This window comes from Zalophus californianus, chromosome 2, assembly GCF_009762305.2.
Source record: "Zalophus californianus isolate mZalCal1 chromosome 2, mZalCal1.pri.v2, whole genome shotgun sequence".
NCBI classification, from domain to species: domain Eukaryota; kingdom Metazoa; phylum Chordata; class Mammalia; order Carnivora; family Otariidae; genus Zalophus; species Zalophus californianus.
Window position 1 is genome coordinate 43416211 of NC_045596.1, and position 72089 is coordinate 43488299.

The 72089-nt window shown below is 40.4% G+C and overlaps 1 protein-coding gene across 2 annotated transcripts; it reads right to left on the reverse strand.

Annotated features, from left to right (window-relative positions):
* Nucleotides 1-4753: 4753 nt before the first annotated feature.
* Nucleotides 4754-49051, reverse strand: KDR (kinase insert domain receptor). 2 transcript variants are annotated; one of them, XM_027598827.2, is made up of 30 exons: nucleotides 48700-49051; nucleotides 44455-44548; nucleotides 42276-42472; nucleotides 38605-38735; nucleotides 38208-38376; nucleotides 37483-37622; nucleotides 36634-36811; nucleotides 35104-35218; nucleotides 34851-35014; nucleotides 32850-33003; nucleotides 31809-31932; nucleotides 31176-31284; nucleotides 29992-30333; nucleotides 27722-27868; nucleotides 27249-27380; nucleotides 24842-24948; nucleotides 24274-24409; nucleotides 23799-23903; nucleotides 22346-22459; nucleotides 21681-21769; nucleotides 20955-21108; nucleotides 18586-18683; nucleotides 16295-16417; nucleotides 16032-16143; nucleotides 15603-15702; nucleotides 14884-14989; nucleotides 13692-13843; nucleotides 8816-8915; nucleotides 8216-8301; nucleotides 4754-6434 (listed from the first exon to the last, which is right to left on the reverse strand). In XM_027598827.2, the coding sequence occupies exons 1-30, from the start codon at nucleotides 48764-48766 to the stop codon at nucleotides 6212-6214; spliced, it is 4068 nt and encodes a 1355-aa protein (XP_027454628.1). In that variant the 5' UTR covers nucleotides 48767-49051; the 3' UTR covers nucleotides 4754-6211. The 2 variants fall into 2 exon arrangements, with proteins under 2 accessions (XP_027454628.1, XP_027454626.1); XM_027598825.2 differs by lacking the exon at nucleotides 44455-44548.
* Between the last annotated feature and the right edge of the window lie 23038 nt (nucleotides 49052-72089).

A 72089-nucleotide genomic window follows, 5' to 3' on the forward strand; every position in this document is an offset into this window, starting at 1 on the left:
GAGAGAGGGGGGGAAAGGCACAGCAACATACCATGATCTATTCACGATGATTGAATAAAAGAAAGTTCACTTCTATTGACTTCAAGCACAGGCTACTTAAAAGATTCTCAGGGTAATTTATACAGGAGTACACTTTGATCTGTGAAACAGATGTACTTATGAAATGTTGCATGGTACCTGATAATATTTTGAAATACCCAAGAAGTCATTATATAAAATAATCCCTACTGAAGAATTCCTAATAAAACTAATAACAATGATGGAATTTATTCTTTCTGTACTTTGGATTTTCATCCTCTGGAAAGGTTTAAAATGTAGAACAGTAGTATAAATGACAACACAATGTTACTTACAACAAAACCAAAGATTCCCTCTGTGTTGCCATACCATGCCTACCAACTTGGAATTCTGGAGCACTATCAGAATCTCATCTTGCTTTACGAGCCAAATGCAAATTTTGCAACATGAGGTGAACCAGACAAATATAAGCCTAATTTCTTCAACCCTCTGTGAGATGGCTTCTTACCTGGTTTTTCTAACGAGCATCCTGACTCTAAAGTCAGGTTAAGTCCCCCCATGGTGAAATCTATGGGTTTTTGAACTCAGATCTTTATTCAAGAATGACTGAACAAACAATGAGCCAATAATGGGAACTATGAATCAATTTAAGGTGAGATCATAAGGATATACAGAGAGTTCTGGAATAAGATTGGAGTTCCTCCTCTCTATGGTTCTGTTGATAACTCTTAACCCATGCAGCTAAGGGAGTAATTAGGACCACTGCCTGCTAAGCTGACCAGCACATCATAAATGCCTACCAAACATTCGTTGAAACCATCAGTGAGGATCTTTTTATGAATCCTAGTCTGGCTTGCCACCTGGTCTACCTTGTGATGCCTACATCTTTCTTCAAGGCCCTTATTCATTACATGAATTAATATTAATAAACTTTTAAAAAGAGTATATGGCACATTGTAAGTTTTTTGTAAGTACAGTCAAATATAAACAAGTAAATAAAATATTACTTGCTTTAAAAGTTTAGTAGTAAGGGCTGAACCTTGGTACCTAATTTCTATGGAAGGCCTTGCTTTCCTCCAACACGTGCTTCAGGATATTGTCTGCCAATTTTCTTGTCAATGAGAGGGATGAAGGTGAGATGTTGTTGCTCACCTTATATCTAGCCTGAATTCCCTACTTTGCATCCGGGTTTTCATTTCCATTCATGTTCTCTCTGTGGCAGTGAATGGAATGTTTTCTTTTTTTTTTTTAAAGATTTTATTTATTTATTCATGAGAGACAAGAGAGAGAGAGGCAGAGGGAGAAGCAGGCTCCCAAGGAGCAGGGAGCCCGATGTGGGACTCGATCCCACGACTCTGGGATCATGACCTGAGCCGAAGGCAGATGCTTAACCATCTGAGCCACCCAGGCGCCTGAATGGAATGTTTTCAATCCCCTTCGTCAGGATAAGGCATTTCAGCCTAAGAGATGCCCTGTGCATAGCGGCTGGTAACAGTAGCTCAGAGGGCTCTTGATGAGTCATTTCATGCCCCACATCCTGTGAGCTGCACGCGGGCTCAGTCAGGCAGTGAGAGTACCTTTAACACTGAAGAACCCAACCCACGTTCCTTAAGTTATTCTCCCTAAATGTCACTTCCTGAAGAAGGGAGAGGACAAACACAGCAAAGAATAGAAAATACTGGAGCAAAGTCCAGTTTTCTTCTTCCTTGCCCTTTTTCTACTGCAGTATATCCAAAAGTGGAGCTTCAAACAAGTAAGGTATGAGGGTACGCTGTCACTGCTATTCGTAAGTACGTTTGTTATTGGTAAGCACACTGATCATAGGTTTTAAGTCCTTAGAATAAACCAGTGAAGCTGAAATAAAAAATTAAACCACAGATTTTCATTCTTTTATTTCCAAACAAAAACACTGGAGTGAAACTACTGAATTTAATGTTGTTTTTACAGGTGTCAAGATGATACATATAGGTCGTACATAGTGTTGTAAAGAAAATAAAATCCAAGGTGTAATTTGATTCTTCTCACTAACATTTGCTTGATATCAATCACAGTTTACTATAATAGTTTCCTTACCCATAGTCTTCATTAGACTTTTTTTTCTTCCTCTCAGAGCCCTTATCTCTGAGCAGACCTCAGCTGGGGCTGGTATGTTCTACTATTTTAGCTCCAGAGCTTCAGGCCAACTTGACTGTTAAATTTCTCTCTGGGTTGCTCGTCCTAGATTCCTCACTTCTCTCCATTCTCATCAAAATCAGAGTAAATAACTTCATTTTACCTTTTTAATTTATCACCTAGGAGCATTCTGTAATTTATCTCCCCAAAAAATGGACTTTAAACTGCTTTCAGGGCACCGGAGTAGCTTAGTCTGTTAAGTGTCTGACCCTTGATCTCAGCTCAGGTCTTGATCTCAGGGTTGTGAGTTCGAGTCCCTCATTGGGATCCACACTGGGTATGGAGCCTGCTTTAAAAAATAAAAAAAACAACAAACTGCTTTCAAGAAAACTGCCCAGATTAGATTAGAACAGATTAGCACCCCCTTTGAGCTGTGCCCACTACATATCTGAGAAAGCATAGACATGGTATGCACTGCCCCCACAGGGAAAAAGAATACAAATGTGCAAAGGTGTATATGAAAAGCCAGTCTCTGAAAAGCTTTCGCCTCCTGAGTTTGCCTACCTTTTATCATCTTAGAGGTTAATATGTGAGTGAGAGGTAGAAAGAAAGACATGCTAGGGGGAAATAGGAAAATAGGGTTAACTACAAAGTTGTGGGTTTGAGATTTTTTACTTTTCTACTTTTCTTTCATTGAAGAGGACAAATGAATGTGTCTTGATAGGAAAACTTAGTGGAGTAATGAGCTCAAATCACCCACAGCTCTCTCTGTCCCGTGATGATGGAGGAGAAAGGCTGCAGTGGGTGGGGCCAGAGGGTGCAGGGCAGAGGAAGGTTAGTGGAAAGAGAAATGGGAGGTGAAGGGCCAGAGGAGTTTGAAAGGAGGCAGAAGAACAAAGCAAGTAAAGGGAGAGAATGAGGGAGGCCAGGAGCCAAGGGGAGGGGGTGGCCGCACCTAAAACACACCAAATGTCTCCAATTAAAGCTCTGAAAATAAGACCATGCAGGAAGCACTTTCAAAAGCCACAAAGTTCTCTTCAATTCAAGGGCAAATGAAGAGAGAAAAGGAGCTAAGAACAAGGAGCACGGAAGACAGAAGAGAGAGGAAGGAGAGAGCCAAACCTCACCTCCTAATCATTCTGCCTGAGGTGCTAAAAGCATTTCTTTATGAAGTGTGAAGTTTCAGCTGAATCCAAATTCCCAGCAGTGGAGACAGTGTCAGGGGCCGCTTATGAGAAACAAAATCTCTTTTTCCTAAACTGAAGAAAATCCTGTTTTTCTATGAGGGCGTCTCTACCTTGAACCACCTAGACTCTTCTTTCATTCATTTACTGGATGCCACCATCATGACAGGAAAAGACAAGGCCAGCCTGACAGAAAGTGTGACAACGTCTGTCAGAGACCCTAACCCACTAATCCTGGCCAAGAGCCCACATCTGTAAGCGCTGCCCCAGGACTCACACATGCCCATGGCTACCCTCTTTTCCATCATAAAATTGTACAGAATGTCTAAGATGATAGGGTTTGAAAATGGCACAATGCGTATTTCCCCAACCATGGAGGCAAAGAGGTATATTTCATCAAGAGTACTGCTATGATCGACAACTAGTTGAAGAAAACAAAGCCGGATTCCTGCCTCACTCCATATGCATTTAAGTGTAGTAGAAGAAGAACATTCAGAACTTATTTTAGAACTGAGAAGACCTTCTGCACTAAGATTTAAAAACCCAGAAGCCATCAAAAATGATAGGTACATTTGAGGGGTACTGGGGTGGCTTAGTTGGTTGAGTGTCCGACTCTTGATTTTGGCTCAGGTCATGATCTTGGGGTTGTGGGATCAAACCCCATTTCGGGCTCCACACTCAGCACAGAGATTCTCTCTCTCTCCCTCTCCTTTTGCCCCTCTCCCCCACTCAGGAGCTCTAAAAATAAATAAATAAATAAATAAAATCTTTAAAAAAAAAATGATAGGTATATTTGACTGTATAAATACTGCAACACTTGTATAAAAAAATACCACAAAGAGTAGGGCCACTCATGGGTGCCAGTGATTTTTAGTAATCACTGAATTCAGGTAAAAGTAATCACTCACAATGGCCGACATTGCAAGTATAGAGTCATCCCTGAGAACTGCAAGTACACTCCAGACTTCCCTGCAGTGCCTGGGTCTGGCCACCTGTCTGGGGATCTCTCACCCTCTGATTGTCATGGTTGGCAATGGTAACAGGCACAAATACTGTTAGAGTACTTCTATGTCTCAGTCCATGGTTTAAGAATCTTAAAAGTGCTCAGAATATAATGAGAGTTCACATGTGTATGAATTATTTGTGTAACAAAAAAAAAAAAAAAAAGGAAGGGGAGAAGCAACTACACCTCAAGCCAGAAGTACATTCCCTCAAAATAGTCGTGGTAATATTATACCGTTGTATTTTGTTTTTTTTACTAAGCATACGTGTACTGGTTTAAAAAGTATAAACTACTTTATGAAAATATCCTTTATAAGAAGAATGAGGAAACAATTAAAAATGAAAAACCACGTGGCAATTACGTCTAATTGCCCCTTCTCCACCTTAAGAGTGAGAGAAATGATAAGAACAGAAATGCAACCTTGCAAAGGGACTCGTTTAAGTTTTTCAATTTTTTTTTAATAAAATGGCGTCAATTGCTGAAAGCATTATGGCCTTTGTTATGCTACATAATACTGGTATAAAATGTGAATAGTACAAAGTTCATCACATATAATATAAGGTTTTAATATATTACATTTGTTTCTACATAAACAGACTATAAATATATGTGCCATAGCATGTTTTACAGTCATGGTTCCCAGCATCTCACACTATGGTACCAAACGAAAAATACATTTTCTTTTTTAAAAAGGAAAGAACAAGGGCAGAAACCAGTGGAAATAGCTTGATGTGTTAAAAGTCTAAATAATACAATAGATGTTGTTAAAACTTTGGCTATATAATTTTGAAATCTGGCTAATAGTCATTCAGAGAGTGAACAAACCAAATCAGCTCTTACTAGAGTGTAAAGGCCAAATTACTAAAATACTGTCTGATTGGGGTGAAAAGAGGGTGAAGGTTCACGGAGGGGAGAAGGAACAAAGGAGTCAAATCCTTCCTAAAGCTTTGACACCACAGCTTGATACGGAACCTACTGCATTCAGGCTCAGACATAGATCACATCAGGACAGATAAGGGGGTATTCATCCAGAAGAAACCAGAAGCTGGTTTATACAGTCAGAACTCTTCAACACAACAGGGAGCCTCCATCTGAGTGTCCTTTCTTTATGGGGTTCTGAATAAAGGATCGGCCTGGGAGACTAGGAGCCAGAGCTGCAGCATTTCCTTCCTGGGGCTTGGCCAGGAGACACGTAAGAGTCCGGAAGGAACTCTCATTAGGCGTCGGAAATAGCCCAAGGAGCTCTCATTTAGCCCAATTGGGAAGAGCACGCAACCTTCTAAAACCAGTAACCTCATCTGAAGCCTTTACATTTCCTAACAGACCCCATGCCCACCTCCACCAGAGCCAGCACAATGCATCTTCAGGCTCCGGTACGCTCTCAAAGCAAACCAATGTCTTCCTTTCTGTCAATCCAAACCCCACACGTAAGACTTGGCTCAGGACCCATATCCCAAACAAACTTCTTGGATGGACTCAGCCCTAAAGTTCTTTCCCATCTTCAACACCTAAAGCACTTGCATTGCCTGGTTTATCTTCTGGTTTTACAGAGAGCTGTCAACTCCCCAGATGCTGCCACTTCATGGAGGATGCAGCCATTTCTTGAATTTCTTTTGTCATAACCCATGGGGAGCCCCACAATAAAGGGCATCATACATGCTTTCTAAATGCATAAACAGAAGGTCAACACCGGGACAAAACACAAACACATTCTTGAGTCACAAACATCTTCTCAGGAAATGCCTACGGGACTGGCTCCCTGCAGTCTGAGGTCCTTTTTTTGAAATGAAAATCAAATGTGGCTACTTCCTAGTGATGGAAAGAACAACACTTGAAAATCTGAGCAGCACCTCTCATGTGATTTCCAGGAGTGGGGGAACGTGGGTGCCTCCTTTTAAACAGGAGGAGAGCTCAATGTGGGCCCAGAGTCAGGCTGGAGAATCTGGGCTGCACTGCCAACTTGCGGTCCAATCTCCACCAGCTTTAACAGTTCGGCCTCCTCGCTGGAATACACAGTGGTGTCCGTGTCATCGGAGTGATACCCAGACTGGTAGCCACTCGTTTGGTTAGAGCCTTCGGATGCCACAGACTCCTTGCTTTTGCTGGGCATCAGTCCGCTGTGGAAGAAATGGCAACCAAATGAGTTGATGGAGAGAAAGCAGTTCTTTCCCCTCTTACCCTAACCCTGTTCCCGACCCCGTGTGGGCTGTAATCTCCCCGGAGACACCAGCCCCTATCTCTCCCACTTGTTAATCAACGTATCAGGTTTACTCAGACAATGTCTATTTTCAGGTACTAGCATGAGCTAGTAGTTTCAGATAAGTCCTCTTATTCAGGTCCAAGTCTTTCAAGCCTGTGATGAGATGAAAGGCAGTTCTCCTGAGTTATGTAAAGGTTCCAACCAATGGAGCATTTTTATGGCGTTGAAGATTGACAGGTTTGTATACAATGATATGGGGCTCTGACGATGTGAAAGGAAATTGGGATGTTCTAAGGGTCCACTTCTGCTTTCCTCCCAGTGTTGATTAGGGATTACAAGGCATGTGTACAGTGTTAATAAAGTTCTTGAGCAACTTTAAACTTGAATAAGTTGAAGCATGTGTGTGCCATCAAGCCAGACTGTCAAAAACTGCTTTTTGCTCATCAAAACCACATTCTTTGGAAGGACTGAGGACCTGGATCACTCAGCAGCAACTAGAAAATGTTTTCAATGGCGTGGAACCATGACAGACCATAATCATGTCAAAGCCTAAAAGTGTAGGCTGTGTTGATCTAAAAACTTCAGGATTTACATTTTCTCAAGCCATTCTGAGGTGTGGGTTTTTCCCCCTTAATACGCGTTTTACCAAATTATTCGTGTTAAAAACTACAAAAAGGGTCTCATTAACTCTGTGTCCATACATGGTTTAAAAGTTATTTCAAATGACTAGAAGTGCAATTTTTCTTTCAATCCAACAAATGAGTTTAGTGTCTCAAACAATAGCATGGTACCTGGCTCATAGCCACCACTGAATAAACATATTTTAAATCAAAGAATGAAACATATAATTGACTCTAACAATTTCTCACCTTGGACCTAAAGCAAACAGTAAAATTGCACAATAGCTCGTTTTAATTTTCTTTTTCTTTACAGGAACTTCCCTTAATAACCCATGGGTGTTCCCATTTTATACAACGGTTAGGTTATAAGTACATCAAAGTCTTCTCAATTCTCACCTATCTCACTATTTTTATAGAGATTTTCATTTATATGTTAGGTTAAAAGCAGGTACATCTATTCAAAACAACTACAAATTCCTACAGAACCATATGGGGGAAATCATATTCAAAACCAAATCTAGTATTTTTTTCCACAATTAAGCCAATAATAATAATAAGCCAAATAATTCAGCCAATAATATTTAAGTATCTCAAACAAATAAATATTGGCTTATTTATGCATCGTACTTTTAAAAACAGATGTGCTCATTTGATGTACAGGTTTGAAAATTCTTCAGAGTCCACAAAGATTTTAATCATCTCAATTTCATCATTTGATGTACAGGTTTGAAAATTCTTCAGAGTCCACAAAGATTTTAATCATCTCAAGTTCATCCAATGAACTTTGTTATTTAGCCAGTACCATACAAACCACTGACCATATAAACACAAAAATTCCTGGGTATTCATAAATTCTCATAAAAACTGACTAAATTCCCTAATTAATTTCAGATTCTTTTTCAGATGTGCCATATAATTTATTTGTTTGATTAGTTTCAGTTCTTTATTAATTCAGTTGATGCGAATTTGCCTAGCCAACAAAGACACAAAAAGGGAAAACTGCATCTACATTGAAAGTCCTAAGTTCCTTCCAAAAATTCCTGTTGAGATTTGTCTTTTCTCTTTGGTTGAGCCTTACCTAAAAGATGGTGCTAATTTGGTTCTGTCTTCCAAGGTTTTCAGCTCTTCTGATGCAAGGACCATACCACTGTCCGTCTGGTTGTCCTTTTTAAGAAATAAGGAGATGGCACTGTTGATTGAGTGTGCACACTGACCAACTACTTAATTAAATCAATTTCTTAACCCATCTATCAGACAATATGCCCCAGTGTTCCACAGAGGGAGGTAAAGATGGCATAGCCAGAAATGCTGGTATACCAGCTACAAGAAGAAACAACTGCTCCCTAGTAGTAAACTCAGGCCTGGAAGAAAAGTATTTAGGCAGCAGCAGCTGAGGAGACCTGTTGCCATCCCTCTTTTCACAGTGATACTATTTACACTTGAGTGGAATTGGGCATGAAGCTAGACTATCTGGAACCTTGGACCAGGGGCTGTCTTTATGGAAAAACCAATGGTGGGGGGCAGGGGAAGGGACTGATCAGTTCCATCTCCATAATGACCCCATGACACATACCTTTATAATGAGGCTCCAAGACTCTAATGCTTAGGCTAATATTTATCTAGCTAATGTTTCATCCTTTGTGTTATTTTTAAGATTCTTCTTAAGAGATGTACTTACATCTGGGATTACTTTTACTTCTGGTTCTTCCAACGGGATATCTTCAAATGTTTTTACACTCACGGGCCGGCTCTTTCGCTTACTGTTCTGCAGATACTGGCTGCAAAAGAACCAATATTTATATTTGGGTGGTGGTATATTTGGCTGCAGAGACCACAAGTGATACCTAAGTTCATTATCTTTCAACCACAAGTTTAATAGCAACCTTCAAAACATCCTTTGGAAAAGGAAAAACAAAACAAAACAAAAATCTTTCTCTGCTAGCACACAGTGAAGGCTCCATTTCCTGTGAGGGCCTATTTAAAAGTATAATCTAAGTGAGGGGCCTCGATTAGCTCCTGTTCTTTTGAATCTTACTTCTGAGGGCCGGGGCTGGACTAAAGACAACAACAGCAAACTAAGTGATCAGCCGCCTTCTGCATGGTTTCCTGATTGCCTGAGATTCCTCCCCTGGGCTCTTGACATATTACAGAGCATTGAACATCTTTCTGGCCACCTCCAAAAAAAGTTTTTCTAGATAATGCCCTCAGAGCAACAATTCAGTGAAAGATGGGCAGAGGAAGCACCTGGGGATCTCACTGGATCTCGCCTGGGTTCTGTAAAAGACACTGAACTCAGCGGGATCTGGAGACAACCTCCTCCTTCTGCAGGTAATAGAGGCTAAGGGTGTGTGTTTTGGGGGGGTGGGTCTGAGTCTCACAATCCCCTATGTTCAGCCCACAGAATTGCTGGTCTTGGGAAACGGCAGTGGTTCAAGAGTCATGAGATGTTGCATCTATTTCAAAGTCTACCGCTGACTACACAAACTTGGGGAAGTCATGAATATTTCTATGCTTCTGTTATCCTGTCTTTAGAATGTGTTGGCAATAGCTTTCCTTCCCTCACTCACAGAGCTATCTGGAGGATGAATGAGGTGGGTGGCAAGTGTTCTTAGAAAGAATGATTCTCTCTCAGCCAAAGCTTGTTTTCCTCCTTTGAATTCCAAAGGGTACCATTTTCCTTCAGGAGTTCAAAGAATGGGACTTGTCAGAAAACACATCACCTGTTTCCTGGGGGTGATCCTTCACTGCCATGTGGCTTTGGGTGAGTCTGATTCTGTTAAAAGCACCAACAGATCAAGTGGAAAGAAGGGAAGTCCTTTTCACAGCAAGGGACAGCAAATTCACTCTCCACGCTTATCCCAGCATACTTCCCCCGATAAGCAGGCTTCTGGACATGTTACATATTCCTGTGTTTCCTATGACCAAGTGGAGTGAGGACACGCTTGAGCCAGAGGAGAAAGGGAATCGAGTCTCCTTCCCCTGGAACCAGGAGGCTGGGTCTTCCCCTTCCAGAGAGGAGAGAACAAGGTTCACCAGTGACATCCTCACTCTGGAAACTCCGCAAGAAAGAGGGCATGATATATAAGGAGACAGAGAAAAACCCACTTCTCCTGAGTCCAGTCCCTAATGGTACTACAGTTAATCATTCATTGATTCACTCACTCACTCAGGAATCCTTTACTGAGAGTCTACCACATGCCAAGCACTGTGCTAAATGTTCCTCAACTGCTGTCTCATAGCATCTTCATAAATGGTATCTGTTAGGGGGTGGGTACTATTATCCCAACTTCAGAAGAGAAAACCAAGGCATAGAAAGATTAAGGAACTTGTCCAAAATCACATAACTAGACTATTTGGGTTACGAGCAGCCACTGAAGGAGTTGAAGCATGAGATTGACAAAGTCAGATGAACCCTTTAGAAAGATGGCTCTGGTAGAGGAAGGTGAAAACAGGCAGTGAGACCAATTAGAGGGCTCTTTTCCATGTCTCTAGAAGAAAGAAGGGTAGACTGCCCAAGAGAGGTGAGGCCCACAGAGTTTGGAGAAGTAGATAGATTCCAGAGATATGCGGCATATAGAATCAAGAGGGGGTGAGCTTGGGCAATAAAACAGCTGCCTTAGGAAAAAACAGTTGAGGAAGCTAAGACTTAAGGAGGAAATGGCTAGGACTGTGATTCGAAATTGGCCTTCAGATTTAAAGCCCATTGTTTTTGCTTTGTTTTGCTACCCTACTCCACACTGACTCCCTTGGAAAAGTATCAGGAAGGAAAAGGTAGAAGAGAACAATGGATATGATAGTTCAAGTCTTTATGAAGGACCTACTATGTGCACAGCACTGCTCTCTCCCACGCAGGCACTGACCGTGTGGTGGGACCAGTGCGGGGGAGAAGACAGACAGAAGGTGGAGAAAGGACAGTTTCACTTCAAGCAGTCTGATATCACAGCCAAATTCAGGAACATCTAGCCAGGAGGCTGTCCCAACATCAATCCACAAGGAGCACTTAATCATCACCAGCAATTAACCAAAATGAAGAAAAATGGTATGTGCCAAAACCTTTCTCTGGGAGAGAAAAGAAATCTTTGATAAGCTGCTTGGAGTGGGAGGTGAAACTCCCCGGGGTGAAATGATGGAGCAACCACAGATGGTCCCCAAACTGCCCTCAAAGAAAGATGAGTCCAATTAATATGTGTTTTCTTGCAGAAAGCATGCAAACTTGGGGCCAGAGCTGATCCACAGGGGAAATTAGAGACAAAGCGAAGTCTAGACACCAGTGGTCCATCCTGTTCACTGTTCCCCCACACATCTCTCGGGCTCTTTGCTAAATAAATGTTGAAGAAATATTTTTCAATAATTTAAAGGGGCAACAAATCATGAGGTTGGTACCCCCAGTGACGTCTCTGTCCAGCTCTATTTATAATGCGATGAGACTGAAAACTATAAAGACGAAGCAAATGAGAAAGCCTCCTCAGCTTTTCCACCTGACTGGAAATGGGAAAAAGAATAGAACAAGTCTGCTGAAAAGTACCCCAGCCTCATCTCTGGTCTCCCTAGGGAAGCAGAACCAAAAGAGAGCCTCAAAACAAGGTGTGCCGTGTGCAGATGCCCCAACGCTGCGTTTCTTTTAACCCAGATGATTAAAATGTGACTGCGGAGTCTTGTTTTTATAAAAGGAAAAAGGGTGGCAGAGGTGAAGACGGGGGTGCAGACAAAAGATTCCGATTTCCATTTTATTTCTCAAATTATGGCTGGATAAAAGAGAAACTGGACTGGAAAGACCAATTCGAAAATCACAGACAGAAAATAGGAGCCAGGCCCATGTTCAGAATGTGGTGTCACATTTGTCCATGCTTCTGGGGATAAATGCTAGCAGCCCTGATTTAGATCCAGCATCGCATTTGGCACTTCCATTACACAAACATGACTTCATCGACTCTCAGCACCATATGCAAAGCGTCCAAGCAAGCCAAGAGGCTGCCGCTCGGGTCCTCACTCCACCTGGTCACGAAAAACCCAAGGAATAGAGTTCATGATCAAATGGCTTTCTGATAAAGAAGGCAGCGGTGTTGGAGGAATAATTACCACACCAGAAGGCCAGCTGAGCTTGAACTAGAGGTTTTTAAACCTGAGAGTGGCACTTTTGGCTTCCAGTTCATTCACCTTTCTCTTTGAGGTTCCCTCTTTGCTAGGGCAGAAAACAGGACATAGAGAGAGAGAGATTGGAGAAACTGGATTCATCCTAGGGATGTGATTTTTAAAGCAGCTTGCTTAATAGCTTTCACATATCGAGTGCTCTCTAAGTGCCCAGCACACAGAAATATGTTATACCACGCAATTCTCAAAAGAATCATTGTTGAACACCAGTGTCTTCACCTGGGTCAGGATGAAGATGTGCGCCAGGTCACTAAGAGGGAGACTTAGTGGCCCAGCCAGTTCTATCTGACTCTAAAATCTGGATCTTTAACCACAGTTGTTTATTTCCACCAGGTGACTGCTCTGAGCCTCATGTTCAACATCCCCATCAAGAAGGTTAATAGTTTCTCCCTTGCCTAACTCTGCGAGGTATCATGTAGGCAAAATCTGATAACAGGAGGAAAAGATCTTTGAAAAAAATGCTAGAAGTTCTTGACACAAATGTAACCGGCAGCTTACGTGTTGGCTTCTACCCACTCTGGCAGTGTTCCTGCCACCCCATGTGATTCCCCAGAACAAGCTGTCCAGGGGGCCTCCTTGCCCACGACCGGGCAGCCTGGCTAACCTAGAGCTCCATGCCCCTCCTGCAGTCACAGCACACTCACGAGTGCAGGTTGGACCCTGCAGTCGGGGGAGGCGGGGCAGTCACAGGAGAAAAACACCCCAAAGAGTAGGGGGGGAGGGGAACAAAAAAGTCCCAGGCTTAGTAAAAGGCAATTTTCATATCATATTGTAGACACTGTATCAACTCTTTCCTCAGGCACAGGTGCTGGGAGAGAGAAAAAAGAAAGCTGCCTTCAGAACCCCTTTACAAATCAGGAGAGGACAGCAGTGCATGTGTTTTAAATAAGTCCAGAAGTCCCATTATGCAAATAAAATGCTGAAAATCAGACTAGGGAGGGGCTTCTGAAGATGTGCTGTCCAGTCCAATTCAGGACACATCCCCACGGCACCCTGCATCCTGGCCAGGGAGACACGTGTGTTCTCATATACGCATAAAACCCTTCCTTCCTGAATCTTTCCTAAGCCATTTAATTCACATTAATAAAAGAGTACATGGGGATAATTTAAATACAGATGTCTATATAAAATTGGTCTCTTTTTCTGGAGATTAACAAGCTGTGGCATTCCAGCTATTTGCAGCTGCAGGGCTTAGAATTCTAAAGAAACAGCTATGGCAGCAATGTGGACCACAGATGGGAATCAACTCACCTACCCCAGCCCTACTTCAAGGAGCACTTCCCTTGACAGCAGTCTCAGGGCTAAGGTTAAATGTGGAAGCGAGATGCAGCCTTCCTTCCACCCCCTCCTCAAATGACCTTGAAGTGCCCCGTCCCCCTGGGGATGTTGACCATATACAGTACCTGATTCCTGCTGTGTTGTCATAATGGAATTTGGGGTCACACACTTCCTCTTCCTCCATACAGGAAACAGGTGAGGTAGGCAGGGAGAGTCCAGAATCCTCTTCCATGCTCAAAGTCTCTGATATCGGGAGAACAATGTAGTCTTTGCCATCCTGAAACAACAAACACGGAGTTCTATTGCTATGGCTCCGGCCCCTCACGAGCCTTTTCATGAGAAACAAAGGCCATGGGGTCTGTCGCTTTCATATCTGAGTGCAGAACTTAAAGACAACATTAAAAATGGTTTGTCGAAAACAAAAGGGCCCTTGAGAGGGATATGTATATATGAAAGTAAGTTAAAGGAGTTAATATAAAAACAAGAGGAGTAAGGGGACCACAGAGAACTGTGGTCACGAGGAAGACAAAGCAGGCTCTGGCCAGTGATGTGGCAACAGAACACGGAGGGCTGAAAGATCATTTCTTCACAAAGCCCTACCTACAAGAGCCAGGTCTTTCAAAGGGTATGTCACCCAGTGTTAGCCTCTACACGTCAAGGCAATGGAAAAGCTGATGACAGTCTAGAGAAGAGCAATAAATGTGCAGGAAAATGGGTCTTCTGAAAAAAGGTCGCACAATTTAACATTACTTCATCAAGAGAAAGAGAGAAAGGGCAATGTGATACCTTTAAATGTTTGAAAGGCTTACTGATAAAAACAGATTTGAACCATTGTTCCCCCCACCTGTTCCAAAGAAAAGCAGGAGGAAATTGGCTTCCATTCCTGGTATTAAGAGGCCCTTGACTGGAGATTAAATAACTTTCTAATGGTAAAGGTTACAATTCTAAAATCCTCCAGTGGAAGTTATGGGGGTCTGGGATTTTACTGAGGAAAAAGCCATCTATTTTGCAGGGTTCAGATATGGTTTTGCCTGTACAGTGTATTAAAAATTCCTTGAAATTCTGTTCATTGTTGATATTCTGTGGACCAACTAATTTTTTATTGATTAATTGATTGATTGTACTTCAGAAGAGTATCTGAAGACAAGAAAAAAATACATCAGGAAGAATGAGTGGTTAGGATCTCATCTGTCTAAATGGGGAGTTATAGCTTTTAAGAAAGCATTATTGTTCAGATCTGCAAGAATATGGTGGCTATGAGAAGGTCTAGGGAAGAGAGGAGGCCTTGGATATACTTTTTGGATGGAGGTCACAAACCTGCTGAGCATTAGCTTGTAACAGATTTCCCAAGTGTTCCACCAGCTCTGAAAACGTGGGTCTCTGATTGGGCTCCCCATGCCAGCAGTCAAGCATGGTCTGGTATCTAGAGAAGCAAAACACGAATGTCATTAACCGTCTCCTTCTTCCTCATCTGATGCTGAAAACAAGCACTTGAGTGAGTAAACATTTATGAAAAGTCCACCATGAACCCAGACACTAAATAGTAATACAACACCATATAAAACACATAGCCCGACACTTGGAGCATCAGGTATGTACAGGAAATGTTATAAATTGATATCAAATAAAAACTAACTCATGAGTATAGATAAAGTGCTGTTGTTTCCAGAAGAGATGACTCTCTGCCTGAGATTATCAAGGAAGACTTCAGGGAGAAGCAGGATACAGATGGGGCCATGAAAGAGGTCTGCATAGGGCGCCTGGGTGGCTCAGTTGGTTGGGCGACTGCCTTCGGCTCAGGTCATGATCCTGGAGTCCCGGGATCGAGTCCCGCATCGGGCTCCCTGCTCAGCAGGGAGTCTGCTTCTCCCTCGGCCCCTCCCCCCTCTCATGCTCTCTCTCTCTCATTCTCTCTCTCAAATAAATAAATAAAATCTTTTTAAAAAAAAGAAAGAGGTCTGTATCATGAAAAGTCTTCTGGGCAGGGGAGTTTTTGTGAGCAAAGGAAGGACAGAAAGGTGTTTTCAAAGCCTTACATTTCTGGTGTGGCATAATCAGGGGCTCTCATTCTAGTGCCTTCTTTTAATCGCCTACAAAATTCCTCATCGATCTTCACTCCAGGATATGGAGAAGCACCTAGAATAAAACAGGAATGGGACATCATTTGATTTGATTTTTTTCTTAGAGAAAACCCTGATTCTTGAACATCTTCCCAAATACAATACATTCATACATATATATGTATATTTATATATTTTTTGTATATTCGTATATGTATGTGTGTGTGTGTGTATATATATATATATATATATATATTTTTTTTTTTTTTTTAAACTAACCAAATCTTCCAAGTAACTTTCACCAGATCAAGGTGGAACATGGGAGAGGAAAAGGTGCACTGGGGCCACTGACTTCTATCATTCTCTTTGGACTATGGATGGAGGGACAAAAAACAAGTGACTTACCTAAGGAAAATATTTCCCAGAGCAAGACACCAAAAGACCACACATCACTCTGAATTGTGTACACTCTGTCAAAAATTGTTTCTGGGGCCATCCATTTCAAAGGGAGGCGAGCCTAAGAGGGTAGAAGACAAGGAATCAGAACCCAACTTAGCACATATCTGAAGAAAAAATTTCCTTTGTTCCCAAAGCGGGTCCTGAAGCTTGCAAAGAGGAATTTGGATCCTGCAACTTAACAGAGCACTGGGCTCATCGTTGAAACTTACATCTCCTTTTCTGACATAATCTGGGTCTTTATAAATATCCCGGGCCAAGCCAAAGTCACAGATTTTAACCACGTTCTTCTCCGACAAGAGGATGTTGCGTGCGGCCAGGTCCCTGTGGATACACTGCAAAAAGAACCGTGTGTGCGTTAGGTCGTGGCACAGTTGATGTCTTCTGCATCTGTTGTGACCTCATGCTTAAAAAAGTCCCACATCAGAAAACCAACTGACTAACAAGCATTGGGCTAATATCTTTCACCAACACTTCAAGAAAGAAGTCTGACTTTTGTTGAGACACACATCTGCTTATCCCATAAAGAGTCCCAGACTTTGGAGTTAAATAATTAAGTTATAGTATGATGATGGAATCATAAATAGACTTCTCTTGGACACAATTAAGAATGTGTTTCTGGTCACATCCACATATCCCTTTCGCCTGGCACCATATATGGTTAAAACCTGTTATTCTAAGGAGGCCCTAGAATGCCCTCTTACTCTGAATGAATGCTCGGAAATCAGGATCAAGGGGCTCTCCTTGGTTTGGTGCCTTTGGTTGGTTTCTCCGTTCCATATGGAACTGAAAATGACCGGCTCTGATAAACCATCCCCTGTGGGGCTCATCCTGTTTCAAAGTGTTGGATTTCATAAAGGTCTATGAAAGAGATTTCGGCTTCTCACGGGTCAAGTTGATTCTCTGGTGCCCTAAAAAAGGAAAACCTAATTCCCCCTGCTTTCTCTCCACTCTTTTCTGGTCTTCAGTTTCTCTCGTCTAGATATTCCCCATCCTCATTTAACTTCCTACTACTGAGCAGCTTTAGCTTCTCCTGGTAGATTTGTAAGGGAATAAGAGTCCGGGGAACATTTATAAATGAATGAAAGGCTCAGAGGAGAATTCTGAAGCCAGTGCGGGAGTGATCCCGGGAACCAGGCATGGCTCACCACCCCACACCCTTGCCTCTGTGTAGCACTTCCTTCTGAAAGAGGCATATTCAAAAGCATTCTGTCAAGCATGAATGAGCAAGACAGGAGATTCCAAAAACCAGATAGTCCTCTCTACTTTTCCCCCAGTCAAACAGCTTCCTTTTTTAGCCCAACGACTAGGGAGTCTTCGAAACACCAGCTGGTAGATGCAAGGGAACTTAACGGTCCCCACCCCATTCCCTTCCCAGTCGAAAGATACCCTGACTAAACAGCAGGCTCTGGCCTTTAAAAATAATAATAAAATATTATTCTCTCCTTGGGAGAAAGGAGACAAGAGCTCCCGGACAGAAACTTTCGAGATCCTGAGGCTCTGAAAGCTGTGACAAGCTTTAAGCTTCAGAAAAAGAAATGGGTGGGTTAGAGATTTCACTCTAATTTAGAAAAGCAAAAATGTTAAGTCTTTCTTCCCCGCCCCACCAGGAGGGTGCAACCAATGCATTCTGTCAACTGATCATTTTTCCTAAAACTTAATTGGAGTTTTCCTTGTTTAATATAAAACCATCCATTCTACCCTTTCCAGAGGGGTGACTGCAACCGACCCCGCTCCCGCCGTGGTGTTTACAGCCTCTGGAATATTTGTAACTTGTCACGTCCCCCCACCTCAGCCTTTGTTTGGCCTACTTTTCTAAATTTAGCTTTTATAATCGCTCTCATCTGAAGCCTGTCCTTCCTGCTTTCTAATTATACCACTAACAAATACTTTTTGATGGATGGTGATGAATGTAAAATAAATTAAAAATAGACTCTCACGCCAAGATATCAGCAAGGCTCAGTCCCTCACCCTTTCCAGCTCGCTGCTCAGATGTCACATTTTTATAAAGCCTTCCCTGTTCATTCTGTTTAAAATTGATGTACACAAACACACAGGCATATGCACACACAGACATAAGCACTCCTGTGTACTCTCTAACCCCTTCCTGCTTATTTTTCCCCATAGTGCTTATTTCCCTTCCAACCTACTATGTATTTGACCTCTTTATATTGTTCACCACCTGTTTGGCCCAATAGGATGTAAACTCCATGAAGGAGGAGAGTTTTGCCTGTTGGTTCACATAGTATCCTTAGTGCTTAGAAGACTGCCTGCACTTCATAGAGGGTCGATAAACATTTATCACGAGTTAATTAATTTCATGAAATCCTTACACCTCCTTAAATTAGCAGACACGGGGTCTCTCCAACAGAACTCTTTGAATAGTCCCAGCAGTAGAGAACAAATTACAGTCCCTAACAAACTCCAGTGGCTGGCACTGGAAATCTTGCTTCCAGATCTGTGATCTGAAGAGATACTTCAGGTCCCCCCTGAGCTGTCTCACCTTCCGTGATGCCAAAAACTCCATGCCCTTAGCCACTTGGAAGCTGTAACAGATGAGATGCTCTAAGGTCAGGAAGTTCTTGTACAGATCTTCAGAAACTGTCAGAAGATGTGGGAGGACAGAGATCAGTATTGCCACCAAAAACTATTTGTTCCTAAGTTTGTTAGAGTAATCTTCATTTTAACACTTGGGAGTTAAACTTCTGGAAATAGAAGCAGAGAGAAAAATGCCTGTATCTTCTGTAAATTTGCTGAATCCCGGTATTATTAGCTTTCATCATACCCCTTAGCAAAAAAAAAAAAAGGAAAGAAAAGAAAAGAAAATGTTGGTTTTTCCATCTCAGTCAGATTGAACCAGCAAATCCAGGAGGCCGAAGGGAGCTACACTTGGCAGAGATGGCAGGGAGCGAAAAAGGGCTTTTTTAAGTTTGCTGTTTTAAACTGTTGTTTTTTCGTTCATGTACCCAGAGGGATAAACAATAGTTTCATAGCAAGAACTCTAAAAATAAAACAACAATATTCAGGGTCATTCAATCTTTTCTCTCCCGGCTTTGTCCTGGGACAAAGGCCAAAGGTCAAATTATAATCTACAACAGATAACTAAAAATACCAGAAATATATTTACTTCTCTCACTTTCAAGCTGAGAAAGTGCTGTAAACACATTAAAACAGGCCTGCGAGGATGCTTTCTTCCCTTCAAGGATATGAATGAGAGGTGACAGGAACATTGAGAGAAAGATGGTTTTACGTAAATTGGTGGTATTTATTTCCGTGCAACTGGTACAAATAAACACTAAGACATTAATGGGTGTTTCAACATGATCTCTTAACTTTGGTCAGTTAAGATAAGACATGGCTTCTCTCCTAGAGACAAATACCAGAGTAAATGAAAACTCACTTGTAATAATAACCTTGTAAGTATTAAATAGACTGAGAACCTTTTTATCAATTATTTTTTTATGCTTAGGGCTAGAGGGCTCTCAGTTAACAATGAGTGAAAGACAAATTCCAGGCCAACACCCTTTCTACTCCAACTGAGCACCCCAATCCTTTGGGTTTCCAGTGCACTGGCCACCATTTTGTGAGAGAGAAGGATGGGACAGAGAGGGCCCCACTCAGTGTGGGCCCAGTTACGTGAGGTCTAGACGGCCTCTCCACACTCTTCGAGACCAAGTTCCAGCTTCGCATACCCTGCTCAGCTTCTAAGAGAAAGAAGCCAGATTTAAGTTCTATCTGTAGCCTTGTGTCTAGGGAAAGGGAAACAGGTTTCTTTCACTATTTCATGACTGGATTCTTCTTTTTTTTTTTTTAATTTTTTATTGTTATGTTAATCACCATACAGTACATCATTAGTTTTGGATGCAGTGTTCCACGATTCATTGTTTGTGCATAACACCCAGTGCTCCACGCAGAACGTGCCCTCTTTAATACCCATCACCAGGCTAACCCATCCCCCACCCCCTCCCCTCTAGAACCCTCAGTTTGTTTTTCAGGGTCCGTTGTCTCTCATGGTTCATCTCCCCCTCCGATTTACTCCCCTTCATTCTTCCCCTCCTGCTATCTTCTTTTTTTTTTTTCTTAACATATATTGCATTATTTGTTTCAGAGGTACAGATCTGTGATTCAACAGCATGACTGGATTCTTCTAAGCTCATGCCTCAAGAGGAGCCAGGTGTCAGGAAGCTCCATTTTTATATCCATGGAGCTGTCTCTGCTCCTTCTAAGGGAAGCAGCTAGACAAGTGTATCCTGGAGCTGGAAGAAATCCTGGAAGTTAGACTGCGAACACAGCTCTACTCAGAGAGAACACTAAAATATCACTGGAAGCATAACTGGATAAAGAAAAATATGCTTACCAAGACTCCTCTGAGGAAGTATGGTTGCAAGAAAGACTTGAGAAGCCACTTGGAATCAGGTAGAAACAGCAGGTGATCCCTACGCTGCCTTGGAGAGGTCCGGTGACTCAGGGAGTGTGGGGCTGAACTGCTTAGAGCAATGGGGAGGCTAATCAACCACCAGAGAGCCTCCTTTGTCCTCCGGGAATAAAGTGCTGAGTCTCTCCTGCTACTAAATGCTGAACCAATAGTCTCAAAGCATTGGTTTGGTTGTTACTGACTGCTTGGCCCTCCGGGGATAGTGAGATTTCTCAGGCTCGCCCCATGCTTTGCCTCACAACCTAGCCAGCTGCTTAGTTAGGGCTTCCACAAACTCTCTTTTGGGAAAACTGAATGGAGGAGTCTAGAAATTTAGATCTCTTCCAAATATGAGGGAGTATTGAACTTTTCCCATGACAAAATTCCTCGTAACACTCTATCACTTTCTCTTTCCTGCAAGAGCACGCATTAAGTGTGGAGAAAGCAATAGCCGGTACCTTCCTCTTCCTCCACGTCACTGAGAGATTTCTCCTCAACAAATCCAGAGCTGGCTGAGCTCTGACTACTGGTGATACTGTCCAAGCGGCGTTTCGGATCCATAGTGATTTCCCCAACGTATTCTTTCCCTTGGCGGAATCGCGCCCCTTTGGTCTATAAAGAAGCAAATGCACAAACTCCTTGAATACAAAAGAGATCTCTAGAAAACAATTATAGCTATTAAAAGCAGACAAGAAGGACATCAGTTTCAGGAATATGGACTCTCTAGGCTGGAATTTGGGGTAAGTGTTCTACATAATAGATTTTCTTCCATAAAGCCTAGTTAGTTTCTTCTTCAGCTTAAAGAGATAAACACATTGTTTCAAGTCTATTTCAGACACACTTCCAACATTAGGGTGCTCTTTACCGAGAGACTGACACTATATGGGGCCAAATACTGCTAGGAGAGAGAGAAAATAATCCAGAGACATCCTTCCTTTTCCTTAATCATGCCCACCTTCTCCCCTCCTCAGGCACACTTTAATGGGTTGGGTCAGTAGATGAGGGTCACAAAACAAAAACAAAAACCAACCATGAGAAGATATGTCCCCCAGCAGGTAAAAGAGGAAATTAAAACAACCAAATGAAGACTCCTCACAAGTTCTTCACCGCATTTTAACAGAGAAAGATTAACCTATATCTTCCTCCATTTTGCAATGTGGCCAGAGCTGAGTTAAATGACATACCTTGTAGGGGACAAATTCATTTCTCTTGTTCCTTAAGTAAGTTGACAGGTTTCCAAACTTACAAAACTCCACAATCACCATGAGTGGCCCTGCAAACAGCACACCATGTTAAGAAAGGAAAACGTCTCCATTCACGTATCTCATCAAGTGTTTAACACATGGATGAACCAGAAAACATCATCAGAGGACACTACAAACTTTCACTGGGCCAGGATCATCAAAATCAGCTGGTCACAATGCCCTTATTAATGTAGCTTTTCTTTTACCAACTGGCACTTCCACAGCAAGATGAACCAAATTTTTGGAAGAAAATCCACCCACTTGCTTTTCAACACAATCACCTAAGATGATTCCATTTTAGGGGGAACTACTCTTAAGGTCTTTGCTTTCAAGTTTTTTGAGAGGTTTACTTTTCTCATCTGAACCTCTTACACAAGCAGCAAACTGCAGTATAGTAAGATGGCATTTTCTAATTCACAGGAAGTTCTGGAATAATTTATAGTGTCCATTAAACCTCCGTGGAATATATTTATATCTAGGAATCTGGCAAAGTATCCTAAGTTAAGGAAATCAAGGCCATGTGAGCTGAGGGGTTTCCCTGAAATACCAGCAGAAAATTATATGCCAAAATCACCAGGCAACCAGAACCATCCACAGATACTCACCTCCTGGCTTGGTACAGGCGCCTAGAAGATTGACCACATTGAGATGGTGGCCAATATGAATGAGGATCTTGAGTTCAGACATGAGGGCTCGGTGTTCACTGTGTGTTGCTCCTTCTACAAATATATGGCAAAGAGGGAAATCATAAGTGTGGGCATTAGCTGAGGAGTCCCGGTGCCCCACCGCACTCATGTGTGCAACCAACCCTCTAGGGATAATACGACTGTAATCCAATTTACAGACTAGGTGCCTTGAAAGTCAAGTGTAAATTATATTTTCCAATTCTAAATCCAAATCTTACTTTAAGTGCACCCAGAATGTTTGATATTTAAAGGAATCCATTGTGAAGTCTTTTGCAAAGTGGAGAATACATCTGCAAATGGAATCATGCCCAGACTTTCTTCTCTTACAAAATTGGATTTTCGTGTATCAGGTTGACTATGCTTCTCAGGGCCTGATTATTTCAGTCCTTCCTTGTAAGGAAGCAACACCATGTATTAAATATCCTTATGTGTTAGGGGCTATGCTGAAGTTCCCGCCAATCAGTGCCAAGCAGGAAACTTAACAGGGGCCAGCTGGCAAGGCCAGTTGGCACAAGAGGCTGATGAGGCTAAAACTGCAAGTGTGATCCTGTACAGACCGGTACACTTCCCTCTCATTCATACACACGGTCTACACCTCAGACCCTGATGAGCCACCTCAAAACTGCACACACCCTTAGCCACAAGGGAGAAGAGGTGAAAGGAGAGAGATGGCTTTGAAATGCGTAGGACCTACTGGCCAAGGGTCCGGAGCCCTGCCTCCATCAATGGAAGCACATCACAACTGGAGCTAACAGCTATACATGCACCACCTCCCCAGATTAAAATAACAAGACCAGAATTCCATTACTACTAGGATTAACCATTTTTTATAAAGCTTTTAATTTTTAACATGTCACCTGTGGTCCTTTTTTCCCTAGTGCAACCATTATCTTTATAGGAGAAAATCTTTCACATATTCCAATTTTAGGAAACATGCTGTTTTTGCACTCTACCATTTTTACTGATTATATTAAACTTCTTTCCATGTCTCTACATAGTCTATAATTATCTCACTAATGCACCATAATATATTAAGAAACAATTTTTACATAACCAAGGTATTATTTTCCTATAGTCAGGCCACTAAGTACAGTTGTATAAGCTATGCCCTGCACAAGGGCTCTTAGGCAAAGTGGGGACGTGGGTGAAGTTGCAGCCCATCCTCAACTTTGCCTGCCAGGGCATGCACCCTGACATGAGGCTATAAAAGAGGAACTTTTTCCCAATTTGTACAAAGGTATCACCTAAGCCAGCCACAAGCTTGGCTAGTGGGCTCACCTAGCCACAGAGCTGCCGATACAAGTCTTTCATCATGTTTATAGACCGGATGAAACCGATAGAGAGATATATCACCATATAATTTTCCTTTTACCTTTTAACATTTTGACGGCCACCGTCCTGCAAGTTGCTGTTTTGTCAATTCCAAAGGCATCTGCTTCAATCACTTGGCCAAAGGCACCACGGCCAAGAGGCTTACCTACAGTCAACGATGACAGCAAACAAAACAGACTTAGACTCTGACAGCACCAAAGTGACATGCAGAGATTCCGACTAGATTGGGTCAACAAACACCCCAGTTTCACTCAGAGAATCCAGCTCAACTCCCTTATCTTGGCTTCATTATTTAATACCCCTCCCCCTTTGCTCTCCAAATGTCCTGCTTTGGATAATTGTACACGGACCCTAATTCTAGGTGACTAAAAGGATGATTACTCAAATTCAAGAGACAGAATGAATATTCTAAACCTGGATCCAACATGTGAATAAACTAGATTTGTCATCATCCTAAAGGAGGGAGAGATGTCCTGGTAAACCCAACATCAACTTAATACCACTTGAAAACACACCTAGTTTCAGCCGGTCTCTGGGGAACTCCCATTTGCTAGCATCATAAGGCAGGCGTTCACAGTGCTCATCCAAGGGGAGTTCATCTGGATCCATGACGATGGACAAGTAGCCTGTCTTCAGTTCCCCTCCATTGGCCTGGAAAGCATTATTCCTTCCAGTCACATACGCTCTGTTGTCTGGCTGTTGTTTTTTGTGTGCTTATTATTGTTGTTTATAGAAGCCCCATTCCTGATGTCTCATTTTCAAATAAAACTCATGAAGTTTGAGAGTAAGTCCTATTATAATCCTGCATCCAGTGTCCCCTCAGCCCCTAAATGAGCTCAGAATGAAGTACTTAAATCTTAATTACACTAGACAGTCCAAGCCCTTTTCTCCTCTAGTGGCTTCTATCAATTAAAGCCCAGTGGTCCAGCCAAAAGAAAGTGGGAAAGAATGTTATTGTATTGAAATAAAACTGTGCCCATTGAGCCAATAACAATGGGAAGAAACAACTCAAAGAGCCCCAGTCAGCTTTCATTAATCATGAAAACCAACGTACATGGGATGGAAGGGAAATGATTTTGTTACCCGCTTAACGGTCCGTAGAACGATGACAAGTAATAACCAGAAGAACATGGCAATCACTGCTGTGCCTACTAGAATAATGACTTCCAGGTTTGTCTTCTCCTGGGCACCTGGAAAGACAAAATTGAATGAGCATCGACAGTTGAAAACCCATAACATTTTATATAAGACGACAAAGTTCTACACTAAGGCAAGATCTCAAGTTTACCAACTTGGAAAAAGTCCTAGACAATAATAGTCACAAGCCTCTAAGTAGGAGGGAGTCTATAACATTCTTAATGGATAATTTAAAGTTTGCAAAACACTGCCCATGAAAACCTCCAATGATAAAATTCCAATTTCTGTCCAATTAAGGACAGAAATTAAGGCTATCAAGGATAGAAATGTTGATGTCTTACAAGAAAAACATATGAAGTGTTTGGAGGAAGAGCGGTCTTTGATGGAAAGAAAAGAGATCACATTCTACAGGGAAGAGAAGACGCATGTTTTAATTCACAGTGAGTTCTAGAATAATTTATAGTGGCCTCTTTCTAAGGAAAATAAATGTTTGGTTTTGCATGGATAGTCTGTTTTCATCTGTATAGAGTTTGACAAAGGATTATATAAGAAAACAAGTGGCTGAGTGATTGGTTACCATGCACCCCCTAGGTGCTCATTACTTTAAATACGTCATCCCACTTAATCTTCTCAACAACGCTCAGTTTTCAGATGGAGAAACAAGCTCAGAGAGGTTAAGTTCTTTCATAAAGGGCACACAGCAAGTTGGGGGAATGGTCAAGAGTTAAACAAAGTCTGTCCAACACCAGTTAGCCATCACACTACCTTGCCCTTGTGTGGCAGGAGCCTGAGTTAGGAAAAGAGAGAAAGCCAAGATGAGAGCATCCCGCGTGGCCTGGCGATAAAATGAGTTTAAATCATCCATGAAAGGTAAGGCAGAGGTCGGCAAGGAAAGCTGCAGATGCTCAGGGCTCCAGAGGACAGCTCTGATTGGGAGAAATCAAATGCCAGAGGAGGCTTTCAACTAGGAGTGATTAGCAAAGAGGTGATAAGGAAGCAATTATCACCTAGGGCCTCCCATTGAATGAGTGCAGTATGAATCAAATAAGCTGTCCAAGGGGCCCAAGGCAGCCTCAAAAAGGCACAAGAACAAGGAATTAACTAGTTAGGCAAGTAAGAGCTCACAGTGGAGAACCAAGTACCAAGTACGGCTTGGAAGTCAATTCTGTTTCCCTTCGTAGTCCTATTAAAATAAATTTCTTTTTATACACAGAGGTCTAAAAGTCCATTATACATAGTAAAAAGTTCAAAGATTCAATTGTCTATATAAGTTAGTGTGTTAATACTCCCATACTAAGATTTGGGAACCTAACAGAAGAATTAAATATCTACCTTTCTCCTTCTTAGTATTCCCTTTTGGGTACAAGTAAATACAAGCTCTGTGGGTAGCCCGCTGCAAACAGCCAACAGAGATGAGGCAGAGCATTGGAGAGAGCTGGAAGTCCCTGCTAAGATCTGCCCTCAACATGAAGCCCTTTGGAAGTGACAAAAGCACCATGTCACTTGAAATTTTTATTTATTTCACACACTTGAAATATTTTTTGCAAGTGCAGTTCATGAAATGGTAATAAGCCTACAGATTGGGAAACAAGTCAAGATGTAACCGATTTGACAGATGAAGGGACTCTAAAATCTAGACATTGAGAGACAAGTTAGGATGAGTTCATAAAAATTCATCAGTTATTCCTTCTGTCACCATCCTTCTTTCTTCCCCTTGTATACCATTCCTTCACCCACGTAATAGAGTTTCATTGCTCCCCTGATAGATTATTTTTTAAAATTGGAATACACTTCTGAAGAGAAAATATCCTGTCACAAATTACCTTTTCCATCTGGGAAAATGCCAGATTTCACCTCACTCTTCCATCCACATAGGAGTTTCCTTTAACATTTAGACACCTTAAAACTTCCACATCAGAGAAGCAAGGGTCTATTGTTCACAAATAAATTTTAATTGTCTGTAGTCCACTGAAAACTGTGAACCCTTGTGATTATCTGGATAGCATTGATTTTGGTGGTTGAACAGTAATTCTAATGTTTTTTCAAGTAAATATAGGGGTATTGCTTCCACAACAAGTTAACCGAGCCATTCAAATGAAGAAAAAAATAAGAGCAAGGAGGGTATTCCGCCTGTCTGGCTAAGAAATTTTCCAAAGTGAGAACTGCAAGGATAGGAAATGTGATGCAAGCAGAATTAAAATAACATTTTTTATGGTTTCTGGTTAAAATAATATATACTTAGAGTAGAACATATACAAAGTACAACGATTATCAAAAATCACCCAAAGTGTGTGAGTATATATACAAACTAAGTTTTTAAAACCACCTGATATGTCCATGCATCTCCACTGACCTTCTACTATGAAAAATGCCTCTACTTTTGCACAACCAAGGACACTGCATGCCTGGCAGGTATAGAGGCCTTCATCCTCCTTCCTCACCCTGCGGATGGTTAGGTTCCGGTTCCCATCTTTCAGTACAATACCTAAGAGAAAAGAAAAATGACTGTTTCTATTTGTGATGTGATCTGGTGGAGTTTTTCAGGAAAAAAATTCTAAAAATATAAATGGTGTCCTTTTCTTGGACTAGTATCTAATGCCAAAGAGTGGTACAGGATGCATTGCTGACTCATCACCCCTGGGCTTCCATGAGAATTCAACAAGGCTCTGAATACTTTAATTCTGAATCTAGGAAATGAGCCAGACCATGGACGCTAATATTGCTTTTTTTTTTCCTACCTAAAACAAATCAAGATGTAATGTGAGGTTTAGAGCACATCTCCAGGAGAATTCTGCAACCAATGAGAGATAGACATATTCTATTCACCTGAGTCTTCTACCAGTGTCTCATTGTCTTTAAACCAGGTAACTTGTGGAGCTGGATTCCCAGACGTGGTGCATGAAACTTCAATGGTTTCACCAATGCTTGTAGTCTGATTCTCCAGGTTTCCAGTGATCATGGGTGCCACGCGCTCTATGCACACACAAAAATCACACATTTAGTTATAACTTTTGAAATGGTTTTAACATCAGTAAACTAATAAATAGTTTAAACTTCACAAACAGTAAGCTGTTGATTTACTAAACTGCAAATAAATAGAAGTTGATGACAATACCGTTGGTCACTGAGTAAAGTTAAATAAAACAAGTCAGGATGGTTGAGATAGATCACTACACCTCTTTGAACATTCCTATTAGTGATTCTAGCTGGTTGTCACATCACAAAATAAAGGTTGTCACTTTTATGGGTTTTTCTTCTAATTAGACAGAGCTTCCTCAAGGAGAAACAGTCCCTCCCATGAAAGTTCTAGCCAGTGACACCCACGAATTCCACCATATTCCTTTTGAAAAGTGCGAAACTTCACTGTAATTTAACAAAGAATGCCTTATATTCATTTGACACTTTTTTCAAAACTCACTTATACTATTTCTGTTGCTCACTATCAATCCTAGGATGGACAAGAATATTAACCTTATTTCACAGATGAAAGAACTGCAGTTCAGAGGGGTAAACAACTTGTCCAAGTCCCTATAACTGAGTAAGGGTTTGAACTAATAATAGAATCTGGTGAACCTAAAGGACTATTCCAGTGCCATTTCCACTAAAACACAAATGAGCAAGACAACAATCCCTAAAGAAAGTCAAAAATTTCAAGAAAATTAAGCCCATAGGTATTTCTTTCAATGTATAGCAAAACTTCAGATTTGCCATACCATCAAAGGGTTATAGAAATATCCTTTCCAAAGCAATCAAAAGGAATCTTGCTGAAAGGATCCAGTTCAACATTTAACAAAATGAGATTACCTCAGTGGTGAACTACATTGGGGTTTAAACAAATGTCCTGGGCTCTAGTCTATTCTAAGAATAATTTTAGGAAAATAACTTAGGAGTCCTTAGAGAAGCAAACCAGCTCATTGTGAGCACAGATTTCCTGGGCATGGCCTCCTTCACACCTCTCTCTAAATTCTTCCATTAATTTGAAACCACACTGGTCACCAAGGTAAACAGAAAACACATGGTCATATATGTGATAGGATATGAAGGGCCCGGGGAATGACTTCACCCCAAAATACTCCTTCTTTTGACACCTAAGTCTTAACACCAGCAAACACTATCCTAGTGTCTGTCTGAAGATACCTCTTAAAATATGCCAAGACCTCTGAAGAAAATATTATTCCTCTAAAACTGTGGTATAGATTCATTCACCTGGGCAGTTTGTTTCCCTTCTTAAGAGTAAAGTCAGACAACACATGTCTCCCAGAAACTAGGAAGGGTCACTAAAGAGAGGAGAAAATGGAGAGAGTGGACACAAAGAGTACTTCCCAAATTTGTCTGATTTCCCTAGAGACAGATGCATGGCTGCATAGCTTTTGTGCAAGACACAGGTTAGAAGAGGTGTGGAGAGTGGCTCCCTGGGGAGTTTACAAAGCTACCTGCTCATTAAAATTATCATCCATCCCATTGATCTTTATGCTGGACTACATGGGATGACCCAGAGGTACCGGCAGTGAGTGTAGCAGCCCTCCCAGGGTTTCTCTCAGGTCCTAAACAACCCCATGATCACCCTCTTCATGCTGCAGACACCTTACTGAGCACTTAGTATGTGCCACTGTGTTCTATGATGCGAACTACAGCAAGGAGTAAGACAGAAAACAATTCCTGTCCTCATGGACATAGAGACCTCAATGGGCCATGACCACCCAGTGGTTGCCTGTGTTCTCATCTCGTCTACCTACTCACCACTGTGAACTTCTGAAACCTACTTGGCTCATAGTAGGCATTCCATGAATATGTGTCTACTAAAATATATGAATGTCAAGAATAAAGGAGGAATTTTCCCAGTTTGCGCTAATCCCTTGGAGGTACTAGTGAAATCCTATCATCAGAGCTGGAAAGAAACATGTTCTTTTCTCTTTTTAATGCATCATTTCATCACTATTCACCTCCTTCTGCCTCAAGAACGTTCAGTGAATAAGGTAAGCGTGCACCAGTCTACTTCATATGCTCCTATAGGACAATAATCTTTTTACAGTCCCTAAAAGCACTACACTAAAGGCATTCCAACTGTCTTTGATGACCCAGAATTGCCTCCCTACCTAAAACTGTGAGCTGTCTGACCACACAGTGTCTTTTCTTTGTCTTCCTGTCCTGAGCAAAGCACACATAGTCTCCTTGGTCCTGCAAGGATGCGTTCTGGAGCTCCATGATCAAAATGTCACTTGTGCCATTAGAGATCTTGGTGGAGTTCATTTTCCAAAGAGCATCCAAGTTCTTGCAAACAGGTGTGGGCAACTCTCCCGAACGGACTGGCAGAGCCTGTGGGCTAAACTTGTACCACGTGAGGTCCTCAAACATAGTTCTGTCTGCAGAGCACCACAAAGACACGCTCTCCTGTTCGGTGGGCTGGGTGTGAGGCTGCAAAGTGATTTTAGGGCCCCCTGAAATATAAAACCCAAGGTTAGAAAATGATGATTTAATTTGGGCAGCACACAATTCTCTTCTTGTCGCCTTCGGACTGCTATAAAGCACCAAGAAAACTGAAGCTCTAGCAATCCCAAACAATGTAATACAAGGAGACAACCAAACTAGACAGTTCGGGCCCCAAAATGTACTATTTTACCAAGATGCATTCCACAGATACATATCAAATCTCCACTTTGAGCTCTATCTAAACACAGTTTTTGAGATTAAAAAAATCCAAAACATATTCAAAGCAGATAATTATAACATGGAAATTTATAAATTAGTTCCTCATTGACACATCACACTCAATGACATTAAAGCTATATTTATGACAATTAGCCCGGACTGAACTCTTTCACCTAGTCCAGTCAGCTAAAGCTTATCCATAAAACTAAGATGAACAGGCAGAATCAGCAACATTGGGAGGAAACTGCCCCTATGTCATTACAATTCCCTCCAGAAAACTCAAGCTGTCAACTGTTCAGCAGCAAGCCCAACAATACTGAAGGAACCCCAAGAAGCCAAGCATTGTGTTACACTTGGATGGTGGAGACATAACTATGAGATAGGACTTGTGGCTAAAAACTATATGAAACCATTCTCTCCTCTGAGGGAATGGGAGAGTCAGTTGTACTGACTTCACATGAGCCTGAAGCTAGCTGAGGAGTCTTCATTTATGAATGAAAGCACCCAGATTCAGTCCAAGTCCTCTCCTGAAACACCATGCCACTCAGGAATGGCAAGGACCACAGAGTATCAGACAGCTTAGCACCCACCTGATGAGACACCCAACCCCCCCTTGCAGAGTGGTACTCACTGGTCACATGGAAGGAGATCACCCTCTCTCCTCTCCCAACTTTGTTGATGGCTTCACATTTGTACAAAGCTGACACATTTGCCGCTTGGATAACAAGGGTACTTACAGTCTATGAAAAACAAAACAAAACACAAATCCCAGGCCATAAACAATGGAGGCTGTGTTTATGCACATGCTTTCAGACTAAAATTCAACCTGTGAGACCTTCCTACTCCATTCATATTACTGCATTGACCTTCTCAAATCCACCCAATTATAATTATGCTGCTGTGGCTCATGCATTACATAAAACGGGCATTGGAAACCAAAAAGAAAATAAAGTGTTTTAACACTGTACACATTTTCTCATTTCTGTATTTGTAAAATCAGAATCACCTTACAAAAGATGTACAGATTTAACGGCATACTTGTTTTACCTTTCTCTGATAAGATATTAATAAGTCAATGGTGCTTCTAAAAGTCATTGGTGCTTTCAAACTAACTTAATATGTTAGTATTTTATTGTACAATTAATGTGACTATCAATCTCCAATATCCTTCACATATGATTGACGCCATGCTTCCACTCCATACTTCTATCCTTCCAGAAAAGAGAGAGAGACAGCTTTTCAAATTAAAGAACTTCAAACTCACTTTGTTTTTTCCTTCAATTATGGCAAATTGATTTTTGTTGACTTCAATCTTATTTCCCCCCTGGAAGTCATCCACATTTCTCCATTCTTTACAAGTATATGGGTTTGTCATGAAGACAGCTTGGCTATAAGGAAGAAAGAACAGCTCCTATTATGACTTAATTTTTCTTTAGTTCAAATCCATAGCAAGGAAAGGAGTCTGACTTTGGTGATTATGTTCTTGGAAATAACTTTCAACGCACACTACCTTATTACATGATTTGGCGCCAATTAAAAATAGGCCTCAGCAAAAAAGGAAGAGGTTCTAGGTAGATTCATTCAGGATACAGGAGGGAAACAGCTATTCTGGGAACAAACCTCCATTCATAAATTGAATCGACAAGACAATTCAAGCTAATTTAGTTCAAAGGAAGACAAGGAAACTAAGAAGTCATTGGGCTTCTTAAAGTAATCTCCCTGGGACTGTGGCCTTTGTGTAGGAAATGGTCAGCATCTGAGGAAGAAACTAGTAGTGGCCATCTCAAAAACAACAACAGGAAGTGAACTGCTTGGGGTGGTAGTGGGTGGCCTGTTGTTTTGTCTTCCTAAGGATGTCTGGACTTATGTGAGAACCTGATAAGCTGGACCTGAGAATCCAAAGGCTGCAGCCAGGCCTGTGGCTCCCTCATATCCATCAGCTCTTCCTCTGAGATGGACCTTCTTCCAGATAAGAAGGAGAGAGGGTGGCATTCACCACTTGATTGGTATAAGGAGAAACACCAAAGATTAGCAATTGGCAAAGTGATCGAAGAGCCTGCGTTTGGAGAGGTGTGCACACTAGGGCTAAGCTAGGAAGAGAGAGCTATCTAATCTCAAGGTGGGGCACCCCAAGGAAAGACTTGTCCTAAAACGTAAGACATGGAGAAAGATGGAAAGATAGCAAAAGGACCACTTGGGGCATAACTTTCTTAGGAATGGCCTTCTCGGGGTGGAATGGAGTCATACCACAGCGTACGGTAAGAAATGCACAGCAACAGGCAAAAAGAGGCCCCAGGCTACTCACGCGGGCTTGTAGGTGCACTCTTCCAGCTGCCAATACCAGCGAATGTGATGCGGCGGCGGGACGGAGTAGACCGTGCATGTCAGCATCTGTGTGGTGCCATACTGGTAAGAATCCACCAGAGAGATCAGGGACTTCTCACCAATCTGGGGTGGGACTGGAGATGGGAAAACCCACGTTTTAATCGTCAATCCGCTTTGAGGAACAGAAAGTGGAAGTTTTCATCAACTGAAGCCTATGCTTCTATAAGCATATGATTTTGCCCTCCTTTTGTTTTTCAAAGAACATCTAGACTTGGACACGGGAGATGTGACTTCTAGGGATAACCATCATCCCCATAAGTGGAGGACTGTGTGCAAGTCTGGCCACCCTCTGCCTCAGTTTTTCTTGGTCTACATGATAAGGATAACTCTCCCTGTGCTCCCAATCTCAAAAGACCAGAAAGAAAGAAAATCATTGTGACTAGCACAGCAAATACGTTCATGATGTGCAAGCCATTGTTCTAAGTGTTCTGCATAGATTAATTCACCTAATCACACATGAGAAAAATGAAACAGAAACATTAAATGACTTGCCCAAGGTAACCCACCTCTCTTCCTTCTCCCTCTACTTCCTCCGCTCCCTTCCTTCCTTCCTCCCTCCCGCTCTCCCTCCCTCCTTGCCATTTCTTCCTTCCCCCTCCCCCTCTTTCTCACCCTTTTATTCTCACTTTCCTTTTTTGGTTCCAAAGTCATTAATGCAAAACTATTCCCCCATCACTATCAACTTAAAGCTTCAAATTATACTCTCAAATTTTGACTTTTTCATGTTTATTTTATATAGCAGGGTAAATGTTAGGGTGAATCAAATGTGTAGTAGTAACTTCATGAATTCTTGAGATGGGGTTATTCACTGTCCGTTTTTACATCTTTATTTTGTGTTCATTTTCTTCTCCCTACCCTACTTATTAGCTTTCCAGCTTCTCGCCATTCCCCAAGGCCCTACTCCTGAGTGGCTTTTGAGTGACACTTTAAAATATTCCCTGAAGCTGATGTCCCAGAAAAGAAAGGAAGCAGAGCTCAGCAGACATACAGAGTGGTGGCAGGATATATGGGGAAACACCTTAATTTACAAAAGAAGATCCCAAAGTTTTCATATGCCATGCCGATAGGGAGAACAAAGAATTCCAACAGAAAAGCACTTCCCAAACTGTTTGGGACAAGAGATTAAATGGATTTCCAGGGTGGGAGGGGGATGCTCTGGTCAAATAACTTTGTCAAACCCTCCATACTCTATGTCTCTTCCCCTGGAGAATGGCAATATATATGAACACGTTAAATCAAGGTCCTGATAAGTCCTGCTATAAAGACACCTGTTGTACATCGGTTTTACATCTCCTTCACTTTCCATGATACCATTTTATTCCCCACCCAGAACACTTTCAGTTTGGAAAAACAACGTTCAAATCATCCTTAAATCATAAACTTAGTATCTTCTCTTCATAGCCTCAGAGTCAGATAGATCCTAGACTCCTGTTTTTTTTAAAAAAAAAAAAATGTTTTTTAAGTTCCAAGAAGCCAACAGTGTCAACCTGCAAAAGCCTTCTGAGTTGGAACCTGCCTGTGCATCAAACTAGCAGCTTCCCACAAAATGCAAAAAGACACTTGCACATTTGCATGCCAGGTGCGCAATTTCACGAGACAAGAGCAAAGGTGGTATGGCAACTGTCCCTGTAGGCATCCTTATTTCACAGCACATAGCCATCAAGTATATCATCTATGTCAATACTGCGTTTGACACCAAACAGTCCATTTACATGGCCCCTGAAGCAAACATGTCCAGAGCGCACCGCCCTGTACTTCATTTCAACTCCACTGATCTGGATCATTTTTATAAATAGAAGCCCATTCATGATGTGAGTGAAGCAAGAGGTGACAAAGGAATGGTGGCCTGGCTGTTTAAGAAGATTTAATCGTACTCTTTATAATCAGTTTGGGGCAGAGAAGGAAAACTGAATAAACTCACCATTCACAACCAGAGATACCACGTGGCTCTGTTTCTCCTTTGACATGGGATTGGTGAGGACAACAGTATAATTTCCTGTATCTTTTTCACTCACTTCCATAATAATCAGTTCCTTCTCCCCTTTTATTGTGTGATTGGACTCAATGGGTCTTCCATTTTTATACCTTGGGGGGGAAAAAATCCCAGGAATTAGTATAATTTAAGGGTTTTCTTTCAAGTGGAACAACACTTTGCATTTATTTGCAATACTTACCATTTTATTTCAGGGGTAGGGTAAGCAAGGTACTTCACGGGGACTTTAACACGGTCTCCCACTGTGGCTTCCACCGAAGATTCCATGCTACTATCAAAAGCAACAAAAGGTTTTTCTGGAAGAAAATAAAAATAATTATTCTCATAAATGTCAACTTATTATAAATGGTCATTTGGTTTAGTTTTTCATTTCAAGTGAAGTGTCAAAGATCTGGGGAGTCTGAGTTACCACAGTGCAGGGATTTCCCCACACTTCCTTTCCTTGTCCACAGTCCAGCTTCTCCCACACAACTGGCCTCTGCATTTGCTTTCCTCTCTCTCCAGGTGCACATTGCAAGCCTACTGACTGCTCAAGTCTCAATTCAAGCATTTGCTCCTCTGTGAAGCTTTCTCCAAGTCCTCCAGGGACCTTAGGGTGCTCCTTCTCTGCTCCTATGGCGCCCTATCCCTATCGACTATATGCCCCAGGACTCAGTCCTCAGACGACTTCTCCTTAGCTACACCTTCCTCCAGGCTCAGCCATAAAGTGCCACCCACATTCCTACTAAATTTGTATTTCCTCCCCTGACTTCTCTGGGTTCCAGGTTTATATATAAAATATCTCCACTTGGATGTTTAGTGGGCATGTCCAAATAAACAGACCCAACCCTGTTTCTCCAAGTCTTACTTCCCTGTCAGCCTTCCCTATCTAAGTAAATAAAACCACCATTCACTCACTTGCTCACACTAAAAATTCAAATCATCTTCCATTCTTTTTCTCTTACCCCCTACAGCCATTAAGTCAAAAGGCAGATCCTGCTGGCTCTATCTTCAAAAATGTATCCAGAACCAGATCATTTCTCCAAGCCACTCACCATCTCTCACCTGGATAACAGCAACAAGCCCCCCACTGGACTCCCTACTTCTGTCCTTACTTCCCGAAAGTATTTCTCAAAAAAATACATAGTAATCCTACAAAAACATAGACTGGAGCATGTCTCTCTCTGCTCAAACCCTTCTATGATTTCCCATATTATAAAATCCAAAATCATTACCAAGGCCTGTAAGTTGGGTGCCATATGAATTATCACCTAAACTGAGACATTTATGTGTTATTATGTGACATTAGTGGAAGAGAATAAATAAGAAATTAGGTTATTTGTTCAAAGCCCCACAGATAGTAATTAAATCCAGGCTTCTCCAATTACAAAGCCCATGCTTATTCACACAGACCTCTCGGCCTTGCAATAAAATGAAAATTTAAAAACTATCTTAGATAATAATACTTAGATAATATACTACTAATAATAGCATTAACAACAATCGCAACAAGTAAAATTTAGTGAGGGCTTACTGTATTAGCTCATCTCATTATTAAAGTTGGGATTTGAACCAAGTTGTGCTCTTGACATCTGGGTCATATGGCCTCCCTAGCAGGAGCTCAAAAATGTCTTCTGAATGAACAGAATAGGAATCACTAGCTGACTTAAACTTATTTAAATTATCTCACTTTTCAAGGCACAGCATAATTCCAAAGGAGATCTTAGCTTACCATGGACCCTGACTGATGTGTTGCTCTTCATGGTCATCATCCCACTGGAAGCCTCACAGATATACTGCCCTTGGTCACTCCGGGTTACACCATCTATAGTCAAGGTGCTCAAAAATTTCTTCATCTCACTCCCAGACTGGGTTTTTAGGTCCCGGATAACAAGTTTTTTATGTCGATGCTGAAAAAGAGTTCACTGAACTTTCAAAGTCCACCATAACATTACCTGGTAGCTTCTAGATACCCACAAGATCAAGTCTTGGCCCTTGGAGAACACTATTCATGCTAAAAATAAGGGACTTCAGAACATTTCATATCATCTAAGCAACCAATATATTTGGTTTCAGGAGAAATAAATGGAACCAACTGAATTAAGGTTTTTAAAGCCTCACATAGTGGGAATGAGATGCATATGTACTACAGAAACACAAGCAAATATGACCACTGCTTAAGGAGAAGTATGTTTTATGCCACCTCTTGAAGACAAATTCCCTTAAAGGGAAAATATAACAAAGACTTTGGAGCACAGAGAAATAATACAACCTGACAAGATGTAATCACCTAGAGAAAATTCATCTTCACAGCCTGAGAGTAGCAGAGTGGGACCGAGTTCTTGGCATTGCATCTGTTTTCCATGGATGCTATATGTTCTGCAGTTCTTTTAAACTGTGTGTGCATGTATGTGTGTGTGTGTGTGTGTGTGTGTGTGTGTGTGTGTGAAAGAGAGAGAGAGAGAGAGAGTTAAGGCCCCTACATTTTATCTGGCCAGAGAGTTCCCTATCTCTTAAGCCAATTCCATTGGGGCTTATTATCAAAGTATTGAGAGGTCTGGCTTTGAATTGCTAGTGTTACCTTCAAAGAAGGATATTCCCAGTTGAAGTCAATCCCCACATTTAGTTCAGTCCTTGCTGTACAATTTAAGACAAGCCTCTCTCCAACAGACAGCTCAACTTCGAGAGGGGGGCTGACAACCACATCATAAATCTTGTACCCTGGAGCAAGTAAATTGAAAATACAGAGAAAGAGAGAGAAAACAAATCTATAACTTTGCATGGATTTTTTCGAAAATGATGCAATTTCAAAATGTGCCACATCATTTTTCCCTGAGTGTCTCACCAATACTTGGTACCTTCCAGCAAAATGGCCTACAGAGACTTACAAAGTAAACCTGCAGGAATCTCAAAGATGTAGCCCAGTGGATAGAAAAGCAGTAAAATTTGAATAGTCAATAGCCAGCAAAGCCAGCCTTAGTAAATTACTGAACTTTCCATAAAATAGGTATAATTAAAAGAACTGATGCCAAGCAATGTTCTGAACATTGAATTTTCCATAAAATATGCTCCGATAATAACACTCTTTTCCGTCCTTGGTTTTGGCAAGAAAAGAGAAAAACTCAATTGCACACAGGTTTATTTGGTAGAGAAGAGCAGATGTAATGAATTGCCCCACACCAGATCTTGAATTAAGATATATTTCAATATCCTTTGTCCTTCCCCCAACACCTTAATCTCCAGGATCTTAATATAGGAAACCAATATTTAATGTCTGATTTAATGATACGTAAACTGTCCACTTACCTACAACCACAACTATGTACATAATAGACTGGTAACTTTCATCATTAATTTTTGCTTCACAGAAGACCATGCCAGCATAGCTGATCATGTAGCTGGGGATAGTAAAGCCTTTCTTACTGTCCCAGGAAATTCTGTTACCATCAGGAACAAACCTCTTTTCTGGGTACCTCTGGGTAGAAAAAGAAATATCAAATATTGAATAAAGTGCTATCCAAAAGTGAAAACCATGTAAAATGATCACTAAAGAATTTATCATTAAAGAATATAAATTGGTTTTATTTGTTGTCATTTTGACCCTTCCCTGAGGATCTTTAAAACACGTGGTTGATATTACATACAGGCTACCCATCTTAATATTATGAAAACATGAGAGATGATTGAAAAAGATGTAACTTACTGCACAAAGTGACACATTGAGGTTGGAAACGGACCCAAGACATGGAATCACCACAGTTTTGTTTTTCTTCTCAGTGATGTACACAACTTCATGTTGGTCACTAACAGAAGCAATAAATGGAGATCTGTAATCTAGAAGAAAAATTAATTCCCTTAGTTAATGGCATTTACTAGAAAAGTTGATCTTGTTTCCAGTTCATAAACTCTAACCAGAGAAGCAAATGATTGAGAATGACATTTCACACCAGGCAAAGGGATCCACAGGTTGGTCTGCTAGTAGATATCTGGCTCCAAAGATATGCTGCAGAAAGGGTGTGTTGTGTGTGTGTGTGTGTGTGTGTGTGTGTGTGAAAAAATCTGAAAGAAAATTCCTAGAATGAAATCGACTCCTTTCACTGGGATCATCAACAAGTAGAGTATATTTTATAGGTTCTGCATTTAAACAGATGGATCGTTATAATTTTTTTCAAAATGAAGGAGCATACTTAATTTTTCATATCATTTTCATATACACATATACATTCTTCATAGATACTAAATACTTTTTTTTTTTGTCTTGAGGTCTTTTATTTTCTTTACATTTATCATGCCATGAATTCATAGGGAATGGGTTCCAGCAGTTCAGGCTCCTTTCCATTAGCTCTCACAAAGTGTGCTTCTCTGGGTGGGGCAGGCTGGCGCTTCAGTTGAACCCAGGTACCTTTCTCTTTGGCTTCCTTCTTTTTCTGATCATTTTCCTTCACACGCTTCAGGAAGCTGTTTCGGCTCTTTGAGTGTTTAATATGCTCAATGCGTACGTTAATTCTCTTGGCAAGAATCTTGCCCTTAACTTGTTTGTTTACAACAATGCCAACAGCATGCTGAGTAACATTGTAGATTCTTCCAGTTTTGCCATGGTAACATTTGTGGGGCATTCCTTTTTGAACAGTGCCCATTCCCTTGATGTCCACAATATCACCTTTCTTATAGATTCGCATGTATGTGGCCAAAGGAACAACTCCATGTTTTCTAAAAGGTCTAGAGAACATATAGCGGGTACCTCTCCTCTTTCCCTTTGTGTTGGTCATTTTGGCAAATTACTGGAAGATGGCGGTTCCGGATACTAAATACTTTTCAAGTACATAAATGTTTAAGTAATTTTTTAAATTTTAAATTAATTTTAAAGTTAAATCTGTACTTTACCTACTGAATTTTATTGACGCTTAAAAAAAGTATATTCTCTCTTTAGGCAAATAATGTCCAAGGGTCATGAAAATAAACTAATGGATTCCAAAGGATCTTTAAAATAAGCAGAAAATAACAACTTTCTGATTTAATTATTCAAGAGAAAAATTGATGTGGGTATTTTAAGGTTGTGAACACTAGATATGAGATTCTTTATAAAATAATGTTCAGTGGTTATTTAGTTCAGTCTAAAATTCAGCAATCATTAATATCTTCAATGATTAAAAACTCAAAAACCACCATGGCAAAAAGCGAGAAGAACAAAAAAGAGATTTTAATGTCATTCTAACATTGTTCCTACAATGTGAATACACCGCTGGGAAAATAGTCTACTCCCCAGAGATAGAGTCGCCATAGTGTGAAGTTGTACTTGAAATCTCACAGAGATAATGGCTCAGACTGCTATGCCCAACACACCTGATCGAGCATTTCCAGAGCTCTTCAGGATGGCTGGTCCAAGTAAACAAAGAGTTAATTAAACCAAGGGGAGAAAGGCAGATAATTCCCTGCAACAGCAGAAGTTTGATTTCCTTCCCAGCTGGAAAGCACAGAAAGGCAGCCAATCCAGCCCACCACATGTCATAGCCATTATCTTATGAGGCCAAGACCCACTTCCTGGCTCCATCCATTGCTGGAGGCAATGGGGTCAGAAGACTAAGGAAGCAAGGTAGGGACCAGAGGGGACATTAAAGGGCCGTCCATAGGGAATACTTCAGTGCTTTCTTTCTCAGTGTTAAAATCTTGGACAGCTCACCTCCTAGAACATTAGGCTTAGACAAGAAGCAGAATTTAATGGTATACCCAAAGACAGGCAATGTACAAATAAACAGTGCCTGGGATTGCTACTTCTGAATATTACCTACCTTTCATCCACGTACTGTGAAATATTACCAAGCTTGCTTCCAACAAGTCTTTGGAAGCTAAGTTAACCCCTTACGTAAGACTAAAGCTATTCAGTAAATCAATTCTATTTCAGTCTTCCAAAAAAAGGAAATAAACAAAAGAAACCCAAACAACCACCCATCCTCTCAAAATAAAATATTTACTGTAACTCATGAAATGGATTTTCACATGTCTCCAGGTTTCCTGACTTGGGGAGAAGGAAATAACGAGATATTACGGGAGAGGTTCATCTTGTAGTATTTCCAGACAGGCTAAAAGCAGGAAATCCTTGCAATCTTCTGAGAAAGCCTGATCTCCTAAGACTGCCAGATCAAAAGGAGCCAGAAATTCTCCAAGATCTGAGCCTTGTCTCTTTCAAATTCTGCAGAGGAAGGAGAAGGGCACAGAATTCTATCTTGGACTGTGCTCACCCTAGGCAAAAATAATTCTCAATATTGTGCAGTCCAGGAATGACATACGTTATTTTGATGTAGTCTCCATTTCCCACTGCACTGGCCATATTGCACTATTGAAATGTAAATGGAGATATGCAAGTGTATTTCCCAAAGCTAATGAAATTCCCATTCTATAAAAGATGTTTCTGGAAAAAAGTCTAAGCCATCTTCACCTGCCTCAAATCCTCCAGGATATAAATATATATATATACAAATGAACAAATAAAATGTCTAAACAGCTCAATTTCACTGAAAAGAAAAATATTTAGTATATCCAAGAAAAGTACTGTACAACACTAACATTCCCCAAAATTGTCTGACAGAATTATAACTATCATCAGTTAAGTCAGGTTTCCACATGAAAATTAAGATAGTATAAGATTTTTGAAACTCAAAAGAAAAAATAATTTATATTATAAATACTAAATACATGTAACATTGTGTTTTATTCTACATGGATGTTAAATTGACCTCCATGGTGTCAATCCCAAATTGCAAACTCTGGAAAGATGTTGTGTATCATCCAAGATCTTGGACCACACAAGCAAAGGAAAGAAATACTGTCCTCAAAAAGCCCTTTGAGGTAGTATCTTCATTTGCACAAGAAGATGGAAATTGTTTTTCACAAAGTATAAGTCGGAAAAGAAAAGTTCTCATGTACATAAAAGCTCCAGAGCCCTTGGCTGTTTCCCTGCGCATTCTTGAGAAAATCTCCTACCCTGTTGTAGATAACCTATCTCTCCACAGAAACCTCTCCATAACGCACCCCTGAACCCTCCTTTTCAAGGATTTCAGGTTCTTTTTCTCAAATACCAGAAGGCTCTTTATAAATCCCTATAGCCAATTGTGAATGCAGATTTCCCTTAGAAACAAAGAGCAGAAGCCCACTAACTGGGCAAAAGAGATGTAACGGGGCCCACGTTCCAGAACAAATCAATGAGTCTTATTCTCAGAGGAAACCTTGAGAGAGAAGAAATTTGTGTATTCCTGTTGGCAAAAAGCCTTTGGAGCAAGCCTTTTGTCGTACTCCATTGTACTTGATTCTTCTCTGCCTATCGTGTTTTATACCCGGTAAATCAGCTTGGGAAATGAATGCCATGTAACTACTTACCTTGAACGTAGACATAAATGACCGAGGCCATTTCAGTGTCCCGGTAGAAGCACTTGTAGGCTCCGGTATCATTTCCAATCACTTTCGGAATCGTGAGCATCTTACAGAAGAGGCTGTCCCTGCACTCGGTCACCTCCACTCTTTTCTCAGAGCCACTCTGATTATTGGGCCAGAGCCAGTCCAAGTCCCTCCGCCCCCTGAAAAATTAATTCCAGGGAAGTGATCATGGGAAATACCACACTATGAGGCTGTTTCTAAGAAAACAGAAGGTTTGTTTCTCAAACTTATATAAACTCAACAGACAGATTCACAGCCTTCTACCAACAATGACAGGCTGAATGCACAAATGACAAAAAGCCCTAAACTCAGCTTTGGACACCACTGATAAGGATTCCTGAGTTTTCTATTAATTAACTCATTCACTCAACAAATGTTTCTTAAGCAGGTGCTATATGCCAAGTGTTGTTAAAGTCCGGGGATACAGCAGTGAACAAATCAGACAAAAATCAATGCCTTTATGGAACTTGTCTAGTTAGAGGAAACAGGCAATGAAATAGTAAGTAAACGCCAACAAAGCTGAATTTTTTTTTAAAGTAAGTAAAATATGTAGTGTAAGTAAAATGTAAGGTGGTGGTAAGTACTGTGGAGAAAACATAGAATATACAAAGAGTAAAGAGTTCTGGTGGGAGGGGGCTTGATGAAGCCATATGAATATAAGGAGGAACAGTGTTCCAGGCAGAGGGAACAGAAAATGTAAAGGTCTTGGGGCAGGAGTATTTGGAGTATCAGGGGAATGGCATGCAAGCCAGAGTAGTCAGGTAACAGTGGGCAGGCAGGACAATAAGTAGTGAGGTTCAGAAGGAAGACGGTGTAACTGTCTAAGAGCCTCATTGGACCTTATACAGACTGCATTCAAACAAAGATTACTTTCATTGCAGCATTTCTGGGCAAAGCCTTAAGAAAGATAGTCCACATCAAAGAGAATGTAACATCATTGATTCTTCTTTCAAAGAATTTGAAATTTACATGAAGTTGCAGCTACATTAGTGAAGTTACTTTAACATACTCCATGGCTTTTTCAGGACATAAGAAATTCTTTTGAATGAGTTTTAAAAGCGAGTATGGAATCTTTGAGGATTTTAAATAGCCTCTGTTATTGAGGAAGGGTAAGAGGAAAATCCACTAAGAAATGTGTCTTCTCATAGCAAAGCTGGAGAAATAGCACGGTTACTATGTCTTCTCCCAAGGGCTCTATATTGGTTACCTACCTTAGATAAGGGGATGAGAGTATCCTTCACAGTCTACAGTCTAAAATAGATCTGCGTTGTGATGAACATTGGTGTTCATCAAGTGTAAACAATGGCAGTAAGCTGCCCAAGGTTCTTTGTGGACCCCTGGCTCTCTTCTCAGAGGGCAACATCACCTCCACCCATCTCTCCACACCTCTGCCAAAGACACACTGCGACGTTCCTGAGAAGCCTCCGGGTCACTGCATTAAACCCTAAGGTCTTCTACCTTTCCTTTTGTGGTTGGGGCTACGAGACAAAATCTAAATACATCTTCTTCCTTTCAAAGAACCTGGTTTCCCCAGTTAGCAAAAAACAGTAGCATGACTTCTTGCTAGCAAATGAGAAGAGAGGCATTCCAGAACATCAAGCCAAAGCATGAAGTCCATTACCTGTGCAGAACATGCACTCAGTAATATTAATGGCTAAATATTAAACTGCTACTACAGTCATAATCTTATCATAAAATAAAATTCCTGGCAAGGGCTAAACAAATATCCAAGAGCCATTCTGAATATAATAAATATGGCCCCAAACCCCTTCAACTCCATCCCTTAAGGGTAAGAGGGTAAGTCCTTAATTTCACTTATTTATTCAATATTTATTGAATGTCTACTATTTACTATATGCCAGGTGCTGTACTGTGTGCATGTGTGCATGTGTGTGTGCGTTGTGTGTGTTGGCAGAGAATAGCAGGAAAAAAATTCCAGAAAAATAATACAAAATTTTGGGGAGAAGAGCTTTCTAATTTTTCATTATTAAATCATTTATTAGAAACCTCACTACTTACAATTACTACAACTCTATTACAGTTCTGCTATGTAAATTATTTTTCCCTCAATAAACAATGAGTTACTTAACCTAGGAAATCTGAATCTAAAATGAATCCTTACCTGCAAGTAATCTGAAGAGTTGTATTAGCCATAATTGTAAGTATGTCTTTTTGTATGCTGAGTCTGGGTGGATCAAGGGAAACACTAGGCAAACCTAGAAACAAATTAAATAAATGACTATAGTTGCCACTGAGTCAGACCCAATAGGAAACACCTTCCATAAACAATGCACACTCTATACTTTAAAAGGCCTCTTCAGCAATTCATTGTGTAAAACTGTGAATTTACTTTTCACCATTCCCAGTAAAAGTTCACAAACTGTGTCATAACAGGAAGAATGGGCAGATGGTCATAAACCAACACAAAAGTTCTGCAATTCATGGAGCTAGGGTGGAGTTCCTGTTTTCCTGCATTGCCAACTTCAAGGTCTTACAAAAGGATATAGGACATTGAAATCAAATGAACCTTCATCTGATGATCTCACTCCCTTGGGAACGGACCCACTGACATTTCTTATAAAGCATAGGATGTACACAGTTGACTAAACTGCTGATTAATGAATACTACTAAGAGAGATTTCTATACAATTCATCTATGTACCCTGAAGGGGAGAGGAGTGCCCATGACATTGTCTCATTTTCCTTTATCAATTTTCTATTGCACTTCCTCTGGTAACTGAACTGCCAAAGTTGGAAGACTGTACATTAAAACCAGGTGAGAGGAATTGAGGGGGAAAAAAAAATTTGCCAGTGTCCATATAATACACCTATTAATACACTTTTCCTTAGAGAATGTAACTAAAAAAGTGTAGTGCTAATGAATTACAATTGGGGAATCTCAACTTATTAATCAAAGCTCTGAGCTCTTCCTGATACCAAGTTTACAATACAAGAAGGCTGTATTTACCTAAAAATACCACTGGACAGATTCCTCACCATGGATCACTCCACAGCAAGAAAACAGAGTTCTTTGTGAACTAAATGCGAAGAGCTAGTAAGTGATGGAAAACTATCAAAGAAAAAAAAACGGCCACCATGCTAGGGCCTTAACTAATATCCAGATTCCAAAACATCACCTTAAAAAGTGATGGATGTTAGGTAAGCACCCAAGCTTAATATGATCTTTAACTCACATCAACTAAGAACAAAAGCCTCTCTACCCAAAGAAAATGAAAACACTAATTCAAAAAGATACATGCACTGCTGTGTTTATTGCAGCATTATTTACATTAGCCAAGATGTGGAAGTAACCCAGTGTCCATCAATAGATGAGTGGATAAAGAAGATGCAGATGCCATGGAGTATTACTCAGCCATAAAAAAGAATGAAACCTTGCCATTTTGCAACTACACGGATGGAGCTAGAGAGTATTATTCTAAACGAAGTCAGAGAAAAACAAATACCAAAGATTTCACTCATTTGTGGAATTTAAGAAACAAAACAAATAAAAAAATAGACTCTTAAATATAGAGAACAAGCTGATGGTTACCGGAGAGGAGGTGGGGGGGGTGGGCGATATAGGTGATGGGGATTAAGAGTACACTTATCATGATGAGCACTGAGTCATGTACAGAACTGATGAATCACTATATTGTAGACCTGAAAATAATATAACACTGTATGTTAATTATACTAGAATTTTAAAATAAGTAAATAAAATTTTTTTAAAAAAGAACCACTGACTCTCGAGGCCGAAACTGGCACTAATCTTGTTGGGTAAATAAGACAGTATTAACAGATATGAAAAAGTATGAGTAAAGAGAGTGAGCAAATATCCAGTGCAAATATCCAGTACACTGAATCTGTGGACCTCAATGTGAATAGCTGTAGGCAAAAATGAACAGCTCAATCACCCATATTTCTATACACTCACCCAGATGTGCAAAATAGGTTGCTGACACAACTGTAGATTTGTTGATCAATATCATAGTTTTTTTTAAAAACCTAGAAATTAAGTTATATCAATAAATCTCAGAAACTAATTGATATGGGTACTGATTTGTGTTTGGACTAGTAATTCTTAAACTTTAGGATGTGTAAGATATCCCTAGCCCTACAAATCTGCATTTTCACAAGCATTTCAGATGACTCGATTACACATGCCCTATGGGAGACTCTTGGACAGCTATTGATCTGGCTTATCATGTTCAGTTAATTAGCATAGCCCTTTTCAATACGGAAGGAAATACTGCCCCCAAAGTAGACAAACAATGAAGCAAAGTTTTTAAAAATAGAAAAACCTTCCAACAACGGAGTCTCACTTTAAGAAAAGGAAAATGAAAACAACTCATTTGGATGAGTACAAGTATCAAACTTGGCTGAGAAACACTAGGTTGAGAAATATGTTGAAAACAGTAACTTAATACAATGTGTACAATGATCCAAATGAGAAAGAACCCATTATTTGGGCACATTTATGTGAGGAAAAAAAATGGTAGTAAAGGCAAAGCTCTAAATAAGCCATGTTCGTTCTGCCACCAAAATAAGAGGTTCTTGAAGATCTCTCATAAATTATTGTCACAGATTATCTCACACTCTAGGTACACTTTCTTATGTTAAAAAATTAATTAAAGATATGTTCTCCATTCATAGGAAGCTAAGAAAATACCATACTATTCAACAAAAATCTTTTCAACAAGGCTATATCAATAATGATAACTTCAAATTCGTATCTGTAGACCAACCAACATTCAATTTTGTTTTGCTCCATTAAGCTTCATTCATTTTTATTGGCAAGTTTAAGTTCTACTCTTCAGAAAATTATAAAGAAATAACTATAAGAAGTACATATGCTGCTACTCAATAAAAAGCCCTTCTATGTTCAAATCCCCTAACCAAAATTAATTAATTTGTGCGCTATTACCCTTCCAGCTCAAAGACAGGAAGGAAAAACAACAGTGCCTCTGTCTCTAGAATTTGATGGCACCAATTACAGCTCAATCCAATTAAGCAAGTCACACACTCCAAAAGGGCAACCTCATCATTATATTCAGGACAACCCGATTACAGTTACTACTGCTGCGCGATGAAACACCCCAGGCTTAGAAGCAACTCACTTCTTTGTGGGATACAGAACAACCACATGTTCCAGACCATAAAGGGGGAGAGAGAGGTCTTGTCGGGGACAAATGATTGTCCATGGTGGAGCTGGCCTGATGAACCAAGTCATTATTAAGAAAATTTAATAACTATAGACAGATGATCTTGTTACTTTATACGAGTGTCTTTTTTTAAAGACATGTGATTCTTTTATTTCAATATAAGGAATTTTTCCCTGAATTATTTGACTTTTTTTCCCCTCCACCCTCTTCCCTTTCTCACCCTCCAAAGAGTGGAAATCTGGAAATTAGCAAACTGTGGCTACAGAAAAGAGATATGAGAAGGGGGCGTGGGGGCGGGTAAAGCGAAGAAAGACAGACATTTATTGCATCAAGAGCATGTGTGTTCCTAATCCTGAAGAAGACTGAAATTTTAGGTGGTAAGGAAAGCGCGGAGAGGCGCTAAATCTAGCTACCGAGTCCCGCAGAGTAAGTTTTCAGAACGTGAGCTTCTGACCCTGCGCTTATCCCAAGGACCAAAGCTTTGAAAGATGTGATTGTTTTACATAAGAAGGTGACTGACTTGGAGACATTTTGGGAAGCTGTCACAACCCCGGCTCGGAGCTCAATTTCACCTTCTCTCTGCAAGGACAGCAGCATCCTGCACCAAGGAAGGAAAAAAAGTTTCCCTCCCTGAACTACACCTCATACAGTGGGTGTGTTTGTGGGTTCCAGCCAGAAGGGAACAGCACACCGGGGTCCGCCTGATTCCTGCAGAGGCAGAGCTGAGTGCACGATGCAGGCGATCCGAGAGAACCGGCTGGCTCTCCCTGCAAGGCTTCCTTCCCCGCGCCCGGGCTGAGGATTGTGCGCCCAGCCGGACAAGGTTCCATAGCCTATTCCTGCCTGCGAGGGCACCTCTTGCCTGCCAGCCCCGGGCGCCTGCCTTCCCACCCCCGCCTCCCCGAGAGCCCGAGGGTGTGTCGCCTCCGCAGGACTCGCTCCAGCCGAGGCCCGGGTCGGAGACCCGAGTCGTGGAAAAGGAACTGGGCTCGGGAGACCACCAACTCTCTGGATAATCTTGGGCCAATCAAAGAGCCTCGGTTTCCTCATTGGTAAATGAAAAAACACAAAGTGTCAAGTCACTTTTCATCTTTCCAGCTCTCTGATTCCGAGTTAGATCCGGCCTCCAGGACCTCTCCACATCGCCCCATCTCTCCTCCCGCACCCGACCTCTCCGCCTTCCTTCTAGGGAGTGGGCTCCTTACCCACTGAGGCAGCCCTGGTCTCCACGCAGAGCCACAGAGCGATGGCCAGCAGCGCCTTGCTCTCCATCCCGCACCTCGCGCCGGGCGCAGTGCCCAGGGCTCGGGCGCCGGTTCTTTCTCCCTGGGCCAGCCCCGCGAAGAAGGCGCGGAGGTGGAACGAGCGCCGCAGCGCAGGACTGTGGGGCGCAAAGGGGAGGGTGCCCTGACTCCCGCCGCGGCTTGCAGGGGCGTCTGCGAGTGCCGGGAGGAGAGGAAATCCCCGCTGCGCGACAGCTCTGGGCTGGCGGTAGCGCGCAAGTGATGCTCCGCGCAGGCAGAAGAAACCCAACCATCCACCGCCAGCTCTCCCGGGGTCCCGGGACTCAGTGCGGGGTGGGAGCTAGAGGCCGAAACTCTAGAGCTTCGGGGCGGGGCCATGAGGGGCGGGGCCGGGGCGGGGTTTCCCTCTGCCGCCGGCCCCGCCTCTCAGCCGGCTACTGAGCCGCGACCCGCTGCTTCCCCAGCGCACTACATCTCCCGGTCTCCCCGCTTGCCTGGGACCGCATCTGGCTCCGAGTCTCCGGAGCGGGAACATCCCAGGCGCAACAACTCCATTTCTGGTAGAGATGAAATGTAGCCCGTAAGGGCTTCTGAGACACTCCAAGCTTCAGTAGGTTGGGGCCCTCCGAGATGCGGGTGGGGGCTGGGTGGTGCCGAAGGAGGGGACAGCGCGGCGAGCGCAGGCGGACACTGAGCCTTCAGGAGGCGCGCCAAAATTTGCGACCGTCTTCGGCGTCCGCGCGTTCCTGAAGTGGCTGGCGGACAGACGGTGGATCAGCAGCAGGTTGAAGCAACCAGAGAAAAGCGGATACTGAGCCCAGGCGAATGCAGGATCGCAAACCGGCAGTGACTCCAGCCAGTGTTTTGCTTGGCTAGCAAAACTGTAGTTTAAAAATCTGAATCTGAATGCCTTTAGTCAGAATATACACATGCTCAGTTCTCCAAAGTTCCCCCTATTTCCTCTTATACCTGGCAGCTTCAAATGTTTTTAGGTTACCAGCCTAGCCCCCAAAGGCTCTTAAATCTGAGACCCGTTACCGGACTTTCACCAAAAACCTACATCAGGACTCCAGGGGGCTGTAGGTACCCAGGGCTCTAGTGTACCCGCAGCGTGAGAGTCACCTATCCCTGAGTGAGGCTCTCTCCTTGAGAAGGGGCTTTTGTCCACCGTGTTACCTGACAAGGAGCCCCCACCTGACTCTTCCTGGACTTTTGACCAGGCCCCTTTTCAGAACAGAGTTCCCAGCCAAGATACCCTTAGGCCGAGAAGAAGGAGGCAGGCTTCGCTGGAGAAGCAATGAAGCGAATGCTCCCAGACCCCGGGCACCCAGAACACTCCGTACCAAACCTCACAACTATCTCTGCATGTGTAGACTCCTCATGGAGCTGTTTGGGGAATTCAGATTCCTTTAGACATTTTTTTTTCCTTCTTTTCTCTCCATTTCTTCCCACACTTAGAGAGTGACACCAAAAGTCCTTTAATTTCTTTAAATAAGGATCTTGCAGATCTCTCTATCTTAAAGGACCACCACCTTCAGGGAGATGAAGAAGTAGAGTTATTATTTCTGCATCTAGGCCAAACCCCCCTTCCTGAAACACCCAGTGTAAAGTGATGCTTTTCTTCTATGTTTAAAATGTTTGCTGTATTTACTCTTCTACTTTGCCAGGTTGACAATTGAAATACTTTAACTCTGAAATATAATGAATATATGTGCTTAAAACTTTTTTATAATATGAAAAAGTTTTGAATGAAAAGCTCTTCTTCAGCAGAGGCAAGCATTTTCACCTTTCCTCTTTTTTTCCAAGCAAAATTTATGCATGTTGAGGTATAGGAGTATCAGCAAGGTTGGCTTGGGTATAAATACTGTGTGTTGGCTTTTTTCACTTTAAAATATAACTTGAGGGGCGCCTGGGTCGCTCAGTCGGTTAAGCATCTGCCTTCGACTCAGGTCATGATCCCAGGGGGAGCCTGCTTCTCCCTCTCTCTCTATCCCTCTCCCTGCTCTTTCTCTCTCAAATAAATAAAATCTTTTAGAAAATAAAATATAATATAACTTGAAGATCATTCTACATCAACCTATAAGGCTCCATCTCATTCTTTTTAATAGTGGCAGGATGTTCTATGGTAGAGATGTACTAATATTTGACCTAGGAGATAATTATTTGTAAGAGGCACGGGTATCCTTAAAGAAACTCCTCTCTTCCTGCTAGTAAACTTAGCAAGTAAAACAGGACAGGCTGTGGCAAAGCTGGACACAGGGGAGGGGGGGTGGAACCTGGTTTGGAAAGGCCATTTTTCTCCATTTCCATCTCCAAACAATTCTTTTCTCTCAGGCTTATTTACAATTCATGACACTTCCTCTTCCAGGTCTCACTTAGGAAGATAGTGTCTCCTCCGAATGCAAACCAGAACTTGCAGGCCCGTGGTAATAGCCCCTTTAGAAGTCTTGGAGGAAATGATGCGTCTTTGATGGCCACAAGACCAGAATTTGGCAGGGTCTCAATGAAATCAGTCTACCACATTCCCTCCCACACAGTACTTAGAAGTAACCTTATGTTCATGAAAAATGACAAAGTCTGTTTTTTGAAAAACGTCTGGTCTAGGGGCAACACCCTCCCATTATCTGGCACCATTGGAGTGATTTTGTGAGTTACTCCCGCAGTACAGGTACAACCACGGCCTAGCAAAGTGCTCAAGTGTTCAGTGCTCCAGAGATGGGATTCAGACACATTTGGGGGTGAAGCAGCAAAGAGTGTCACTAAGTGCACAGACTCTGGGGCCACACTAACTGGGCTTAACCCCCAGATCTACCCCTTACTATTCATGTGATCTTGACCCACTTACTGATTGCATACCTATGAGACACAAAAGGTGACAACAGTACCTTCTTCATCAGGTGTTTTTGCAAGAACTAAATGATTTACTGCATGTAATGCATTTAGAATAGGACCCAACAGCTGGTGAGCACAGGCACCTAGCACATAGTAAGCACCTAATACATTGGGAAGCATTCTGCAAGGGTTAGTCATGCTACAGTGTGTGGCCTCCTTTGTACTACAGAGATCTACACTGCAAATAAGGCTTATTCAGTTTTTGAGCACCTACTATGTGCTTGGCACTATAATAGAGGCTGCAGTTACAAAAATGGTGAAAATAAAGGCAATGTGAGCATAAATGAGCAGTCATCATGTAGCTCCATCTAGGGCAACTTTCACCCATCGCAGAGTGCTCTGTATTCCAACTCCTTCTTTGGGTCTTGTGCACACAGAATATACCTTGTTCATATCACCAAAGCACACTACATAAATTATATTCCGTGATGCAAAATTTGGCTCCATCACCACAAGCATTTTGGACTTCGTATGTTAAAAAGTAAAAATGAAGACTACCAAAAATTTAATAATTGTGGAAGTTGGATGCTGAGTATATATGGGTTCATTTTACTATTCTTTACTTTTACATGTTTAAAATTTTCCACGCTAAAAAAATTTTAAGTAACTATAACCAAAGTGATGCCTGATCTAGTATACCATCACTAACTTTTCCACTGTCAGTATCTTGACATTACCTCTGGGAAATGGTTGAAGCAAAGAGGCAGATGGATGAGAATTTGCACATTTTATTTCATATATTTCTATAATACTTCATCAAAAGAAGAAAGTGTTGCTTTTACAAATAAAAAAATATAAAGATCAACTCTCTCTTCTAGTGGCTGTTGTATTTTCAAATACTGCCATTTGTTGATTACATATTTGCATATTTTCTCATGTTTACTTCTTTTGTTTCCAATATTTGTTTATGCTGTAACTTACAAGAGCCTGTGACTTGCCAGATGTTGGCTTGATTTCATAGCACACCTGTACCCACAACTATCATGCCATGGGAAATTATGAGCATACCCTTCATCTCTCCTTCACCTTCCTTCCACACCCACATTTATTTCACTGTCTGTGTGATTTATTTTTTTAACTTAAACTCAAAATATATTTATATATTCAAGGGGAAAAAAGGCTAGGTCACCACCAAGCGAGGCTTGACTTGCATGTTTCTATTAGTGGTTGGTTTTATTCATAAAATCTTACATCCTAATAAATACAAAAAAACTCCTCAATCTTTTTGTGAAACAGATGAAACAGAATTTCATTACTTGTCACCCACAAAGGAAAACTCCCAGTTACTTTAAATAGGTATGTCTATGTGCCCTCCCTAAACTATCCCATATAGTTTCTTGTTATATCTCACATAGGATAAATACAACAATTTTTAAATGTGGAAAGCAAGCAGGGAATTTAAATAATCAACTGAAAATTCACATGGCACCAGAAAAGGATGTTAGAAAATAATAAAAGTAGCCAACACTCATCGAACACATCCTTTGGGCAGATCCTGTTCTGAATACTTCACTTCATCCCTTGCTTTATCCTTACAACCTCCCATGAGGGCAGTGAGCACTATTAGCAATTCTTAGTGAAGAAGAGAAGTAAAGACAAGAAATTATTTTTAACTTTCATAGTATTCCTTTGCCTTCCTAAAAGTCTTACCAAAAAAGTTGCTTTATCTGTTTGCAAACAATTGATAGTTTTCTCACCATTAGTTAATGACATAATGGAAGTCAAGACACTCTTTATTTTTTAAAGAAGGAGGAGGAGGAGGAGACTTGGGGAGCACTTATTATGTGCCAGGTAGTTTCCTTGAATTATCATATTTTGATGTTCACAATAACCCAATGTAGAAGATACTCATAGTGGCTTGTGGCAAGGGCGGGCGGTGGGGGATGAGATTTAGAAGCTTTAACTTTTCCAAAATCCCACAACAAGTGGTGGAATCAGAATTGAAAGGCAGAGAGGTATTAAACATCTAAGAGAGACCCCTCCAAGCACATAGAGACAGTTTCTTATTGAGGGCTGGTCTCTTTCAAGGGATGAGACTGAGTCAGTCAATGCCACTGGCTTCCTTAGCCTCTCTATGATGATCACTTCCATTTTCCCAAGTAGATAGAAGGCCAAGGGTGACTTGAGAGAATCACTGTGGGACAAACAACCAAGAAAGAGGAAACAAACTGAGGGTTGCTGGAGGGGAGGTGGGTGGAGAGTTGGGGTAACTGGGTGATGGGCATTCAGGAGGGCGTGTGATGTAATGAGCACTGGTTGTTATACACAATTGATGAATAACTGAACTCTGCATCTGAAACTAATGATACACTATATGTTAAGTAATTTAATTTAAATAAAATAAGATACTAAAAAAAAGAAAGATACTTTCTACACAGGAAAAAAAGTGAGCGAAAGGCAGGTAATAAGATCTCCTCTTCACCCACACTGGGAACCCAACCCGAATGGATCTTCACCTTCCACCCAACTTCTGTACCATTGATCTTTTCCTCCAAAGAAAGGTAGTTGTTACCATATACATAATCATTTGTACATTTGGGGCATTTTTCCACCATGGATTTTTTTTTTTTTGTCCTTTGGTCTCCTGGAAAACTTTTAGTCATCCTTCAATACTGAGTTCAGATGTCCTTCCCAAGTGGTATGTTTTACTTTTTTGTTCCAAGTCTTCTTAAATTGAAATCTTCCCAGAAGAAACAGTCAGGGGTTAAGTCTTACCTGAGCAGGTAGTTGAGTTTAAAAGGATGGTTGTTAAGTTTTAATAAGAATTATTAATAAGAATGTTAAGTTTTAATAAGAATGGTGAAATACATAATGATGATGCTTATTTAATAAAATATATCTTGTATACTATAGACTTAGGGTGACATGTCTAATTAAATAGAGCTATTATCAAAGATACCATAGAGTGCAAATTATACATGCTAGCTATTTATCACGTACATTACATGATCATTCTTAAATTCACATTTAAATAATAGTCATACATTTAATAAATATATCCAGAGCTATACTGAATTTATACTTTATCCTAGACAAATTAATATGAACTCTACGTTATTCACAGAGCTAGGAAATTGCTTTCCTTTTCCTATATACACACAGCACTTATATGATATGATATATCATATATAATATAATCATATGTTTATGTGAATGATTCTCCCTCTAAAGCAAAAATTAGGTCAAGTTCATTTTGTATCCTCAGTGCCTAATATTCCGTGCATATTCACCTCTCAAAACATTGATGAATTTCAAATGATTTCTGTCATTTTCCTTTCTGCTGGTCTTTATTTCTCCTTCACCTTTTCCCCCCAGAATCACATGTCTCTTCGGTATCCATCACAGTTATCTTTACAGAGAGCAACTTGTTGAAATAAAGAGAACTATACAATGGCAACATAGACACAGACAGAATGAAAGGGTTCTTAATTTATTAAGCAGGGGCGATTGGAGTTTTGTTTTTGATTTTAAGTAATGAAGAAAAAGAATAAAGCATCTATTAGATTTGCATGTGCTATACAAGGAATGAGTGACTTGAAATTCACGTCTGTGCCTTTTGTAGATTGTAACCATTTTCCACTGAATTGAGACCATCTCCCCTTTTAAAAGCTTATCAAAATTTTTCAAGAACTGAATAGTGCTTTTAAAGAAAAAGCCTTTGTTTCCCAGAGAATAGTTGCAAGTCACTCATCCTTCACGGGAAAAATATATACACTTCCAGCTTAGTTGTACAAGTTTTCAGTGTTCACATTTTTACAGAATAAAGTGTTTCCCAGTAATGTTGCTTCACCAGCATTAAGAACTAGTCAATGACAGCAGAAAAGTTTTATGTTCTTTGTATATAAATATAGTCTCCAAAGTTTCCAAAACATTAGTGAGTAGTCCCTTGAGGCACAAATAAAAATTCTCTCTCTGAGCTGCGTTTCTGAATGTTCACTTCTAATACTTCACTACCTTGATGCACATAAAAAAAAAAAAAAAAACACCAAATGAAGCTACTCACCAAGGAAAACTCCACACAGAGGGAAATTTTTAAATAGGATAAAAAATACAACTTCAGATCTAACTGATAATCATCTAAAAATTGGTCAGGCTGGTTATAGGCACATGAAAGGCCATAAGGGAGTCATTTCATGCATCTGACCACATAATATAAATAGAAGTTCCAGATGTGGAGAAAACGAGTCTAGCAACAAAGCAACACATCGAAAATATTAGACATTAGAATGGTCTTTGGACTGTGCACAAAACACTTACATTTCCTTATCCTAAGAAAACTTGACCTTGCTTTTCCCTAAAGCTACTTCGTTGTCTGTGACTTTTACCTTTCCTTCATCATAGAGGTTCTTGAAAGAGCAGAGGCCATCCTCACCTCTCTTCAAGGACAATAGCTTCTTCTCAGTCTTGACTCTGCCAGCATCTCCACAATATCCATCCTGTTGTCCATCCCCTTTTGAAGCTCTGCCTTTGTTTGATGCTCCTAATACCATACACACCTGCCTCTCCAGCCAACGCCCTTCAGAGGCTTGAGCTCCTTTGCTCAATCCTAAACATAGGGAAACTCCACATCCATTTTTGGTCATCATCCTATGTATTTTTCTACAACTTTCTCAGGGATCTCATTCCCTTCATGCCATCAATTACCTTCTTTGTGGGAATCACTTGCAAAATTGTGTTTTCCAGCTCTGATTTCCTGCGGTAGCTCCAGACTCTAATCTCCAACCCTTCCTACAAATCTCTATGTGTATGTTCCACTGATGTCTTAAATTCGAAGTGCCCAAAAACTGAACTCTTCATCACTTCACTCCTACACTGCCTCCTCCAGCCTTCTCAAGAACAAAGTCCTTCTAGACAATTATACTCCATACCTGGTAAGCATGACATTCCCCTACCTTTTCCTTTCCACCCAAGTCCAATCTGGTCTACAGTCTTTATATCTTTCATATTATCCACCCCCTATTTTTGTTCATCAGACTGCCCTGATTCATGACCATTTTGCCTTTGTCCTGGAATATTCCAATCCATTCATCACTCTGCCGCCAGAGTTATCTTTCTAAAACACAAGGTTCAGCTGTCTTTTATCTTTGACAGTTGGCATTTACACACAGCATAAAGCCCCAAATCCTAAGCCTGGTGTTCAAAGGCTTCATTCTTTGCCTGCTTCCTGTTTTTCTAGGTTACCTTTCTATGTACCACATACATACTGTATATTCCAGCCAGACAGGGTCCACTGACCACTTCCAGAAAATGCCTTATATTTTCTCATTTCCAGGCTTATGCTCAAGGTGTTCTCTTTGCTTGGTATGTACTTTATTCTACTATCTGCCTGTAGGAGGCTGGCATCTCTTCAAAACCAGGCCCCAAGAAGTTTCTTCCATCCCTACCCTTCCTGCCCTGCCCACATGAATTACTGTCTCCCAGACTACAACAGTCAGGATTTCTTGGGTTTTAAGCAACAGAAAAGCCAACTTGAGCTGGCTTAATGTATAGGATCATGTTGCTTTAAGTTATAGACTGGCTTCAGATAGTTTTGTCAAGTCTCAGTGTGTCATCCTGCCATTTTTCTGTGATTTTCTCAATTCTGCTCTCAGGATCTCTTCATAATTGAAAAAAAAATGGTTGTACATCCTCACAATACACTGTCCACAGAAAGAGAAAATTCTTTGCTGGAAACACTTAAGAAATACTGAGGAAGACTCTTTGTCTTCAGCAAAAATCTCCTTGTATCTTATTTGCCTACATCCCTATACCAATTACAGGGGCAGTGTCTTAGCCCATTTAGATTATTATAACAAGAAACCACAGACTGGGTGACTCATAATCAACAGAAATTGATTTCTCCGAGTTCTGGAGGTGGGGAAGTCTGAGATCAAGGTGCCAGCAGGTTTGGTGTCTAGTGAGGGCCACTTCCTGCTTCATAGAAAGCCATCTTCTAGCAATGTCTTCACATGGTGGAAGAGGTTGAGAGGGTCCTCTGTGGTCTTTTTTATAAAAACACTAATCCCATTCATGAGGACTCCACCCTCATGACCTAATAAATCTCCCAGAGACCCCACCTGCCAATATCATCAACTTTGGAAGTGAGAATTTCAACCTATGGATCAGGGGTGGGGGGAATAAACATCTCGATCATAGCGGGGAGGAAGGATGCCAATAGGCTTAGATCAATCAGAGTCCATCCTTGCAATTCAGAGTGGGGTTGATAACATCATCAAAAACATATCATTGAAATGGGGAAGGGATTATTTCTCAAAGAAAAATCTGGACGATTTTTTTTAAGTAGGCTCCACACCCAGTTTGGAGGCCAACAGGGGGCCTGAATTCACAACCCTGAGATCAAGACCTGAGCTGATATCAAGAGTCAGAGGCTTAACAAACTGAGCGACTCAGGGGCTCCCTGGAAGATTTTAAGAAAGCAAGGGGAAATGGTTGTTAAGGAGACAACCAACCAATGATCACAATATTCCTCATACTCCAAAAACCCGTTATTCAATATCTGTTGTAGCATATATGATACTCCGCTTTACATCAGATTTATTTGGGTTATGTGTGTCTTTCTTCCCCAACATATTGTGAGATAGAGGACAGGCTTTGTGCAGTTTTCATAATTGTTTTCTCTAAACTTCTAATTAATTGAAGACATGACTTTTTGTTCTTCCTGTGAAATACTTCCTCTTCATCCAATGTTATTATCATAGCAATAACTAACATTTATTGAGTTACCATGTGTCAGGCCCTGTTGTAAGCACTTTACATGTGTTAACTCCTTTAATCCTCACCAGCAACCTGCAAGGTAGGAACTATTATTATCTTTATTTCATAGATGTAGAAAGTAAGGCTCAGAGAGGTTAAGTAACTTGCCCAATGCCATACAGCTTGTGTGTGGTAGAGCCAGGATTTGAGCCAGGGCAGAATGAATCCAAAGTTACACTTGAAAGAAGACTCTTAATGCTGGTTCATCGCTTAATAAAATATACCTCCTGGTAAAACAGTCACAAAGCTACTTCTTGTCTTTCAGCTCCCCCATTTGGAGCATCTCACAATCTTGCCAATTACTCTTTCCTAACATATCTGTTCTTGCTAGTTTGTTTTTATTTTAAATCAACCATCCAAGTTTTGACCATCTCTTGACGAGGCTCCTAGGATGATATATTTGAGCATCGATCAATTTCATATTTTCACCCAAAACTATCCTCTGTGCCTCAATATCTTCTTCCTGATCTGATGTCCAATATCAAATGCTTCATGTCTTTCAGCTCATGATCATAAGAGAATAAACCCATGAGAAACTAATCCTAGGTCATATTTGGAGTTACTCCTGACAATAATTCTTATGGGACAGTGTGTCAGTTGACTCCTTAGGGCTGTTGATTCTGTGAGATGAAACTCCTAGTACTATGGGGGCCCTCAAGAGATTATACGACCCAGTCTCCTGTCTTCAGTCAACGAGTCATTACCTTCTAAAGACAGATCTTGATTATGTACATCTTAAGGAAGTATTGAAAAGATCCTCCACAGCCACATTTGGCAACACAAAATTTCTTCCAGCATGTGACTGTGACAGAGTCTTCCTGATATGTCAACACCATGAGGCTTTGCGCCATGCTCTGTACCCAGGATTCTGTTATAGTGTCAGAGGCCTGCTCCTTGAGTACAAGTGGCAGACTGTCCAGCAATCTCAATCCACTCAGCAAATTATTAATTTACTTTTTAATGGCAAGGTTATTATGACATATTGATGCAAGCACCAGAATTTTAGACTTTTTGAAAGTATTGCCCATGAATTAGATATATTGCTCTTGTTTTGTTAAAGAATTTATCTTTATTTCTATTTCTGTTTGTTATATAGTTATATTTATCATATGTTATGTTATATATTTATGTATTATTTATATTATACTATGTATATGTGTTATACACTTACATAATATATTTTATTTTTATTTAAAAATTTTGTTTAGTAATTAATTTATTCAAGTATTTATTAATGTTAATCTGGGGGTTCTCAATCCAGACTACACATTAGAATCTCCTGAGTCTGGAGAGCTTTGAAAAAATCCTGGTACCTGCCACCATCCTACATCAAATGAGTCAGAATCTCTGGGAAGAAGACCTGAACAACAGATTATTCTGTGTGTTCTAATGTGATTCTAATCATTCTAATCTCGTTAAACTCTTGTTCGTGAGAACAGAAAAGAGTCTTCCAAAACTTAGAAACAAAAACATTATAGCTCCAGGACTACTTCACCTCTTGAATACTATAGTTCCAGTGAGCTTTCTAAAGAGTACCAAAAATATATGAGAAATTTTAAAAGTATGACTCATTAGAGCAAAATAACTTATTCTTAGCAAACTCAAAATTATTTTTAAAAGTACTTAGCAAAAAAAAGCTACAATAAATAGCTAAAATAACCAAAAAATAATCTATTTAATGTGAATGCATTTTAATGTTTGCCACGATTCAGCATAAATTTTCCAAAAGTAAGAACATCCACAATATTAAAAAGTCTTAAAACACCCTTGAATACAGATGACAATTCAATATTTACCACGTGTAATGTTCCTATCTAGGGCTGAGAAAATACCAAGAAAGTAAGGGTCTGAAGTCAACAGTCTGCTAACAACAATTCATTTTGATAGAAAGAATTACAACTTTCCAGGTCTTGGCTTCAAACAGAAGATAAGGCTTTTATGTTTACTAAAGCAACTCTCCCATTTTTTTTTCTGAGTTATGCTAAATGCTATTCTGAATGAAAGAACTGCTTGAGGGAGGTCAGGAGGAAGGCAGACACCAAAATTGAGTTTCAACAAAGATAATCATCCAAATCAGTTTCTCTGATCTAAAAACCCTGCTGAATACAATGTAGTAGGTGATGCTGTCTTTCACCCTTCCTAGCAACTCAAGTCAAAAGCTAAATTCCAACGAATGGGAGCAATCTGTAGTGCTAGCTAGTTCTTACATCCAGTTACAAGAAATTTTCGGGGTCTAAAATGAGGACCCCAGGCTACAACAATCCTTAAAATTCCTTATGAGCTTGTGTTTCAAAACATTTTAAAATGTCTGTATGCGTGTGCTTGTATACAACACACAGACTAGAAGTGTACACATTAGAATTTTTTTTAAAGATTTTTTATTTATTTATTTGAGAGCAAGAGAGAACACAAGCAGTGGGGAGGAGCAGAGGCAGAGGGAGAAACAGACTCCCCACTGAGGGTAGAGGCCAATGTGGGGCTGGATCCCAGGACCCCGGGGATCATGACCTGAGCAGAAGGCAGAAGCTTAACCGACTGAGCCACCCAGGGGCCCCCACATCAGAATTTAACAGTGATTATTCCTCAGTAAGAAAAATATGGATGACTTAAATTTTCTTCAAGAATCACATAATACTTTTCATACGTATATGCATAGAAGAAGTCCTGAAGGACACACATGAACCTTGAAAATAATTACCCCTGAGGACCAAGATAGGGATGGGAGCAGAGGAGAGATTTCATTTATTACACTAAACTCTTTTATATCTTTGAATCTTTTAATTGATAAATGATAACTTTACATTATAATTTAAATAATAATAAACATGATAATAAACTCTGAATTTTAAAAAAGCTGCTATAAGACCACATTCATCTTCTCTAACGTGGAGGTGTTTTTATTAACATTGCATTTGCCCGGGTGGGTAAGAGAATGTGAACAGAAGTGCTTGCCCTTCTGCCTGCAGAGGATGAAATATTTCTGTCTCCTAGTGTGTTCCATGGTAATGCCAAAGCAAAATCTTGACCTCAGAGAAATCATAAGTTATCAGTAGCAATTCATTTTATTTTTTTTTTAAGATTTTATTTATTTATTTGACAGAGAGAGACACAGCGAGAGAGGAAACACAAGCAGGGGGAGTGGGAGAGGGAGAAGCAGGCTTCCCGCGGAGCAGGGAGCCTGATGCGATGGCCTACAGTGAAATGTTTAAGATTCCATGAACAGAGACTTGGGATGAATAGAGAATGGAAGAGATATAGCCCTTCCCCAGATTTGTGGCTTTCGTGGTTTTTCACTGTTTTCTCTCTCTCTTTTTTTTTTAAGATTTTATTTATTTGAGAGAGAGCTAGAGAGCACAAATGGTGGGAAGGGGCAGAGGGAGAGGGAGAAGCAGACTCCCCGCTGAGCAGGGACCCCCCCCCCCAATGTGAGGCTCAATCCCAGGACCCTGGGGATCATGACCTGAACGGAAGGCAGACGCCTAATGACTGAGACACCCAGGTGCCCCTCACATTTTTAAATATTTATTATGACAGCACCTCAGTTCGAGGCACCAAAACTTGTGTTAGTGTCTATTCCTGCATAAAAAAATTACTCCAAAACCTAGTGGCTTCAAAGAGTAAGCATTCATTATTGCAAAGTTTCTGTCGTTCATGAGTGCGGTTAAGGGGCTAGGGAGTAATTTAGCTGATTCTAGTTCTGGGTCTTTTTAGAGGTTGCAGTCAAGATGTCAGCCACAGATGCAGTCCTGGGAAGGTTTGATTGGGGCTGAGGAATCCATTTCTAGTGTGACTCACTCACATGACTATTGAAGAAGGATTCAGATCTCCCACTGAATGTCAGGGATCTCCATAGGGTTACGGCTACTCAAGTGTCCTCGTAACATGGATATCGGCTTCCTTAGAGCAAGGGATCCAAGTTAGCAAGGTGGAAACCGATGTGTGTTTTATGACTTAGAATTGGAGGTCATACACGGTCATTTGCACAATATCTTATTAGTTATATAGTTTGGCCCTATTCACTGTTGGGAGGACATTAACACTAGGGCTTGAATATCAGGAGGTGGAGGTCACTGGGGATCCTCAAGGACTTGACTAGTTTCTCTCATTAGTGCTTTATAGTTTTCAGCATCCAAATCTTGACCATTTTGATAGATTTAACCCAAAGTATTTTATGTTCTTTGATGCCATTATAAATGGTACTATTTTTTAAGTTTTAATATCTAATTATCTTGTGCTACTATATAAGAGTACAATTAATTTTTATATTGTCCTTATAACTTGTGCCCTTCTAGACTCACAAATTAGTTCTCATAACTTTTTGGTTGATTCTTTGGAATTTTCTATGATAATCATGTTTCTGTGAATAAAGACAGTTTTATTTCTTCCTTTCCAATCTGTGTGCTTTTATTTGTTGGCTTATTACCTGGGCTAGCATCTCCTATATAATGTCAAATAGAAATGATGAAAGAGGACATCCTTACCTCATACCCATACATGAGGGGAAAAAAAGCACACAGTCTTTTATTATTAACTTTAATGTTATAAATTTTTCATAGATTCTTTTTATTGAGCTGAGGAAGTTCCCTTCTATTCCTAATTTATTAGAAGTTATTATCAATGGATGTTGAACTTTGTCCAATGCTTTTTCTGAATCTATTAAGATAATCATATGGTTGTACTGGCAAATTGCACTGATTGATTTTTGAATGTCGAACCAAACTTGCATTTCACTTGGACATGATGTGCTAATTTTTTTTATGTTTGACTAGCTATGATTTGAAAATATTTTGTTAAAGATTTTTTAATCCATGTTCAGGAGGAACATTGGCCTATAGTTTACTTTCCTTGTAATATCTTTCTCTGGTTTGGTTATCATGGTAATGGTAGTCTCATAAAATTAGTTGGGAAGTGTTCCCTTTTTTTCCATCTTTCTGGACCGTATATATTTACAAGAAAAATGATATTATCTTGGATTTGCTCAGAAATAATTTGGGGATGGGGAGGGATGAATGTGAATATAGATAAAACAAGATAGGCCATGAGTTAATATTAAAGTTTAGCAATAGATACATGGGGATTTGTTATACTTTTCTCTGCCCTTCAGTATATGTTTGAAATTTTCAATAATACAATATTTTCTCTTAAAAATAAATCAATGTCCTTTCCACAGCTCTATCCTACTTTCCAGTTAGTATGCTGAGAGATGAGAGTGTCCTAAAATTTCATCAAAGAGGGAAGCAGAGGCTTAGACACTGAGAGTTCTCGAATCCTTTTAAAGAGTGGACTAGTCATGAGTATCCAAATGGGTATTGAGAGGACAGTAGGATAACAAATCAATTACATCTTCAATTTAGATATGCGATTTAAGACAGTCTTAATTTCTTGGCTATTTCTTCAACTTAGCTTTAACAAATTCTATCCTATAATGCAATGGTTGTCAAACACCAACATGCATGAGAACTCCTCAAAGGGCCTCTTAAAACAGAGATTGTTTAGGGCATTGAAACAATTCTGTATGATAATCTTGGATAAATGTCATACATTTGTCCAAATGTTTGGGTAATAACGATGTGTCAATATACTTTTGTCAGTTGTAACAAATGTCCCACTCTGGTGTGAGATGTTGATAGAGAGGGAAGCTGTGCACAGAGGCAGGGGTTATATGGAAACTCTCTACTTTCTGTTTAATTTTGTGTGAACCTAAAACTGCCCTAAAAAAATCTTTTTTTTTAGTATAATTACACACAATGTTACCATACTTTCAGTTGTACAACGTAATGATTCAACAATTCTATACATTATGCTCTGCTCATCACAAGTGCAGCTACCATCTGTCCCCATACATCACTATTACAATATAATTGACTACATTTCCTATGCTGTAGCTTTCATCCCCATGACTTATTCATTCCATAACTGGAGGCCTGTATCTCCCACTCCCTTTCACATACCCCCACCCACCTTCCGTCTGGCAATCATCGCCTTGTTCTCTGTATTTATAGGTCTGATTCTGCTTTTTGTTTGCTTATTCGTTTGTAAAAAATAAAATCTATTTAAAAACTGACAATGAAAGCACAGGTTGTTAAACTCCATCTTAGAGTTTCTCATGCAGTAACTTTGAGGTAGAGCCAAAGGATCTGCATTTCCAACAAGCTCATAGGTGATCATGATGATGTTGGTCCAGCAACAACAAAAGAATTACTGCTTTAATGTAAATCCTCTGATTCTAGAAATTTCAAGATTTCTTCAATTTAAGTCCTGGGTTCCATCCAAATAGAATATTATTTAGTTCACAAGCTATGTTGACTCTAAATTCTGTTTGATTCATTTTGGCAAACTTTGTTTGGACATCTACCAGGTACCAAGCCCTCTGTTAGCCTCTAGAGATACAAGAATACATATTAATTGCATTTTCCCTGCCCTGAAGATTTTATAGTCTGATCTCCTTATTTTTAGTCCTGTTTATTAATTTTAGAAAATATTTTGTTCAATTCTAAGCTATTTCATTTGTAATAGATTATTTTTAACTTTCCTTCTGCAAAATAAACAGTTGAGTTCAGCTTGGAGTGTTAGATATCACGATGTTTTTCTACATCTTGGTCTTTTAACATAGTCCAAGCCCACCTAGAGATCCTAGAGATCATCTCATTCGTTCACTCACCCTCATTTTACAATTGAGAGAGCAGAAGCCTAGAAAAATGAGGCAACTTTCCCAGGGTGACTCAGCTAGTAAGTAGCAGGGCTAGAACTAAATCCATAATTCACTGGACTCCTAAAATAGTGATCTTTCCATGATCTCTGGCCTCATGATTTAAATTCCAACATCAAAAAGAATTATGGATTCCCATATTTGGGAAATATTCCATGAACTTCAGTGGAATATCAAAATTAAATTAAATTATTGAAGATCTTTGTGAATTAAAGCAGAAAAGTTACAGAGAAAAAGACAAAGGGATGGAGTGGTGGTGGTGGTGGTGGTCATAGTAATGGCACTACTAGTAAACTAGTAGTAGGAATAGATAACCTCCTATGTGCTACATGCTGTGACTTCCTTAGAACATTCACTCTTCTCAGTAACCCTATGAGTTATGTACAGTTATTATACCCATTTTACAAATGGGGAAATTGAGGCACAAAGAAGTTTAGTAATCCAGAGAGACATGGCTTTTGCACTAAACTCCATCTAATGGTCTTGGGTATAATTAATCTCCCCAAATGTAACCTAATTCTGCTAGGAGAAAGAAATAAGTAATAGTTCATCACTCTGTAGAGTTGCATAGTTCTTCAAAGCCCTAAATCCTTTTTGGAAAGCTTGACGACTCTCAGTGAGGTAGTTGAAAACCAAAGGACATTTCAAATTCTTTCTTCTAGGACTTTCTTCTAGGTTATAACAAATATAACAACTCTATTCTTCTGAACAGATCACATATTACATTTTAAAAGTTCTTCTGCGCTTGGGATTCATAAACAGGTCAATAGGTTCCATTGGAGTGGAGCATGTACCAGGTACACACACAGAAAGAAACATGTACACACACACACCCTCATTCAATTTCATGGATAAACAAATATTACCTTATACCCTTGGGAAGTATTTTTAGCTATCCCAGCCAAACTGGTTTCACTTGGCAGACAACAGCCCCTATGGGTGGCACCTACTCTCTGTGAAGTGCTTCCTTTTCCCAGAACTGAGACATTGGCACCACATACCTCCTTACCCTTTGCAACATCTGTTTCTACTTGTGTGCCAGCTAAGGCCACCTGAACCGGGAAAGGAAACAAAACAAAGTTTTGTGGTCATTGTCTACCAAAATGTCATGTTTTGGTCTACCCAGACCCTGGAAACACAGGTTGAGAGACTCAAATGGGATGTCTCATTGGTCTACCTTAGGAAGGGGTTATGGGAGAAAAAAAAAGTACTTCCCTTATTCATCTGTTGGTATTGAGTAGAAAATAAGGTAGAACTGGAGTCCAGATAAATCAATTGGTAAAGTGACTAAGTAGTCACTATCCTTTCCAAAGCACTGAATGTTGCTACAGAGGTGCTACAAAGTATTTAGAGAGATAGAAAGCTTGCCACGAAGAGGTTCCTAAGATAAGCAAGGCAGAATACCTAACATTAGAAAATAAAAACGTAAGGCTAAACACACAGCATGTCAAATTTATAGGACAAGCAGTAAGTATCATTGGCATTCCTTAGGGGCAAAAATCCAGGGCTGGGATGACAGGTAAACCTTCAGTGGCGATACTTGAAGAAGAAAAAATAATAATAACTTATTTTGTGACAAATGAAATCATTTCTTTTAGTTTACCAGAACTAAGTCACATATCTCCTAAGAGCTGATCCTCATGGTATCCAAGAAAATCTTTGTTCCTATTCCCGAAATATATTTCTTTTCTGCTTCTCTTCTTTTCCTATAGCTGGCTTTTAATTACCTGTAGCAGTTAAGGAGAGAGACTATAGAGGATAATTCTAGAGATATGTCATACCCTTTATTTTTGCCTTCAGGCTCTGTTTCCAGTTTTTAAAACTATCACCAGGATTGCATAACAAACACCAGAATGTAGTGATTTAGAGATGTACATGTGGGGTACCTGGGTGGCTCAGTTGGTTAGGCATCTGCCTTTGGCTCAGGTCAGGATCCCGGGGTCCTGGGATCGAGCCCTGCATTGGGCTCCCTGCTTGGCCATGAGTCTGCTTCTCCCTCTGCCCCTCCCTTCCCCCCGCTCATGCGTGCTCGCTCTCTCTCTCTTGCAAAAATAAATAAATAAAATCCTTTATAAAAAAAAGATGTACATGTACAAGCCTACAAAGTTCCCATAACAAGGATATTCATTACAGTATTAGATTATCCGAAGGCTTAAAAAGTGGAAACAACCTCAATATCTATCAATAGGGAGGAGTTAAATATATTGCTGATGGAAAAAGCAAACTGACAAGCAGGTGTGTTCTCATGTGATCCCATTTAGTTGAAACAAAAAAAGACATCTGTACCTCATGAATGCACCTCATGCACACACCAGGTCCAGGAGGCAATATAAGAAATTGTTAACAATGTTGATATCTATGAATTTGAAAGATGACTTCTATTTTTTATTATTGTGCTGATGGAGATTTTCAAAACTATATTACATTTATACTTTTAAAAAATAGTTATTAATACACATGTATGTATATGTATAATATTTACATTTTTGCTTTTCAGATACTCTGCTTTACTAACAAATGACCTAGAACCATCCACTTAGAGTGAGGCAGAATAGTAACAAAAGGGCCATAAAAATAAACCATTATGCATGAGGAATCGTCATTATACACAGATTTTTTTTAGTTTACAAGTATTGGTCATTGCCCCACAGATTTTCTTCAAGCAATAGATGAATGAGTATTTTTTTATTTATTGGTGATAATAAATAATTCAAGACCTCAGAAGCGCAAATATCAAAGCTGAAACAACACATCGCTCATGGAACTGATCACAAATTGAGAGGCTACTGGCTTAAGAAGCGGGAAACACGTTGATAGGATGCTCCGTTGGCTGATGATATTCTGTGACAGTTGCCAGCCTTGAGCAAGATTGAGGAGTGCTAGATGTCCAAGTGGTTTTTTTCTCTCCTTTGTGTGCTGAAGCTCTGAGCAGGGTAGCCGGACGGGCACAAACTCTGTGTTTGGGATCTAAAGGTAAGTGAGAGAGGCTCAGCCCATTCTGCTGATGCACCAGTTCAGAGAAAGTTAGTTGACACAGCCCTTTGCCTTCCTCTTGGCTTGAAACAAACCAGGAAAAGTGGTTTAAACTCAGTACTTTCTCTGCTCTTCTCGGGGTCCACATGTTTCCTGACCCTTGACCTTTTTTTTCTGTTCAAGGGCAGTCACCTGCACATGAGCTTAGCTGACAATGACATCCTGCCCATCGCTGTGTCCTGGACCCATCATTGTACTTCATCAGTCTGCCCACATCTTCTGCAGATGATTCGTTGCATGTCCAGCCACTGTGCGACCACACCATTGCCTAAACACGCCACCAAGCTGGTTTTCTTGTTTAAAAGCCACAGCAACCTTGGAAATGGAAACGTTGGAATGAGTCTCTTAAAACTCATGAGCTAATTTACATAGTAAACATAACCTCCAGGAATTATTATAATTAAAAGTATGAATACCTTTTTGCTCCAGAATTCACTCCTTAGAATCTAACTACAGAAATGTTAGCACTAGTATGAAAGGTCATATACACTAGATCAGTGCTCAGTCTGCAATGGGATATGACTCTTTGAGGATCTAGTTAAAACACAGATGCAGGGGCACCTGGGTGGCTCAGTCGGTTAAGCGGCTGCCTTCGGCTCTGGTCATGATCCCGGGGTCCTGGTATCCAGCACTGCATTGGGCTCCTTGCTCAGCAGAGAGCCTGCTTCTCCCTCTCCCTCTGCCTGCCACTCCCCCTGCTTGCGCTCTCTCTCTCTCACTATCTCTCTCTCTGTGTCAAATAAATAAAAATAAATAAATTCTTTAAATAAGAAAAAAAAAAAAAACCGCAGATGCAAATTCAGTAGGTTGGGGCCAGAACCTGAGATTCTGAAGATCTATAAAACTCCTAGGTGATGCCAATGCTGCTAATCCATAGACAACACCTGAGTAGCAAGGAGGCTACTATAGGCTCAATACATTATAAAATATCCACATTATTGAGTATTATGCAGGCATTTAAAATATTGAAATAAATATTGATTTGGAGGGAATTCCACAGGGAAGATACAGAAAAATAGTATAATATGATCCTATTCTTGTAAAACAGTGACAAAAATTCCATTTGTGTATGTGCATATGTGTAGGATTTTATTATCATAGATAAAATACAAGAGAATATTTTTAGTTTTTTTTTAAGATTTTATTAATTTATTTGAGAGAGAGAGAATGCATGAGTGGATAGAAGGGGGGTGCGGGCAGAGGGAGAAGCCGACTCCCCGCTAAGCAGGGAGCCCAAAGTGAGGCTTGATCCCAGGACACTGACATTATGGCCAGAGCCAAAGGCAGATGCTTAACCAACTGAGTCATCCAGGTGCCCCTTTTTAGGGTTTTAGTATTAATTATCCCATAGAGGGGACAAAGGTAATGTGGGAGGGGGGAAGACGATAAGCATAAAAAAGAGGAGAATCCAAAATATTATACCAAAAAATAGCATGTTTGTAATCATATTAATGGAAATTAATGTATATGTGTGAATACATGCATAAATATTTTTCTATTCTAAATGTTTCAGATTTAAAAAAAGTTAAAGGAATAAAACATAAGCACGATAAAAGTAAACCAAAAAATCAAAATCTACGTTCTTATGTCCCAAAATTAGTTTTTTAACTTTGGTTAAGTCACTTCCCTGGAACACTTAGAGATACTTTAAATATCTCTAATAATTTCTGTGGTCCCATCTAAGTCCTAAAATTCTATGACCACAGTCACTTTGGCAAACAGTCTGGTAGCTCCTCAAAAGGCCAAGCACAGGGCCCAGAAGTTTCACTCCCAGGTATATACCCAAGAAAAATGAAAATATGTCCCCCCAAAAACTTGTACAAGAATGTTAATAGCAGCATTAGTCATAATAGCGAAAAAGTTGAAACATTCCAAATGTCCATCAACTGATGAATACATAAATAAAAAGTGCTATATCCATACAATGGAATATCATCAGACAATAAGAAAGAATGAAGAACTGATATGTGCTACTGTAAACCTTTAATACAGTATGCTAAGTAAACAAAGCCAGACCACATATTGTATGATTCCATTTAAATGAAATATTCAGAATAGCCAAAATCTATAGAGACAGAAAGATTAATGGTTAATGTCTTTTTTAGTAGTTGCATGATAATCTATTATATGAATGTGTTATAATTTATTCAATTATTTCTTGATAGGTATTTGGGTTGTCTACAGCCCCCTGGTAAATAATTCTACAATAAATCTTGTAAGAGGGCCCATGTATCTGGTGCTTTTGTTTCTTCAAGCTAAATCCTTAGGTTTGTACTTCTAGGTCAAAATCTATGTCAATTTAAATTTTAATGGGTACAGACATGTTTTAGCAATTCCTAAAAAGTTTTAGCACTTCATCTCCCAGCAATATAGAAAGAGCATCTTTCCCCCCAGCTCTGGCCTATATTGGATGTTATCAATATTTTAAACTTTGAACAATTTAAAGCAGGGGGAAAAAGTCATTTCATTGTTATTTGCATTTCCTGAGTACTGAAGAAATTAAAAACATAGACCTACAGCCAGATAATATCTCAGCGTTAAGTTAATGTACGTGTTTTCTGTGTTCTCTTACTGGTACCTTTGGACTCTGATGGCTATTTTTCTATCACCCACTCCCACCCCCACTCTAAGCTGAAACAAAGACTCAAAGAAACCTCAGGCCTAGAGGCAGAGTAGGGAGGCTTTAATGCCTGCTTTTCCTTTCCCCAAGATTAGATAGGACTGTGGCTAGAACAAAGAAGAAGCGGAAATGTGGAACAGAGAATCCATCGTAAGTAGGAGCAGAGAAAGGGATGGAAAGACTGGATTCCAGATCACAGAGTGGAAAGGAGAAATATCTTCCACCAAGAGAACCAGGAAACAGAGCAGCAGAAAATCACTTCCAGGTAGTTCTCAATAGTGTACTTTCAACAGCTCACTCCCCAACCACTAACCATCCTCCACCCCAATGTCCTGGACTCTCCAAACAGAGGAAAAGGAACTTACACATCTTGAAAAATAATAAGGATGGAAAGTGGGGTGTTGTCAGAAAGCAGGAGGGAGAAGAAGAACTTAAAGAAAAACCTAGTTTACTGACCAAAGTGAGACCAAACAGAAAAGCTGGGAGGTTCCCTAAAAGCCTATTAGCACCCCACACATTGCCACTGTTAACAATTTATCGACCGTTTGCCCTTTATCTCCTGTGAGTTGCCAGTTCATATCTATTGCCCATTTTTTAATTGGACTTTTTTTTAAATGTCAGTTTTATAAAAGTTCTTTGTAGATTACAGACACAAACTCTTCTTCTGTCAAAAGGGTTGCAAATATATTTCCTCTTGCTTGATCACTGGACTTTTGATTTTGCTTATGGGTATCTTATCAACAAGTTTTTTTAATGTCAGACCAATGTTTTTTCTTTATTTCTGCTGGAATTTCTGTCTTGCTTAAGAAAGTTTCTTTAATTTCAAGATTATGTAACTGTTCCTTTGGATTATCATTTTACAGTGTATTAGTGTTATAAAGATGTTATTTTATACATTTAGATTTTTAATACATCTGAAATTGAGTTGTTTTTGGTTTTGGGGTTTTTTTTTTAAGTTGGCTCCACGCCCTGCACAGAGCCCAACTCGGGGCTTGAACTCAAGACCCTGAGATCAAGACCTGAGCTGAGATGGAGAGTCAGACACTTAACTGACTAAGCCACCCAGGAACCCCTGAAATTGAGTCTTTATATGGAATAAACCAGATACTGATCTAATTTTACTGCCCAGGTTCAAATCCTGACTCCTCAATTTATTCGCTGTGTGACTTTGAATCAGTTACTAAACCTCCCCGTGTTTCCATTTTTTCTTCTTCAACTGGGGATAATAAGAGTTTCTATCTTGGGGCTCCTGGGTGGCTCAGTTGGTTAAGCATCTGCCTTCAGCTCAGGTCATGATCCCGGAGTCCTGGGATTGAGCCCCACATCGGGCTCCCCGCTCAGCAG

Excerpts from the sequence above, each read along its gene's own strand:
- KDR (XM_027598825.2), bottom strand. The coding sequence starts at position 49,031 with ATGGTTGGGTTTCTTCTGCCTGCGCGGAGCATCACTTGCGCGCTACCG. Across the intron at positions 23,904-24,273 it reads CAGAGACCGGCTGAAACTAG|GTAAGCCTCTTGGCCGTGGT; the intron begins GTGTGTTTTCAA and ends CGTTGACTGTAG. Across the intron at positions 8,302-8,815 it reads AAGTAAAAGTAATCCCAGAT|GACAACCAGACGGACAGTGG; the intron begins GTAAGTACATCT and ends TTTCTTAAAAAG.